This window comes from Peromyscus eremicus, chromosome 4 (genome assembly GCF_949786415.1).
Source record: "Peromyscus eremicus chromosome 4, PerEre_H2_v1, whole genome shotgun sequence".
In the NCBI taxonomy this organism is placed as follows: Eukaryota; Metazoa; Chordata; class Mammalia; order Rodentia; family Cricetidae; genus Peromyscus; species Peromyscus eremicus.
The window spans coordinates 152,095,513-152,156,460 of NC_081419.1; the positions used below are offsets into that span (position 1 = coordinate 152,095,513).

The 60,948-nt window shown below is 48.6% G+C and overlaps 3 protein-coding genes across 4 annotated transcripts; 1 reads left to right on the forward strand and 2 right to left on the reverse strand.

The window, feature by feature from the left end:
* Nucleotides 1-8,334: 8,334 nt before the first annotated feature.
* Ythdf1 (YTH N6-methyladenosine RNA binding protein F1) lies at nucleotides 8,335-26,147 on the reverse strand. Its single transcript, XM_059262112.1, has 5 exons — nucleotides 26,035-26,147; nucleotides 25,656-25,680; nucleotides 24,311-24,390; nucleotides 15,580-17,100; nucleotides 8,335-9,615 (listed from the first exon to the last, which is right to left on the reverse strand). The coding sequence occupies exons 1-5, from the start codon at nucleotides 26,059-26,061 to the stop codon at nucleotides 9,589-9,591; spliced, it is 1,680 nt and encodes a 559-aa protein (XP_059118095.1). The 5' UTR covers nucleotides 26,062-26,147; the 3' UTR covers nucleotides 8,335-9,588.
* Nucleotides 26,148-34,784: 8,637 nt separating this feature from the next.
* Nucleotides 34,785-38,749, forward strand: Birc7 (baculoviral IAP repeat containing 7). Its single transcript, XM_059259825.1, has 6 exons — nucleotides 34,785-35,215; nucleotides 36,518-36,617; nucleotides 36,992-37,070; nucleotides 37,152-37,197; nucleotides 38,320-38,391; nucleotides 38,554-38,749. Exons 1-6 carry the CDS (start codon nucleotides 34,849-34,851, stop codon nucleotides 38,745-38,747), a joined length of 858 nt encoding a protein of 285 aa, XP_059115808.1. The 5' UTR covers nucleotides 34,785-34,848; the 3' UTR covers nucleotides 38,748-38,749.
* A 2,040-nt stretch (nucleotides 38,750-40,789) lies between these two features.
* Nkain4 (sodium/potassium transporting ATPase interacting 4) lies at nucleotides 40,790-60,668 on the reverse strand. Of its 2 annotated transcripts, XM_059259826.1 has the most exons (7): nucleotides 60,474-60,668; nucleotides 51,343-51,480; nucleotides 50,992-51,072; nucleotides 49,916-50,113; nucleotides 43,098-43,158; nucleotides 41,885-41,969; nucleotides 40,790-40,941 (listed from the first exon to the last, which is right to left on the reverse strand). In XM_059259826.1, the coding sequence occupies exons 1-7, from the start codon at nucleotides 60,525-60,527 to the stop codon at nucleotides 40,932-40,934; spliced, it is 627 nt and encodes a 208-aa protein (XP_059115809.1). In that variant the 5' UTR covers nucleotides 60,528-60,668; the 3' UTR covers nucleotides 40,790-40,931. The 2 variants fall into 2 exon arrangements, with proteins under 2 accessions (XP_059115809.1, XP_059115810.1); XM_059259827.1 differs by lacking the exon at nucleotides 50,992-51,072.
* Between the last annotated feature and the right edge of the window lie 280 nt (nucleotides 60,669-60,948).

Sequence of the window (60,948 nt, forward strand, 5' to 3'; positions counted from 1 at the left end):
TTGCTGGCTCTGACCCTGAGCCAGTATTGGTCACCCCAAATTCTCCTAGCCCCAAGTCCTATGCAGGTAGCAGAAAAGCATGACAAGAGGGCCCACATGGAACACAAAGAGACACCACAGAGAACCTGCCTCAGAGCTCTCTGGAGAGATTCATACTTCCACACGATCATAGACCACTAGTGCCTTTGCATCCCACCCCAAAAGCAGAGCCTTCACAGAACCTCCGCCTTTTGGAGGGTGGGGAAGGGGTACCAGCAAGCTTTGGTCTGACCACAGCACTGACCTTGGGCTTGATGTCTCTTTTCCCTTCCTCCCTCAGAAGTGGGTAGAGATTGGTCAGCTATGGCTCCAGAGGAGTAGGGCCCCAAAGTGAATGAATCCAAGGCACTGCTGAAAGAATTGGTAGAGGCAGCAGTCCCCTAGTGTAGGGATTCCTGGTGGGCACAAAAAAAATGTGTCCCTTGTTCAGCCTGAGCTCTGTTGAAGCTGCTCTAAACCCTATAGCCTAGCTATTTTCTCAGATTTCCCTTGCCTCTCTTCTGGAGCTGGAGCTCCATTCTTGGGCCACTGCCCTTCCTGGAGACTGGGCTCCTGACCATGGTGACCTGGGCTGTGAGCAGAGATTGGGATGGGGAGGGGGTGAGGGAGGAAGGCTGGAGAGTAAGTGGATGGTAAAGCCCATGGCAAGCTGCCCTGGGCACTGAGAAGCTCAAGGAGCATCATCTTCTTTGCACTGTCAGTAGAGGATAGGGGCTCCAGCTCAGGGGCACAGAACTGAACTTGGGAATGGACAGCAGACATAGGACATTCAGTAGGAAGGTCACCTTTCAGACTTCACTGTGCCCAGGATGCAGCACTGTCTGCTGAGGTGTGAGCAGGCCCCATACAAATGACTTAGGAACCAGCTCAGCTCTATCCATGGGGGCTGAGTGCCAGCACTGCTCTGAGACTCTCAGGGCTAGTAGCCTATTCCCACTGTGCTTTGTACCTAGTCTTTTGTGGCCAAGCTCGGACGTCCATCTCCCTGCTCATCCTAGAACACACTCATCCCTACACACAGATTGCCTGGTCCACTTAGAAGCCAAGACTCAGCATATGGCTTATTGGGTGCCAACCTGATCAACAGCAAGCTTGGACAGAGGGCTCATAGTATTCCCTCCACTCCCACCCCTTATGAGTCCTGGGCCCTCTTCATTACAGGGACTACATAAAGGAGATACATGGCTGAAGCATTCAAAATGAGCACATCTCCACTCCAGGTGAAGCCCAGCAGAGCTGCTGTACTGGAGCAGCCACCTCATAGCTTCCTTGGAAAACCCTAATTCTCCCCGGAGGTCATCATGTCACTTCTGGCCTTTTTGGCCTATTGAGACTTGAGATGTTTCAGAATACAGCTTCCTCTCTCCATACTTCCATACTCCTGGGCTCTTCCTGATCTCATCTCCTAGTCATGGCACCTCATGTGACAGTATCTAGGAGCCTTATACTTCTCTCCCTGAGGTCCATGATTCTGGCAGTCTCTATCCAGTGTTGAGTGAAGACCAGGCTCTAGCCTCTCTGCCCCTTAGCATCCCAACCTCCACTCCTGGTGTGTGGGGGGGTGGGAGTGGGGTGCAGGGCAGGCAGAGATGCTTCAGAAGGAAAAGTAAAATGGTAAAGTGCTGTTGCCATAGCTTGTTAGGGAAATGAAAGATGATAAGAACTTCAATTGGCAGGAAAGAGGGTCTGATTTAGCATGGTGACCCCATCCAAGAGGAAGCAAGACTGGGGTAGGATCTTTTCAAGTGCACACACACATACCCTCCCAGGCTTGGGATGCTTCCCAGCCCCAGACTATGCCCAGTCCATATAGCACACAAGGCCAACTTTGCATAATGGAGCTTCATCTGCAGCAGCTCCCATGGGCACAATCAGAGTCATGGGAGCCCAGGATGCAGGAGCCTCTACCCAGCCCAGGCCTGCCTACTCCTACCTTTACCTCACCTGGATTCTGTCTCCACCTGACAGAGGTTCCTGGACTCTTGTCACCAGCAGAGGCCTAGGCTCCTCCTTAGCATCAGAGTCTACTAGACAGCATGCTCTCCTCAGCTTGACTGGAAGGATAAACCAGTATCCCCATGGCTACCTGAGACTTCCTGGTGGGTCAAATGAGCAGGCCCAGGCTTCCTTGGAAGCTGAACCATGGTAGTGCTGCCCAGACAGAACTTGTTTCAAAGGGAGGATGAAAAGGACCCATTTGCACAGCCAGGTACCTCTCGCCACCTACACCCTCACAGCTGTTCCTATTCCTTCAGAGCTTAGGTACATACTTCCCTAGCTCTTTTTAGGTACACAGCATCAGCCAAAAATGAAACAGCAACAGAGTTTAATAATAATAGTAGCAACACACCTGCCCTTCTAAGCTCTACACTTCCTGTCTGCCACAGCCTGATCTCAAGGCAGTCCCCACCACCCAGAAAGCCTTCAAAAGGAAGATAAGATAGGGTTATCATCTGTGCTGGAGATGAGAGTAAGACATGACTTAGACATGACCCTTCCATACACATACATACCCTTTCCACTGAGGCTCTGATGGAAGGGATAGGCCTTTCCAGCATAGAAACAGCAGGACAGGAGCACACTGCACTCTGACATGTGACAGCACTCTCCCAGGAGCTAGGCTCCATCTTTGGTTCACAGTCACTTTAGGCATGTCGTCAGGCTGTCCCAGAGATGTCTGTGAACCCACCCTATGTAGTCCTTCCCTTCTCTGACTTGCCACCCAAATTACCACTGATTATAGGCAGAGGTTGGATATATCCTAAAATCTGGTGGACTGGGCATTCCAGCCTGTTTGTTCCCTGAACCACACCACCAGGAATTTATACCAGTAGCTCCAGATACTCAGGAAGAGACCTGGGCTATTTTCAGTGTATGTTCACTCCAGATATCCAGAATCAAGATTCTTGAACTGCCCCCAATAAATCCCAGCTCTGTAAGCACAGCGTGAGCCCACATAGATGGATGGCCCATTAGATCAGATTTAGGAAGCTTCTCAGTTCCAGGATGTACCTGGTCCACATGGCACTAAGAACCAACACTCACCAGTGAGAACCGTCTCTGCTGGAACAGGATGGGACTATGTACAAAGCACATAGACCAAGCTTAGGCAGTCTGAAGTACAATGAAACAGCACAAAGCTTTGAGGCACACACAGAATACTCCAGCACATACCGGTTACTGTGTGTGTGTGGGGGGAAGGTAAGGTCCTTGCAGATGCCTATGCTTACCACAGGTGGAACCTCAGAGATGCTTCAGGATTCCATACCTGGACAGGGATGGTGAATGACACCATGGAGAACCAAGTCCCAGAATGATCTTGAGCATTGCCCAGACAACAGAGGTTAAACTCAATCACCATGAACAGTGACAATGGAGACAGAGTTATCTTCATTCAGACACCAGCCCTACCTCAATATATACCATGGGAGGAGTACACAGGATGAGGTCCTTGCACTTCTGCATGCTCCCTGTTCTTTCATTCACTTAAGTATTCCTGAGTCTCTTCTAGGGACCAGGCCAACAGTGCTGCCAAGGTCTAGGCAAGTCTGCAGGGAACAGGACCCTGTTGAGCAAGCAACATGTATTCCACCTGACACCTGCTAGAACTGAGACAGGAAAAGCGGGATGATAGTAAGCAGGAAAGTGGTTCCCTCAGCCACAAAACACAAAGATCTAAGGATGTGCTTTCAGACTCACGGAGCCAGGATTTTCCCGGTTTCTTCACCCTACTGTACTTGTGCTTCAGTTTTCCCATCTGTGGTTGGGTGGTAAGTTCAGACATGCCCAGTGAGTAAACATGAAGTTATCATGACTGTAATCAACACCATCATTACCATCTTCATCACCTCCATTATCATTTGTCTCAATCATCATCACTGTCATCATCACTATCATTGCTAACCAACCATCATGATTTCCATCATCATTATCATCATGTCATAATCACCATCACCTCTACCATCACCATCACCATCATCATCTTTATCAGTCACTGCCATCATCTCTAAGCTTTAGGGTGAGGCTTTTTAATACTCCTATCTGGTCGTTTTCAGTTCTTCAAAGCAGCAGAATGAAAAAGTGGCACTGGAACTGTGGCCACCAAAGGTTACTCTAGAGGCCTGTAAACCTCTTAGAAAGGTGCCATGTTTCAGATAAATATCCCACAGATGCTAAAGTCTTTGTCCACAGGGTGATATCACTGAAAGGTGGGGAACCTTTAGGAGGTAGACCCAAGTAGGAAGAACCTGGGTCATTGGTGATGTATTCATGAAGGGGATGGTGGTGCCTTGGACCCTTCCTGCTTCTTCTTTTTGCTTCCTGGTCATGAGGTGAGAAGCACCAACCACTGTCTGCCATGGCCATCCACACCCCTGTAAGAAGCCTAAAAGCCTGGGTTCCACCCAGTCATGGACTGCAACCCCTCAAACTGTGAGCCAAATAAATTTTTGTTCTTTGAAAGTTACTTATCTCAAGCATTTTGTTACAGTAACTGAAAGCTGGTTAACCTAGAAGATGACAACATAATAAGGACAAAAGGGATAGTGACAGTACAGCTAAGAACATAGAATTGAGCAGTGAAGTGGGCTCATGGTACAGGTCCCAACCCCACATCAAGAGAGCTCTCCACACCAGGAGACCCTGGTCCAGTACTGTCCCAATAGCCCTTGACCCAGATAACCTCTGACAATCTCCAAATCCTTCCCTTCAATCTTTCAAAAGGTCAGGGAAGACCTTCAAAGGCATTTTCCAACCACTCTACACCCAGAGAACTACAGAGTACCTGGGGCAGTTTTCTTCCTAGCTTATAATGGACAGTGGTGATGCCCCTCATAACCCTCCTGCTATCCCAAGAGCCCAAGGACCTGATAGGCCATGGAAAGGCCCACTTCCAAGGTTTCTCCTAGACTGGTGTGTGTCTATATGTGGTACACAGGAAGGCTCCAAGGTAAGAAGACCTTCCATTCCCTAGTGTAGTGGACTGGGACACTCAGCAACACTCCTATCTGGAAGCCTTTGCCCTCACTGACATTCTTGTTTGGTTTGGTTTGGTTTTTGAGACAGGGTTTCACTGTGTAGCCCTGGTTGTCCTGGAACTCACTCTGTAGACCAAGCTGGCCTAGAACTCACAGAGATCTGCCTGCCTATGCCCCCTGAATGCTGGGATTAAAGGCGTGCACCACCACCGCCCAGCCCCAAATTGACATTCTAACCAGAGGTTCTCCTTAGGGCTTCTTCATTCCCAAGTTTCCACTCCCCAAACACGCCCATCAAGAGTGGTAACCAAGCCGGGCAATTTGTCTTGTGGACAACATTCACATTCTCTTGAGCCTGTGCAGTGTCAGGAACTCCCCCAGAAGGCTGGCTCCCAGAGAGATGAGGAAGACACAGAGTTTGGGATAGGGATGAGACCAACAGAGGGACTAGCCCAAGGATGCTCCACTGAGCCGAGATGGGGGCTTCACTCATCTCAAGGCTATGTTTAAGACCTACCATGCTCTAGCCTCCTTGCAGACTGTGGAGTCCCACCCAGTTCTCATGCCCTTACTCTTCCTTAAGCCCAGACACAAATGGCTAGCCTTGCACTCTATCCCCAGCCTTTTGCACTCCTAAAGACCTCCAGATAACCTACCATACAGTAGAGCTCACATGGCTCAACCTCCCCTAGGCCTTGGAGCTGTAGAGGATGAGGTGTGACCAAGACATATCTCATCCACAGCACACTTGGCATCAGAGCTCCACTCCAATGTTGATGGCTATTGGTCACTCTTTGATTCAGGGTGGCCTGGACACTTGGGAAGGGAGAATGCTAACCATAAACAAACACCAAGACTACACCATAGGAAGCAAGCAGGTCTAGTGAGTACCTGCTCACTTCAAGCTGCTCTTTAGCATGACCACTGGAAGCCTGGATTCAATACTCCTTACATGAAGATGGGCAGACAAGTGATTTGGCAAGCCTGGCTCCTTCAAGTTCTAGAAACAACATGGGAAACAAGCTTATCAGTGTTCCCAACTCAGGCACCTAGCCCCACACTCCACAAGTAGGGAGGGAATTAAGACTGCTATACTCCACCTGAGAGAAAAGGCCAATGTGGCCCCTCTTCCATGCCTCCTCCTGGTTCTTAGTAATACTCTTCAGTGGATGGTTGAACTGAAGACTCATAGCAAAAAGAAGCCTGGTGGCTTTGAAGAAACTTTGAATTGGGTATTCATTTAGCTTAAACAAATGTATTCTGTGTGACTGCAATTCACAGGATGATGCTTAAAATAACATGAAGGGTAACTGTTCAAATTCCTTTTCTAAAAGCTATAGAAAACTGTCAGTCATGGAGCTGCAGAGTGAGGGAGAAAATCCCACAATTTATTTGCATACATTGCTGTAGAGTCTGGGACTACTGTTCCACATCCACATTGTTTCCTGCAGAACAAGGTCAAAGACAAACCATTTCTTTAGAGTTATAAGGCAACGTTTACCGACCTATGAAACACAGCAGTGACAACTAATTCCTTTCTCATGTGTCTTTGGCCAGAGAGATTTCTGTCCTAAGTGATGGAAGAGTTCACCAATTCTGGATGTCAAGGATCCAAGAGGGACAATAGATGGCCAACTAAGAATCCGGGGTCCAAAAATTCATTCAAGTGGAGCATGTCCATCATGTGCCCTCCAGCTTACCCAGTGAAGGGCAGCAGACATGATAGCCAGCACCATAGGCCCTCAAAGTAGTGTCTAGAGACAGACTTCAACCAACACACCTTGCTAAAGGTTTGTGTGCTTTGGAGACAGTCAGAGGTTAAATCTGGCTTCTGGAAATTTAACAGTAAGGGCATTAGTAATGCCAACACAGTCTCTCACAAAGTGCCGGTGTTAATTACTGAAGTTCACAGAACAAGCCTGAGCCTTCAGGTTCCCCTCCCCAGTGGCCTACATCCTCTGACTCCACATAAAAGGGATAAGGGGGCAAAGGCACTGTCTAGTCATGACACAAAAACCAGTCAACCACCATTAGCTAGAGTCCCTGTCACCACCTCCAGCTCTGTAGTGACCATTGATCCTGCTCACCTCACCCATGGAAAGTCCTCCCATCATCCCACAGAGGATATCCTGTTCTTAGCCCATACCTCTGTGTACTTCTCAATTGCTCTCAAAACCAGGAATTCCTCACCTTTGGATCTCAAGGACTACACACATGTAAGTCACACAAATGAGAATATAAACCATACCTGCTTTACAAGCTACTTTCTAAAAAACAGGGAGTGTTTTGGAGTTGCACTACAGATAAGTTAAAGCCAGAGACTCCTGTACTCACTGTTTCCTTGCCAGCCGTAATCTTCCAGGTAGAGGCAGCTAGTGTTTGGGAAAGCATGAAAAAACATGCCCAGGTTCTCTATCTGAATCATGTGTCAAAATGAACAGCTATAGACTGGCATGGAGGCACAGCCTGCAATCCCAGCAGCTGGGAGGTAGAGACCAGAAGATTGAGAATTCAACACCAATCTGGTTTACATGAGACCATTTCCACAAAAGGGGGGGGGGGCAGTTAACCATACTAAAGCTTGAATTTGTGGGTTTCATTTACAATTTTCCCCTGCAAGAAAAATGCTGTGAACAAACATTAAGGGACCAGTAAGATGGCTCAGTGGGTAAAGGTACTAGCTCCAAACCTGATGACCTAAGTTTGATCCCTGGAACCCAGATGGTGCAAGAAATAAATGGGCTCACCCACAAGTTGTCCTCTGACCTCCACACAGTCTAAATGTCTTAGTATGTAGGATTTAGTTACTAGAGGGACTACAACTAACGCTTACAACTTGAAAATATAAGAATGTGCTAGGTGGTGGCAGCACACACCTTTAATCCCAGTACCGGGGAGGCAGAGGCAGGCGGATCTCTGAGTTTGAAGCCAGCCTGGTCTACAAAGTGAGTTCCAGAACAGTCAGGACTACACAGAGAAACCCTGTCTTGAAAAAAAAAAAAAAAAGGAAGTGTAAGAATGAAGATGGTAAGGGAGAGATCAAAGAGTATCATTCTGGGGACAGCTGTGCAAGCTAGGTGATAGCTGGCTGCTAAACAGAGTTCTTCCACCTTTGTTAGCATCTGTAAATTCTCACAAGGTTGGGGGACTGAATCCTAAATCCTATAGATGGAACTATGAAAGTTCCTCTGTCCTTTCAGTACCCCAGGGGTAAGCAAAACTGCAGCCTCTGGCTTTCACTGCTTAGAGCAGACTCCACAGATTTGCAGCTATAACAGAAACAAGGCACATGCAGCAAGGAAGACAAGAACACACAAGCTTGCTCAACAGGTGTTTATTAAGGCTTGTATTCTCCTAGAGGACAGGTATCCGATGTTGTCCACGACTCCGTACAGGCAGTAACAGCTCAAGGAAGTGACACGTTCTAAATACAAGTCTAAATAATACAGCTTAAATGGTAACGGAGAGGGTCTTTTGGAGTAAATAGTTTTAGAAGGTATCTGCTCTCTAAGACAGTAAGGATCCTCTACAGTGGGCGCGTGCAGATTCAGTATGCGAGGGCGTCGGGCATGAGCACCACTTTCATGCTAACTCCAACTCCAGGTGGCAGTGAGCTCCTCCACGGCTCCTCATTCCACAAAACATGATAGCAAATTTGTTTTCTAAAGAATTTTTTGTTTTTGCTTTTTTTTCACCCATTCAACAGGAAAAAAAAATTAGACACACAGTGAAATTTACAGTTGGCAGCAGCATCCATCACACTGCCTGTACTATCAGATCCTACATTTAAAGCTTAGCGTTACTGGTATAAAAACTTAAGACAGCATCAGGATTCTCAAGTGAAGAAAGAGGACGACTAAAAATGATCTGCGAACAACTAAGAATGTCACAATGCTGAACCAGACTTAAAACACCTTCTAGTTCCTTGCCACAGCCCCAACCTCATGCAGTGGCAGATGGTGGCAAGGAGAGCGCTCTGTGTGGGCACTGAACTATGGACAGCTTCTCCAATGACAGCTGTGGTCACACTTGAAAACTAAAAGTTATCTGTCTAGTAGGAAACTCAAAAGGGCAGGTTAGCATTCTGATGGATACCACAGATAATAAAATGGCAAGCCACTTCAGTACTGTGAGGAGACGTCAACAGCACATGCTGAATGGGCTCTTTGTTTACTGTAAAGCAGTAGAGGGCAAGAAATATGAAATATCCTATAGGGATATTAAATGACTGGATATAAGAGTAAGAACATAATTTCTGCCAAAATAAAAATATCTTTGGGATGTATTAGGTGCTTTGTTTTGAAGAATATTTATATTTTGCATTAGGTCAATCTGACTGATAAGCTGACAAACAAAATACTCCTTTATTAGTGAGTTCTACAATATTATAATACATAGAAAAATACAAATGAATGCAGATCCATCTGGCAAAAATGAACTACAAAGATAAAGATGCAACAATCAACCCCGCACGAGGACGACACTGGAGCTGACTCGGAGACAGCACCAAGCATACAGCTTTAAAACTCTGTTTTCAAAGTCAACCATTAACCAAAAACAAAATGGTTTGTCCTTATTGTTTGTTTCGATTCTGCCTTTCCTGCAAAAAGAAGAGAAGAGGTTAGCTCATGATTTGGAGGTAAAGGCACACAAAGGTGAGGCCTGAGGCCACTTCATAGGTTGCAGCCAAAGATGGGGATGTGTGTTTGTTTGGTAATCCCTGTGGACCTGGTTCTGAACTACCAAGGAGTCTGGTCCCACAGACCAGGGCAGGGGTCACCATTTATATTCAAGCACCACACACTGTCCTATCCTCTCTCAAGAAGGCCCTCTGCACAGAAGGCATGGGGTTGTGTCTAATCGTGTGTCCCCTAGCCACTCACCTCATGCCTCCCCTCCCCCAACCAAGCCAGCTCTCCCTCATGTGCCAATTATGTTACTAAAGAAACATAGTAGAACTATGTAAAGCATCTGCACTCAAGGGGAGGACTGGCGTGCACAGGGTACTCCAGCATGCCTGCAACACAGGAATAATTTTCTTAAATTTTCTCTCATTTTAACAAACCAGTGACTCAGAGAACACTAAAGTCTATCCAACAGGCTAAAAGTAAGCTCCAAGTCAGGGCTAAGTAGAAGGGCAGGAAGACAAGCTAGATCCACCTAGTTAAAGCCCTTTGCACCAGCTCAAGTTCCCTCTGGCCTCCAGCAGTAGTGACCAATCAGGGCATAACTCCTCAACTGGGCTAACCCCCTACTTCTACAGCCAGCTACCCACCCCCAGCATGCATGACACATTAATCTGAGACTTACATACAACTCTTTCCTGCCGTTTGCCTGCCTGGTTTCTGATCAGTGGGTTTAGAAGCCACCTTGTCTTTCCTAACAATGCAGCATCTAAATTCAGCCCACGACAAAGAGTGTCTCTGATGCAAGGAGCATGCACTACACCCACACACCAAGCACCATGTTCTGTCCTAACCCTTCTAAGATCCTCTGTAAAGCAGTCATGTTGCCTGCCTGCCTGCTCTGTCTCTCTGTCTCTCTCTCTCTTTCACACACACACACACACACACACACACACACACACACACACACACACCATTCCCATTCTCCCTCATGTGCCACCACTGTCATTCATGTTACTGGAGAAAGAGCATAAATACTACACCTAGAGGTTAAAGGTTGGGTTCCTAGTATGGTCATCCTAGGTGCGTACTAAGAGAAAGCTGCTAGCAAAGTACCCACACAGTTTGCTCAGTTTGGATTTTGTTTGTTTTGAGACAGGGTTTCACGTACCTAAGGCTGACCTTGAACTACTCCTGATCCTCCTAGCCAAACCTCCTAAGCACTGGAATCACAGGTATGTGTCACCGCACCTAACTACACTCAAGAATATGAGAGTAACACCTGTACTTTTCTTTGGGGCTAAGCTGAACTAAACATATGCCAGGCACAGAGATGACTACTAACCAAAGTCCAAAGTGAGGCCTTGCCACTGTGAGTGTTCCTTTCACACCTCTGTGTGGCTCAATCTCAAGGAAGTGGCAAAGCACCTAGATCAATGAGTAGGTGGATTACTAATAAGAATTTGTAACCCTCTACCATGAAGTGTAAAGAGGAAAATTCTCTTAAAGCAGAAGCCTGTCTCCCCTGAGTGCAATGGCTGCTAGTGAAGCATCTAGAGGAAGGAGACAATGTCTGGCTCCTTCAGCCTTCAGCCCTATCAATGGCTACAAAGTCTGCCACCAGCTCTTTAAAGAAGTAACATTACTCATAAACTTTATTGAGAGGGGGGTGAGGCACTGCTGAAAGAGGAAGTACAGGTCATCCTTAGAGGTCCAGCAAACATGCTTGAGTATGCTCCTTAAATTCTCTACCCAGGGCTGGAGAGATGGCTCAGAGGTTAAGAGCACTGGCTGTTCTTCCAGAGGTCCCGAGTTCAATCCTCAGCAACCATATGGTGGCTCACAACCATCTATAATCAGATCTGGTGCCCTCTTCTGGCATGTAGACAGAACACTGTATGTGTAATAAATAAACAAATCTTTAAAAAAATAAAAAAATAAAAAAAATTCTCTACCCAGTCTCCAAAGTCAAAGGCTGATCAGCTAAATGTGTATGTGACATATCCCTGAGGCCTGTCAGACTAGGGTCAGAACATTGTAGGTATTTCCAACCAGTAGATATTATGCAGAACACTCAACTGTCACTATTTTAAATATTCTAAGAAAAGCCTGTTTATAGATTAAACAAAACTGTATAGGGATGGCAAGGTGGCTCAGCAGGCTAGGACACGTGCCTGACAACCTAGCTTTGATCCCCAGGACCCACACGACAAAAGGAATGAACCAAACCCCATTATTTTACACACAAATAAATGTGTAAAATGTAGTAAAAATAAATTTAAATTAAAAAAAAAAATCAAGGTATCTGTGACCCTATCTCAAAAACAAAACAACAAAAACAAACGTACTCAGCACCCAGTGCTTAAGAGACACAGGCAGATAGATCTCTGTGAATCCAAGACTAGCCAGAGCTATATAGTGAGACCTGGGGGAGGGGGCGCACCCCAAGTTATTAGAACCAAGGCCAGCCTGGTCTACAAAGTGAGTCCCAGAACAGCCAGAACTACACAAAGAAACCATGTCTGGAAAAATGAAAGAGGGAGAGGGAGAGGGGGAGAGGGAGAGAGGGAGAGGGAGAGGAAGAGAGAGAGAAGAGAGGGAGAGAGGGAGAGAGAGAGAGAGAGAGAGAGAGAGATTGAGAGATTGAGATTAGCATATTTTCATATTTATAGCTGGACAGGAAAACTCTGAAAAGGAAACTGAAGTTGTTAGCTATGTTTTGCTTTCTAAATACCAGATGTTACTTAAAAGTGGTAAGGTCTAACTGTTAATGATGAATATAAGATGGTCTGTCCTCAGGTAAGGAGAACCTGGGGCGGGGGTGGGGGCGTGGGGGGGTGTCTCCAGGAGCCTCAAGCATTTTGCAGGCACATTTTAGCCCAGAGGAAGGAGAAGCTCTTCACTCTACCCCACTTCACTCTTTTTTTTTTTTTTTGAGACAGGGACCTCACACAGAGATCCACCTACCTCTGCCTCCTGAGTGCTGGGATTACAGGTGTGTGCCACCATGCCCAGCTTCCCACTTCATTCTTAAGATGAAATGGCATTCCTCAGCAGCCCAGACTCAATCCCAAGACACCTGAGATTCCAACTCCTAGATAAACCAATAGTCCAGCCTCCTGGGAGGGAAAATGGAATACCTGGTAGGCAGCTGGCATAAGGCGCAGCAAAAGTATGAATCATCTAAGGACTGTCCCACAACTGGGTAAAGAGACGCTTGAAATTCCACTAGAATAATTTTTCAATAATCAGACTATTAATTTGTCTTCTTCAATAACAAAATTTAACATTCAACTCCATGGATAAAAAGCTTTGTGGCTGGGCTATCACAGTTTGGGTAAGAGTCACCAGTCCTCCCTAAGATGCTCTTCAGGATGACCTCTAGTATACTTCAAAAGGTGTAAGTACCACCAGGGATCCTGACCAAATGCCAATAGCTTGCAATCCCTGCAGGTCACTCAAAAGGCTTATCACAAGACCACAGAGTTAACCAGAGATCTGACAGACACTGCTGTCTAAGAACCAAATTTATAATTTAAGTTTTAAGATGGTAGAATTAGGGGGCTGGAGAGATGGCTCAGTGGTTAAGAGCACTGACTCCTCTTCCAGAGGAGACGGGTTCAACTCCCAGCACCCACATGGCAGCTAACAACTGTCTGTAACTCCAAGATCTGACACCCTCACATAGACATACATGCAGGCAAAACACCAATGCAAATAAAATAAAGATAAATTTAAAAAAAAAAGAAAAGAAAGAAAGAAAATAGTATAAGATGGTATAATTAGGGGCTAACACTGCTTTTGGCAAAGACTGGGTTTGGTTCCCAGCACCCACATCAGGAAGTTCACAACCACCTCTAACTCTAGTTCCAGGAGATCTGACACCCTTGTCTCACTTCTGCAAGCACCTGCACACATGTGATGCATGTAAACTCATGAAGGCATACATATAAAAACTTAACAAAATTCAGGTGTACAGTTAAAAAAAAAGATATTAGAATTTTTAAGACACAACCAGATGAGGGGCAGAATTTTATCCCTAAGCTTAGCACCAATCTCCAAGACCTAGCACATTTTTTAAAGAACTGATTTTTCTTTTGTTTTGTTTTTTGAGATTTATTTCTATGTGTACGAGTATTTTGCCTCAATGTATAGGTCTACAGACCACATGAGTACAGTCCCCTCAGAGGCCAGAAGAGGGTGTCAGATCCCATAGGACAGGAGTCCCAGTCATATGAGTGCTGAGAACTAAACCCAGGTGGTCTAGAACAGCAGCCTTAATCGCTGAACCATCTCTCCAGCCCCACCCAGTGCATTTTAATGGAACTCTAAAGATTCAGTAAAGGAAAACTGAGCATAAACACATGTGCACACAAATAGCTAGCCACTACATAAAAGGGCCAATAGCTAGCCACTACATAAAAGAGCCAATAGCTAGCCACTACATAAAAGGACCTAAGTTTCACTCACTATTCCTGTTTTAATGCAGGCAGATGCTGCACTAACAATACTGTGCTAAGACAGTGGTTCCAGATGGTCTGATCTATAGATGTCCCAGGGATCTTTGGTTTCTTTTGTTGTTGTTTTTAAATTTATTTACTTTTATTTTTTTGTGTGTGCATTGGTGTTTTGCCACGGGTGTCAAGTCCCCTGGAACTGGAGCTACAGACAGTTGTGAGCTGCCACATGGGTGCTGGGAATTGAACCTGGGTCCTCTGGAAGAGCAGTCAGGGCTCTTAACCACTGAGCCATCTCCCCAGCCCCCTGGCATCTTTGGTGTGTGTGTGTGTGTGTGTGTGTGTGTGTGTGTGTGTGTGTGTGTGTAAAATGATGCTAGCAGAACAAAGTCACTAACAACCCATTTCTAAGAACGTATGTTACTGTTAAGGAATGCCTGTTATTTTATACCTAAAAAGCTAAACCTATATAATTTCAGTTATGGAAATGTTATCCCTTCCTTAATGCTTTATCGCTACTTGGGATGAGGGTTAACTTAATGGTACTATCAGCAGTATTACCACCTGGCCTTCTCTACACTTTGCTCAAAATATTTACTTATTTATTCACACAAGCAAGTTATCTAACTCAGAGAACAAAAAGATTGGAAGACAATCCAATGATTACCTGCCCATGCTGACTGACATTTCATGAAAGAAAGGAGAATCTCAGGATGAATGCTCTTGGGTAATAAAAGCTTCATAATACATATTGAGACCATTTGTCTCATTTCTGAAAACCATTTCTGTTCTGAAGAGCAAATGGCCTCACATCAGTTAGGACCATTCCCAGCTAAATGGACCTAGCAATATAACCATAATCATTAACTATAAAACATCTGGATCCCAAGTCTGCTTCCCTCTCTGCTTCCCCCCATTCTTAGTACTTAAATGATGTGGGTTTAAGCTTCCCCAAACTGCAGGCCTTTTGAGTTCCTATAAGGAAAACAGAAAATGACCTTTAGGCCCAGAGCTTCTAACTGTTACATGCAGTGTTCAAACATGAATGCTTGGGCAGGTGGGACATTAAGGCACAGCAATGCCTACTACATAGGCAGTCTCCTTGGCCTCCCTGGCACCACATGAACATCAATTTCTAAGAGTGCTTGACTGAACAGAAGCTAGAAAGAACCAAGATCATGTTCAGAAGTAGCTTCCCTGCATTTTGTTCTTAAGTATGTACTCAGTGGTTCAGATTACGTGTCTCATAATAGGAAAGTAACAGATTTTTATTGACATCTACTCAAACATACTACTGGTTCATCCCAGTGATGTGATAGCTAAGTTAAGAGGTGACACTTGTACTGTCTCAGACTGCTCTAAGGCTAGCTGGGAACATATCACCGGACCATCAACAGACTGCCCATTACACTCCAGCTTGCTGTGCAGGTCACCTGGCATGCAGACAGACACCTGCTTAACAGGTGCCTAAGGACAACTTACCTTGCGCACCACCTCCTCTTCCTCCTGGCGCTTCTCATAATGAGAAAAGTCGTCAAAAATGGAGGTTGTGTGCTTATAGGAAGCAATAATTTTCAGCACTTGTTTTGCTTTTTCTAAGGGTACCTCCTGTGTATCACGGGAGTTTGTGACAGGTTTGTTGTCATTATTCTCAAGTCTGATGTGCCGCAGTTGGTTATTGGGTACATCCTTGACAAAAATCCACTTCACATCAAACTTCCCCTTCCATTTGTCCTGGGACCAGACTCCAGCACTGGTGCCGTAGTCCACAGGGGACTTCATCTCTGCTACCCCACAGAAATGTCCACTCCCATTGACACTGAAGAGCAGGTAAACAGGCCCCTTGCTGCTCATGGAGCGGAAGGCGCCATCCAGGCGCTTGTTGCCATGTTCAGTGCTACACCAGATGGAGTACTTGATGGAGCGGTGGATGTCGTCCTCAGAATAGCTCTTGATGATGAACACCCGCCCACTCTTAAGATTCCAGTCGAACTCTTTAGGGTTATAGCTGTGGGCAGCTTTCAGTTTCTCCAGGACAGGGTGGGATTCTACACTTGGGGCAGAAGTAGGCTGGGTGTTTCCAACAGAGTTACTGTCATTGTTGGCCACTCCACTCTGCCCAAATGCTGCATTTCTATTTCGAGGAGCCACCCAGCGGGGTTGAAGTGGCTGCTGAGGGCTCTGATACTGTGGCTGGACCAAGGGTGGGGGCTGAACAGGGAGAGGTTGAGCTACCTGCTGGGGCTGTGGGGCAGCCTGGGGGGATGGTGTTTGCTGGGGGGCCGAGGCCTTTGGAACAGGGCCCTTATTATCCCAAGTACCAATGTCCATGTTATGTTTTATAGGTGGAGGCGGCAATGCACCCCCCACTATTGGCCCACTCTTTGTTTTCATCTTAGGCTGTGGTTTTGCAGGCTTGCTGGCAATGGCTGCCCATGAAGTTGGTTTTGAAACTGGCATGTTTACATTTGTCCCACCATTGCCAGAAAGGACACCAGTCAGTGCCACACTGTTGACAACTGAACCCACTGTCTTAACTGCAGAGGTGGTAACATCCCCAATCTTCAGGCCAACCATGCCCTGTTCCAGACTGTTCATCCCAGGGGCCTTGTTGAGGGTATCACTGTGAAAACCTGTCTGCCCATCAACAACTGTGCCACCAAGGGAGCTTGGTGGGTAGGTGTAACTGCTCCCATAGGCTGAGCTCTGAGTCTGCTGCCCCTGAGAACCACTTGTTCCCCATGCTGAGAATGCAGGGTTTTCAGGGAAAAAATTAAATCTGTGTTGGTAAATGTTGTTCCCCAGACCCCCAGGCTGCCCAAAAACAGCATCATGCATGAAGTGATGGTCTCCATTACTAAGTTGTCCATAGGTAGTGAGATATGGGATGGGAGGGTCCCCTGCAGTGGACCATGGTGCCTCACTGAGGGAGTAAGGAAATCCAATGGATGGTGGATAGTAGCTGGACAGGTAAGGATCACTCATCGAGGGGTAACTGTTACTCTGTAAAAACAAAATAGGTGGTAAGTTAGATTCCTGTCACACAGTTCGTTATGCCAACCACCTCATACATAGGCAGAGCAAAAATAAGCCTAATATAGCACAGGATTATTTTTTCCTAAAAGAAAGCTATGGTTACCAACGTCAAAACAAAAGTAAGACTCAGAAAATTTGGTAACAAATGCAACCCAAGCTGTTGCCTCAAAATATAAAGACTCGCTGGGTAGTGGTGGCCCATGCCTCTAATCCCCACACTCAAGAGGCAGAAGCAGGAGAATCTCTGAGTTTGAGGACAGCCAGGGCTACAGAGAAACCCTGTCTCAAAAATCAAAATATAAAAATATAAAGCCTCCTTTGTATTTGAACTCAGGTGATATGACCCAGCCAAACCATCCTTTTACTTTCACCATCAGAGAAATCCAACCCAGGCCTGCAGCAGTAACGTTTATAAATGAACACTGATAACAGAGCAAAGCATGAGGACAGTGCACTGAGATGGCTCTGACAGTCAATTAGGACCAGCCTACTGGCCCTACTGACACACCCGGGCATTGGTATTCAAGGTCACTCTTCAAGACCCTTTTCTATACAACATTCCTGATAGCTACCCCAGCTGGGGTTTTCTAAGGGTTTGTCCTTCACATTTCATGGTTTCCTGGGCACACTCATGGGTGCTCAGAGGAGAACACGGGCTCCCTGGCTGGTTCCAACACCTTTGCCAATATCAAGTCCTTGGAGTTTAAGAACCCTGCTATGAGTCTTCCTAAGCCCTAACTCTATCTGCAGAAGGAGCTTCTGAGAGTGGCTTTAAGGGATAGGTTACAGGGCAGAATGATATGAGAGAGGATGGAATGCTTCACCATCTTGACCTAGTTGCTTTTCTACACCTCTAAGGAGTTACCTAGGCTGCAGGTGTAGACTTGGGAGTTGGCAGCTTTAGGATAACATGTCTTTGGAGACACTTAGCTGAGGTTTGGTCAAAATCAGGCCCTACCAACACACGGTCCCCAGGCACCGTAACAGAGTTGCTTTAGATTCAACTTCAGTTTTTACTTCAACCCTACTGACAGACCAGTTTCTATTACCTCCACTGTATTTCTTTTCAATCTCTGAAAGTGAAGCATCAGTGAGGTAAATGAAGATATCTTCCTAGAGTGGCAACCTGTGCTCAGGTAGACCTATCTAGTGAAGTAAGAAAGTTCCACTTGGCACCACACCATTTCAGAACTATCACTTAACATGAAGTAACTATTTCCCTGTTAATGAAAACTTTTAGCAACCACAAACGGGTCATCATAAATATTCTATAAACATGAAAAAAACTTGAGTTCATCTTCTCTTGAAAGTGATTTCAGTGATTCTGGCTCCTCCATTGCAACCTCCTGTTGTGTGCCTCCTCCCAGCACTCTTCAAAGGAGTTTGAGCAGCAGGGACAGGAGGAAGAAATCAATGAGGTGTGGGTAGAAGAAGCCTTCCTCTGTGAGGCAATCATACAGATTCCTTTCATGGATACAAAGGAAGACTGGCCTACCTCAGTAACCACTTTAATGAATGAGAAAGGCAAATAGAAGGGAAGATAGTGGTATGTCATTCTAACCCACTAGGCATCAAACCAACAGAGAAACAGCAATAAGGATTCAGAAAAGATGCTCGAGTCACTCTGACTTATACTTAATAAGCCTTATCTGAGACTGACACAATTTAGGATTACGATCCATCACATTCAGCATATCTCTCAAAGCCATCCAAAGAACAGACATAGCACACAGGTCACAAATAGAGCTACACAAACAGCCCACCACATACTCAACACCACACAAGAGGTAGCCCCCACTATTCCCCAGCCTGTACTGCTGAAATGCTACTTGAATACAGTAGATTCAAGCACAACACGTCCCTAACATCGCATCCCAAATCCTAAAATTGTGGTTCTTTCAGATCCTTACACAAAGATCCTAGGTAACTTTCTCTGCAAAAAATCATCCCACCTCAAGACAAGGGTGTGATGATTCAACTAAAAATGTACATGTAGAAATACACATGTAGGACAGAGGCAGCGAGGCAGCAGAGAAGAGAAGCAGTCAGCAGCCCAGAAGGCACAGCCATGGGAGACCTCACTGCTTGAGTTGTCAGATGGAGGATGGAATAAGCAATGATAAAATTAAACCCCACAGAAAAGGTAAAATCACAGATAAAAAGGCCATTGTTTACTAAGGTCTCCTGAAAAGTGCTGCAGGCATCCAGGTTGCCCAAACACCAAGCCACACCCTCCCTCTCCCTTTGAATCAGTAGCCTCACTTCTCCTAATTCTCTCTATCCTGAGAGGCCACAGGCACTGTGAAACTGTACTTTAGCCCAATTCCAGTTTTTATCTCAACCCCACTGACAGACCTGTTCCTATTACATCTATTATATTTCCTTTCAATTTCTGAATGTGAAGCATCAGGCTACTTTGTGAAGCTATCTCAACCAGGCCATTTTATGAAGAGGAAACCTGTAGCCGCTGTTTCCACAACTCTGTAAGCCAGGCTGAATGTCAGTCAGTTCATGATATATACCTTTCCTGGGAAGGAAGTGGTTCCCATCAGTCTTTAGTATATGCTGCCTGTTCTAGTCTAGATATGCAACAACTTACTTCAAATACACCCTGGAGATACACTGGGGCTGCTAGCAAAGCATGCAGAGTCTGTCCAAGTCCTCCACCTTCCTCTGTATAGCCAGGAACAAGCTTGGGTTTACATTCACTTGTAAATGCCCCAGGCAAGACAGTCTCTTCTGGCTTGGTGGCTCCACAGGGTAGTCTAAGCTACCAGTAAGAAGTGGTTTATCAGAGACACAGCTGAATAAACTAAGTGACACAAGCAAAACCAAAAGTTGTTCTTCACATATAAACACCTCTGAATAAGAACACTTGGGTTCCCACAGCTCTTACCAGACTACTGGGTAGTGCCATATCTAAGACTTCTAATCAAAGCCTGGGTATAACAGACCACACAAGGGAGGCAAACACATCTTCCAGGGAAAGGCAGAGGTCACTGACAGATGACAATACAACTTGGAACTCTTAGGTCTCTTCCTCCTGATAACTGGGAAAATTATATAAACAAAATAGGTATCCTAAAGAATTAAAGAGAATTTATTATGACCATGGCTATTATCCCTAGGTTATTCGGAAACAGTAAAGTATAATAAAGCCATAAATCTGTTCTAGAATTAAGAACTTTAAAAAACAAAATTCCAAGTTTAATTACCTTAAATGAGAGGGATGGGGGATGGGACACACACACACACACACACACACACACACACACACGACAACAACTCTGAATGAGTAGAACAGAACACTTCCTCTGCCCTTTTCCCGAGAAGGAAAGAATTCTGAGACCATCTGGGTGACTGACACTGGAAGGAGATGTAGGACAGTCTCTTCCAAGCCCAGCAGATCATCTCTGGAGCGTGCTGAGACACATGCACTTCACTAAATCAAATCAATTATGTGAAAGGAAAGCACTGAGGGCAAAGCTGAAAAGTGACCAAGTGACTAGGACTCTTGGGAACTGCTCTGTCAATCAGCAGGACCACATTTGTTTCAGGAGATAACCACAGACAGAGGAAATTTTAGAGAAAAACCTGAACACTACACACTGACTCAGCTAGGCACTTTCTTGTCTTTCTTCAAAGCTGATCCTGATCCTTCTGAGACTAAAATGTCAGTCCCTTATCTGGCTGATCAACATGCGGAGACAGCAGTTTCTGATAAGGAATTTCTTTATCTGTTTAAGCAATTTACTAAGGAGCAAGTAAAGACCCACTACATCCTTTCACTGCCTCTCTGGGAAGCTGTAGTGGTAGCAAATTCCTCTTTACTAGGTACCACTACTGGACTTTTTAAGGAAACTTAACCACAAAAATCTAAGCCAGACACAGGCTTGATAGCCAGGCACATATGTGCTAATCCTGAGCCTACCAGAACTGCCTAGACATGGCAGTAACCCAGGTATCAAGTTTCTCCCAGATCTTCACAAACAACAGAGGATGCATACGCCCTACCAAGGCACAGCATTATTTAACTTCACTCTGGGCTGCAGGTGAAAAAAAAAAAAAAAAGCACAAAAAGCCTGATTAAAAAAACAAAACAAACAAACAAACAAACAAAAAAAAACAACCTTAGTGACTGGGTAGGCTCAATTTTCAAGATAAGCTAAAAACTCCCAAGGCCAGCAGTTCCTCACAAATGAATATAGAGGTACAAATTTCAACGTGGCCACATGAAACAACACAAGTGACATTGTCTATCAAGCATTTTGAACCATCTTTGGGCACAAGGATGTACTACAGAAAGCAGGGAGGCAGATGACATTTTGGCCCCAAATGAAGAAACAAGCAACATGAAAGACAAAAGACACCTGAAGAATGACTGAAGGCTCCAGCTTCTCCAAACAGGTAAATGGTCATCAGGCTGGTCCTCAGCTGTTTCATTCTTAAGCCTGAAAGCTTCCTGTGCTGCTACTTCCTACCTCTTAATAAAGTTGGGCATTTCTAGAAAATCTGCCATCAGGAGCACACATTTACTCTTAATGTGCTGGTTAGGTACTTTGCTAAAAGTACATATCTGAACATACAGATACCAAAGAGCCACTTTAAAGCTCCTCACTGGGAGTGCTACCTTGAAGAATGTTCCTTTTCATGGCTTCCGCAAGAGAAGACTGCAATGCCACACAACTGACAGCAGGGGGCGGAGGGAATCAACTCCACTTTTTAAAAAACCCTCCATGAGTCCCTACTTTATAAAAACACATTTCAAATGTAGTAAAGCAACCCTAGTTCCTTGTTTTAGTTAATATTTGGTACATACCACTACTAAGAAAACCAGGAAATATGATATACAAAAGAATAGGTTTGTTTAACTTCTTGTCCTTGCCATGGCCAACAGCCCATGACTAAAGCCAAGTCAGCTCTGCAACTCCATAGTGCTCAGATATTCAGGGGCAAAAATATACAACCCTATAGGTTAAGGCTCCTTCAGACTCTTGGGCTTCTGATATGCTGAGTGCGGTGGGAAGGAAGATGGAGAAAAGTTGTAAAATGCTCTAAGATGATCTAGAAGGGGCAGATAAGGAGAAAAAATAATAATAAAATAAAATAAAAAAACAAGGCAGGTAATCCATTTCCTTCCAGTACAAGGACCAGGCAAAATCTTGCTTTACTCTAAATATGCAGCATGCATTTAAAAGTAGCAGTCACTATGATTAAACCTAAATTTCAAATTGCCTATGGTTTTTTGTTTTTTTTGTTTTGAGACAGGTCTCACTACACTGTCCTGTCTGGCCTTGAACTCAAGAGATCCAACTGCCTCTACCTTTGAGTACAGGGATTAAAAGTGTGTACCACCATGCCTAGCTTGCTGATGGCTTTTAACCAGAGCAATTCTATTGCCAGAAGACTTCTTGCAGACAATTTTTGTGGGAAGCTAATTAGGGAATCTAGTGGGTGGAGGGATAATAACTGGTGATCCTACAGAGCAGGGAACAGCCAAAACAATGCTTTGGCATAAAATGCCCATGGGCCTAGTAGGTCAGGGGAAAGAGAGGACACGAAGGTGGAAGGGGCATGCTGGGGAAGTGTGAGACTGCTTTGATCAACATATACTGTATGTACATATGAAATATTCAAAGGATAAATACAAAAAATGTTTTTTAATTGTCTGGGGCTAGAGAAATGGCTCAGAGGTTGAGACTTGCTGCTCTTACAGAGGACCACAGTTCAGTTGCCAGCACCTAGGTAGGCAGCTCACAACCACCTCTACCTCCGGCTCCAGAGGATCTAACAACCTCTTCTAGACTACCAGGTTACCTGTGCATGTGCACACACCCATGCTCAAGCCCACACACACACTTAAAAAATAAAAGTCTTGGCTGGGGGGATGTCTCAATTTAAAATGATTGCCACCCAAGCATTAGGACCAGAGTTTGAGTCCCCCGCAAACCCATGTAAATGCCAGGTGAGTGTGGTGGCCTACTTGTAAAGACAGGAGATTCCCAAAGCAATTGAGACTTAGCCACATTGGCAAGCTCTGGGTTTAAGGGACCCTGAATCGGCCGGGCGGTGGTGGCGCACGCCTTTAATTCCAGCACTCGGGAGGCAGAGCCAGGCGGATCTCTGTGTGTTCGAGGCCAGCCTGAGCTACCAAGTGAGTTCCAGGACAGGCGCAAAGCTACACAGAGAAACCCTGTCTCGAAAAACCAAAAAAAAAAAAAAAAAAGAGAGAGAGAGACCCTGCTATCATTGAAGAAGGTAGAAAGATGATAGGACATTAACATCAGGCCTGTACGTGCATTCGATCCCCCACCCACCCCACCTCAACAGACACACACCTGTGCCCATACATACACATGAAAATGAAAGGGGGGAGGTGTTTTATGGTGCCAAAGGTAAGAAATCCTGCAATACCTGAGAACATAGGCCCTTGAAGCTTGCTGTACCATATAGGTACTCTGGGTGCTTTACACACCCTTTCTAATGCCAATCTTCCAACAATCCTAAGAGCAGTTCTATTATTCTTTTTCATACAACAGGAAACTAAGGTTCAGGGAAGGTAAGTCACCTGATGCACAGAAAAGGAAGGGGTCTGTTGCACTATCTACTGATCTACTCTCCTAGATCATAACTCCAACTCTCCAGAGACAAAATGAACACGGCACAAAGCTTCAGGGAACCACACACTCCTTTACAACATAAAAAAAGCTCTCTGGCCAGGTGGTGGTGGCACACGCCTTTAATCCCAGCACTCAGGAGGCAAAGCCAGGAGGATCTCTGTGAGTTCGAGGCCAGCCTGGGCTACCAAGTGAGTTCCAGGAAAGGCGCAAAGCTACACAGAGAAACCCTGTCTTGAAAAACCAAAAAAAAAAAAAAAAAAAAAAAAAAAAAAAAAAAAAAGTGCTCTGTCCGCAGCCCACAAGTGCTGAAGGTCAACTAGAAGTCTGACTGTACCCAACTCCAATGGGGTGCTGTTCCACAGGAAGAAAATGATCTTCATCACTCAGGCCCAGCAGAGAGACCTGCTCAAATCAACTATTCAAGACTGACCATTTTTAATACTTTCTAGCCTGCCTCTTTCCTGTTTAGGGTAGAAAAATAGAAATATGATAGTAAAGGCGTTACAAACAAAATTATTTTAAAAAAAACAAAAAATACGCTAATAAAATAAACTCACCGGATTGGACTGTCCAGAAAGGTAGGGCTCAAAGTCATTGTCATGAACTGTATCTTTCTGATGCAAAGAACCATTTTGTACTAGAACAAGAAGTAGCAAAATATTATCTTCAGGCTTTAAAAAATTACTTTTTTTTTTGTGTGTGACAGAGTTTCTCTGTGTAGCTTTGGCACATTTCCTGGAACTCCCTCTGTAGCCCAGAGATCCGCCTGGCTCTGCCTCCCAAGTGCTGGGATTAAAGGCATGCACCACCACCGCCTGGCCAAAAAATTACTTTTAAGCATGGGAACCTTAGTAAAGTCTATTTTCAAATTTTAGTAGATATGATCTTATTTCAAAATGGGCACACTCTTCAGAGCTGATGTTTACATGCCTAATTAGACTGGCATTGCACAACTTTCCATAAATTAAATTACATTTTTATAAAGATATAATCGTAATTTGGTCAGGTCATTTTGTTGCAAATAAAACAAATAGCAAGAAACTCATAGCCAGACTTTTGATGCTCCCCCCTGACCCCAGAGGTAGGGACTGAACCCAGGGCTTCCAATAAGCCTGCAAATGCTCTACCACTGCCCCCCAGCTGATGAAATCTACAGGGTCTCAGAAGATCTATGCCAGGCAAACAGAGGGCACATGCTCTAAGAGCCCAGTTATGCATGGAGACCGGAAGAGGGCAGGATGCTCGGGTTGGAAAGGGCTGTAACCCAAGCTCACTATCATCTGATTCTCCACTTACTTTCCACTGTTACAGTGCACAGCCAGGAAAGGAAAGGAAGGAATGGTAAATAAAGTGCTGGGCCTTTTCCAACCTTAAAACACGATGAACCATATTTGGTTACACCCAAGTAACAACAACATACACTGGTTAAAAATTTAGTGTCACTTTGCAAGATTGAGTTTTGGGAGTTTGTTACAAGCCAGAATATCACAGACGACAATAAACTTACAATGACTGTAACTTAGGGTGGAGGGCAGAGCCTACGAGGCCCACAGGCTAGCTGACTCTCCCCAAGAGCCATCCACACTACCTAGCAACAGACGACCGACCATCTTTCAGCCCCCTAACCTCTGAGAGGATGTCTTATCACCATTTCCTTCCCCACCAGGTAACTGTTATGCAGAGTGAAGAGGGAAGGGCTTAACTACTCCGGGTACGCCTTTTTTTTCTAGTCTCCCTCCAATCTGTCAAATATCCCGGAAATGGAAAGTTTCATCTCCTCCGAACTGACGGAGGAAACTAAGTTTCCGATTCCAGGCAAGGTTGATGGACTTTCTCTTGTCCACACAGACTGACAAGCTGCCCCGTTTTCCTCCAAAGTCGACTTCCCGGAACTCTCCTCACCTTTATTATCTTGTCCTTTTGTTCTCTGCGTCGCCGCAGGTCAGGATATGCGGGTGGACACCACCCAGTCCGGGAAAGGAAACACAAAAGTTACTATCCGCAGAATGCTCCACAGAGGGCGATACGACCCCGGCCCGGCCTCCAGCTCTCCCATACTTTGACCACGGCCAGGCCCAGCGGGCCCCGACGTCGGAACCCATAACTCCGGCCCGGCCTGGTATCCAGGTCCTCGGCCCGGAGACCCAAGCCCTGACCCGGCCTCTCGGTTCCCGGCCCGGACCCCGCACCCCCAGCCCAGCCTCCAGGTCCCCGGCGCGGCCCAGACCACAACCTCTGTCCACGACCTGGCCTCGTGACCGTAGTCCCGAGACGCCCCTACCTGGGGGTCCACGCTGGTGGCCGACATGCTTCATGAAAAGCGCGGCGCGGGACCGGGGCGCCGCCGGCTCGGGCCTCCCGCGAGGCCGGGCCTGTCACGCCGCGCGCGGCCCCGGGCCCCGCCGCCAATTCTGCGGGCGCGGCCGGGCGCGGCGGCAGCTGTGGGCACGCGGGCCGGAACAGCGGGCGATAGCTGGAGGTAGCGGACAGGCTGAGGGCTAGCCAACTCGAATGGCGGCCGCGGCGGCCGGGACGAGGCTGCGCGACGTCAGCGCGCGGGGCAGGCCGGGAGCGCCGTCGAGTCGCCACCATTGCGCCTGCGCGTCGTCGCTCCTCGCCCAGAATTTCGCGCTTGGGACTCAGTCTCGCGCTGAAGGGGCGGGGCCGGACGGAGAGGGGTGGGGCGAGTCGGGGAGTCACGTGGGGCCCCTGGGGCGGGGCCTATTGAGGAGGAGGCGGGTGGCTGTGGCTAAGCTACACCTGTTCCAGTGGGGCTTGAGTTTTGTCTGTGTTGTGCAGGCTTCTTCGGCTGCCCTGCGACAATCTGGGCTTAAGAGGGGAGTGCCAGCATGTGACCAGTGTTCGCGTTAGATTCTGAACCCGATTCCATCACCCAAGAGGAAAAGACAAGGGGCCTTTGAGGAAGGCTAGACAGCCCCCTTCGGGCTCCAAATTCGTGGAGAAAACTCAGCTTATTTTTCACTCCTCAAAGAGTCCCCAACAAAACTCACACCACTAGACATTCACTTTCAGGCAGGCTCCTTGGTCAGTGAATCTGTTTACCCCCCCCTCCCCGCGCGCGCGCCCCAACACACACACACACACACACACACACACACGCACGCACGCACGCGCACACACACACACACACACACACACACACACGCACGCACACACACACTCCTCCCTGTTACCCCACAGCAGATATCACTTTCATTAAAAAGGTTTATTCGAGGGCTGGAGCAATGGCTCAGTGGTTAAAGACTACGTGCCGTTCTTACAAAGGACCCGGGATTGGTTTCCAACACCCACATGGTGGCTCACAATTGCCTGTAACTCCAGTCCCAGGGATTGCAAAACTCTCTTTCTGGCATTGGATGTGCCATGATGCACTTGGTGCACATACAGACAAGCAGGCACACACACACATATAAAATAAAACAAATCTGTCAAATGTAATTTTTAAACGATATATTAACTTTTATTTTCTGTGTATGTGTGTTTTGACTGCTTGTATGTAAATGTACCACGTGTGCCTGGTGCTCAGGGAGGCCAGAAGAGGGTGCCAGATGCCCTGGAACTGGAGTTACAGATGGTTCTGACCCCCAAATTTGTGCTGAGAATTGAACCTGGATCCTCTAAAAGAGCAGCAAGTGATCTTAAGCCCTGAGCCATCTCTCCAGCCCCTTTAAAATATTTTTTAATTTTATGTTTATGAGTATTTTGCTTGCATGTATATATGTGCACTATGTATGTGCCTGGTGCCTGTGGAGGTCAGAAAAGCTGACTGATTGCCTGAAACTTGAGTAACAGGCAATTATGGGCCATCATCTGAGTGATGGTAAACAAACATTGGTCCTCAACAAGACCATTGCTAGGCACCAACATCAAGATGCACCTACCCATCCCTTCCAGGGAGTGTTTGGTCCCTGGCTTTGCTGAAGTAAATGTTCTAGCCTCTGACACATGTCATTAGTAGGAGGACCCAAGAGGGAGGCACCTCTGGGTGAATCATTGGTTTGAGGGGCACTTTATAGTGGCCATTTTATAGATACTAGATGTCTCCCAAGGAGGCCGTGTTGAAGTCTCCAGCTAGGATAGCTGAAGGATGGGGTCCAGAGCCTATAAGCCCTGTATTCAAATGACAACTGGCTGGAACAAGCCTTTGCTGTGTGCTGGGTTTAGCTCACCCAAAAATTGCCCTAGGAGGGCCAGCAGTGAAAACACTTGTCCATGCAGACAGCCACAGCTGCTCATGCAGCAGCCCCCACCCCTTCTCCATGAGTGCCCTCTGGGAATGAACAACCTCCCTGTAGCAGACCTCCTTTGAATACCCTGTCCTTCCATACTTTCTGGAGTGTCTAGTTTGTCTTCCAGGAAAACCACCTTGTGATCTTGGGGCTCCTCCTGTCTTCTGCCGCTCAACAGCAACATTGAGAGGCTCCTATGACTCACAACTGACGTCCTCTCTCTAAATGTCCATTAGTCACTTATTGAAGGCATTAGTTGATCACCTACTTCATGCCTGGGATATACAGAGTACTGGGGTGCCAGTGGTCCCTACCCTTGTAGCTTCCTGTGGAGGGAGGCTTACACAGTCTTGCTCAGCCTCACTGTACACTGACTACCCACCAGAAGTTCACAGGCATGGGAACAGAAAATGACACAAAAAGGGTGGTTTAACCAAGTCACCATAAATCAGACCCATGATTTGGCAGGCAGCCAGGACAGGGAGGAATGAAAAGAGAGGAAGTCTCTGGATTGGTCTCTAGAATGTCCCTTAGCTAGAATCTAGGTGAATGGGTGCTGACTGGCCCAGGGTGCTCTTGGTGCAGCAGGAATCAGAGCATAGACACTTACTTACCCAAGGTCAGCTCCCTATATCAGGGGCCACTCTTGCATCCATGGCTGAATGCAGGTGCTTGGGCTAGCATGTGGCAGATGCTTCATGAAACCCACCTCTCAAAAGCCAAGCAGCTCTGTGGTCCTGAACCAGAAAGCAAGCCTTCAAGAAGTTAGAGCAAATGCCAGGGCACAGCCAGCCAATCTGAACTTCAACTGACTCATGAACCTTGGCCCCTGTCCAACCCTTGTCTCTTTTCCATCTACACAGTACCTAAAGACCTGCAGCCTAACTTGGACAAGAAACCTACAATCCACGGAGGGTGCCATGGCCTATTGGCTGCCTCTGTGTTTCCAGGAATTGCAGCTGACTTCTGATACTATGGCTGTGCTTGTCTATTCCCCAGGACAGTACCAGATGGCCTAGGATCCAAACATCTCCAGGATATCAGCTTTAACGCTGAGGAAGAACAAGCAAGTATGTGGTACTCTAGGATCATGTAAGCCTCAGGCCTTGACCTTAAGTCATGAAACACAGGCTGCTGTAAGAGGCATATTCATTCAACTCATGTGACAATCAAGTCTGGCTCTCCGCCAGGGCAAGAAGAAAACCAGGAACTCTGGTTCAAAAAACAAGAAAGACTTCCTCCTCTTACCCTTACCAGCTCCCTCTAGACCTGTCATGGTGTTTTTTTTTTTTAATTTTTGTTTGTTTGTTTTTCAACTGACTTGATATTTAATGCCATGCTTCCTCAGGTAAAATGGTGCTGAGGGGTTGGGGATTTAGCTCAGTGGTAGAGTGCTTGCCTAGCAAGCACAAGGCCCTGGGTTCGATCCTCAGCTCCGGAAAAAAAAAATGGTGCTGACCTTTAGTCACCCAAGCTACCCTGCAACATCCGTACACGGACCTTGAGTATACTGTGCCAACACCTAGGCTCCTGCTGGGACAAGAGGTGGCAGAGGTTTCTGCTTCAGAAACTGATTCTGGGGGAAATGGAGGCTGGTCTGGTCTGAATCACCAAGTCCTGCCCAAGCCTAATCATCTCAGCCGGTAGCACTTACAAAACAATTTCAAAGACTGTCCACAACAGCATTCTAGGTAAGAATCATCTGATATGAAAGGTGCCTATGTAGGTCCTGGCAACCACAAGGATTCCAAGGCCCTGTTGGAGTTATGCAGAGTTGGCATCCTAGCAGTCAAGTAATGACTGTGGTGAGAAATCAGGGATGCACAGAGCCGGGTGGAGTTGGCAAGGGTCAACATGGTAAGCAGGAAAGAGAGTGTGCAGGGCTAATGAGGGAGCGGGGCTTGGGGCCCAGTTGGGGCAAGGAGTATATGAAGATGCACGTGGCAGCTGGAGGAATGTTGAGCACTGCTGAAACTGTTAACCTGGAATGAGGGCCTGACCAGACATTCAATCAACACCCCTCCCCAGGGAAGGAGTGTGACCTGTCCAGGGAATGGGAAGACTGAAGGAGACTCTCCTACATGTCTCCACTTACCCCCCATGATGCCCAACAACCCTTCAGTCTGGTAATTGCATGCTAGTATCACTTAGGGTGTCCTTCTCAGTCCTAAGCTTGTGCCTTTGGGGAAATGAGATGCATTTTCCCTCACTTTGCTGAGTTGTGAGCAAAGGAGCCATCATGACCATCTTTACCGAGAGGTGATGCTATCCCTGAGAGGGAAAGGTATGCAAATGATGGCATTATCTGATCATATGGATCAAGCTAAGCCTGAGGCAGTCCACCCTGGGCTTTGCATGTGAGCTAATGCATTTCACTTTTGCTGAAGCTTTGCACTTATGTCACAATGATGACAATATACGATAGCAATTCTAATGCAACCAGAGTTCCACAGGGGAAGGTGTCTGCCTAGATACCCAACCCATTCCTCCAGCACCTATTGGCTGGTCTCCGGGTTTCCGTACTCCCTCATGTTCTTGCAGTTCCCAGACACTGGCTGCATGTGTGCCTCCTGTCCCTACAGCCTCCCCTCCACCCTTCCGAAGTCCCTTAGCTGTCTTCCAGGCATTTGGACCCTGTTCTTGTTGTTGCCTTACAGTCAGATGACACTGGGGACTCATCCATCTCACTGCATTTCCGAAGAGTTTAGTCCACCTATGGGTGACTAATTACACAACTCTCCAGAACCTGGTCTCTGATCCTGTGTTGTCATCCCCTTCATGTCCAGTAGGGTGTGCTCTGAACCAGGCGTTATGACCTCAGGCTCCCTCACCTTCCACCTTCAGGAGACTGATGTTCTTCCCATGGGCAGTGGGTGAGTGCTGTGACCTTTTAGGTTACTCTGTCCCACAGCGTAACTACTGACTTTGTGTAGCTACTGAGTACTTGAAATGTAAGGACTGCATTTTCCATTTTATTTCATTTTAACAAGATTCAAATGGCCACACTTAGCCAGGGTCCAGAGCGTGGGCACTCAAACAAAGTCCAAGTCCCTTGGAAAACTTGGGGGCCTGCATGTGTAGTAGGCTCACAGATGAGCCTGACACTCAGTTCCATTGAACCTGGTTATCCACCAGCCCTCCAGCAACTCTGATTAAAATAAATTGGAGGAAGTGATGTCAAGCTTGTCCCTTGCAGACTATAGTTCCCACTTCCTACCCTGCAGCCCTTCCTGAGGCCCAGGAGCTCCCTGATCTAGCTCTTCCTGAAGCCAAATCCAACTTTACCCTGGATTCCCCCTTGGCTGGAGTCTGGGCCCAGAAGTACATAGTCTAAAGCGTTGACCTGTAGGACACTTGGGTTCCCCTGGACTTTGGGAACAGAAGACTGCTGCTATCTCAGCTGGCCCATGATGCCTAAGTGTTCTCCTTTGGCTGGATACCACAGTCTCTGGGCTCTGAAAAATACACTCAGAGTGCCCAGGGGAGTGACCTTCAGGAACAAGCCCAATGTCAACAGCAGGATGCTCGACACCGACACTCATGTTTCAGACTGTCTAGGGTCTGCTCTGCAGAGCTCAGAGTAGGGCAGAAGATCTACAGAACCAAACAGAAAGAATTCCCTTGGTCCGTAGAGGGGGATAGTGGCATTGACCTTCCTCTGTCTCCCTTCCCTTTCTCTTATCTCTTCCCCTACCACATCCAGGAACCCCCAAGACTCCCCCCTAGGCTTTGACCATACAGAGGATGGCACAAACAGTCCCCACACTCTCATACTGGGCCTTAGCTGACCCAAAGTCACATCATGGCTATGCTATGAGCTACAGGGCCTTGTCACCACCTAGGTATTGTCTGCATTAGCAAGGGACTCAGCTTGCAGTGTGAGCTCATGGTAGAGACTGAGGCATCAGGCAAGGCACTGTAGAGACTAGTACTGTTTCTATGAAGTCCCAGCATGGATGCAACTGGCACAGCTACCCGGGTGCTTTGTTCCCATCCCCTCCAGCACATGCATGTTATTTCTGGCCTCTCTCATAGGCCTCATGCACTGCTGAGAGCCCTGAGATTCCCCATTCTGTGGTCACAGGTAAAGGATGTTCCTGTCTGCCAGGGGTGGGCTCTCAAACAGGAAAGAGGGATAGCTCAGCTGTCTTTGTCAGGAAATACTTGCAGTCCTGGCTGGGAGAGACTGTCCTTTGTCACAGATCCTCAGGCCCAGGCAGCAGGTCCAGAGTCCAGTACTCAGATCCGCAGGGACCCAGGCCTGGACCTGCACAGAGAAAGAGCTTGGTGAAGCCGCCCCTATTCTCCTTTATCAGCCCCTTTGGCCTCAATCCCAGAGAACCTAGTCCAGCAAGGGGCCTGGAAAGACAGGGCTCCAGGTTCAAACACCAAAGCTGTGATTCTGCTCTTTTGCTTACAAGTAGAGAGAAAGGCAAGGGTAGTGAGGTCCCCAGGGGATACCCTAGAAGGTTCTATTGCCACAGATGGAAGTATAGGCCACATGTGGGCCCAGCAGTGGATAAGACAGGGTCCTAAATCCCTGCTGTGCCATGTGGAGATACATCTGCTGAGATGGTGATGGTGGATACCCCAGGGACTCCAGCCCTTTGGGGCTTGATCTGGTATGGAATGGAGTAGGCTAGGCCACCATCTCCTAGTCTGATCTCCCATGCCTCTGTGAACCTGCTTTCCCTTTCTTTGCCTCAGTTTCCACATCTATGAAATGGTGAAAACCCTGTGTCTTTCTCAAAGGGCAGTGGGGGTTCTGTGAAGCATGGTCCTCCCAGGGCATTCTAAAGCCAAGGAACACTGGAAAAGCTGCCTATGGGCTCTGGTGCCACGGGGCTCTCCTGTGGAAAGTGAGCAGGGTAAGACACATAGGCAGGCTTGGGACCCAGATCTCCTTTCCAAGCCCAGTGTCTCCTTAGGCCCTGTGAAGTAGAGTTCTAGGATGGTCTCCCCCTACACCTGAGAAGGTAGGCCTCCTGCCCAATCTGTTCTGCTCTCTCTATTCCTTACAAATTTTAATTTTTAATTTTTTTTGAAGCAGGGTCTCACTCAGGCTAGCATAAAACTTACTATGTAGTCCAGGTTGGCCTTATATTCATAGCAATTCTCCTGCCTTAGCCCCATGAGTGCTAGGATTGCCCACCTAGCACAACTGGTGGATACCCCAGGGACTCCAGCCCTTTGGGGCTTGATCTGGTATGGAATGGAGTAGGCTAGGCCACCATCTCCTAGTCTGATCTCCCATGCCTCTGTGAACCTGATTGTGCTAGGATGAGCCACCAAGCCTACCTCACAAGCCCCAACCCCTCACCGTATCTCTCAATATCTAACCCTTGACTGAGGGACTATTGACAGTTGATAGCTTCTGGGAGAGGGAGAGTCAGTTTTCTTTAAGATTGGTGGCCCCTGGTGGGTTGACCATGTTCCAGTGGATGATGCCACACCACAATTGGACAGCACAGTGATGGACAGCACAAATCGGACTCGGTGGGTTAAACATTAAAAAAAAAAAAAAAAAAAAAAAAAGAGGAAATGAAGTTGGGAGTGGAGAGATGGGGATGGATCTGGGAGGAGGTAGGGGGAGAAAAAGGGGTGAATATGACCAAAATGAACTGTCTGAAGTTTCTTTCTCTTTCTTTCTTTTTTCTTTCTTTTTCTTTCTTTCTTTCTTTCTTTCTTTCTTTCTTTCTTTCTTTCTTTTTTCTTTTTCTTTCTTCTTTTCTTTCCTTTTTTTTTTGAAACAGGGCTTCTCTGTGTAGCCCTGGCTGTCCTGGAACTCATGCTGTAGATGAGGCTGGCTTCAAACTTAGAGATATGCCTACCTCTGCCTCCTGAATGCTGGGATATATATACTCACCATGTTAAAAGCTTCACCAGCAGTGAAGAGCTGCTTATAGGTGAAGGGTTTGTGCAGTTATCTGGGTACAGTGCCAGCTGGAGCAGAGTTGGCCCCTTGATCCTTTCCATGCCCCTTTCAGTAGTCCTGAGGACATTTGTTTTACTAATCTGTATCTATGGCCTCTCTGGGGCTATGACCCTCCTCCCTGTTCTGTTAGGTCTGTGGCAATGGAGTCTTTCACCTGGAGCTGGCTAGTAGAGACCAGGTCCCTGGGACCAGTTCTGAGGCAGAGCTCATTTAGGGAGGCAATATTCCCTGTGACAGTGCAGATAGAATGTCGGGCCTGGAGTAAACACAATCTAAACCTTGAGCTCCTCCCAGACCAAGGCCCAGGGCATACCACCCTTGATTTGACTCTAGACCATCCAGACAGAAAGAGGGCAGTCTGAGACCAGATAGGAGAGTCCGGGCTGAGCCAAGCAGGGATCTCCTAAGTGCTAGGGACAGGATAAGCAGGTGATGTCATCCTTGAACATCAGGACAGGCTTGGTATGGAAAGAATGTGGTTGAGGTTGCATACTGTCCTGGACAATGGAGCTCTCTACCTTGCAGGCCCTTTCTGGATTTATCTCTACCCAGAACTGGACCCTGAATGGCTGGAGTCCTCCTGCTCTATATTTTTGTCAGTGTCTATGACTTATTTCCAGAGACTTAGGGGATGCTGTTGGAGAGATCCCCAAGCTGTCTCTCTCTCCCCCCATTTAGAGATGCTTTCTGCACTGTGGAGTACTGCCTTTGTTATGGGCCTGCCATGAGGCCCCGTGACACACTCACTGCAGAGAGCACGTGGCTGCCATTCTGGCCTCTTTTAGAAAGTGGCACATCCCTGGACACTACAGCATTTGAGCATCTAGTGGCATCTGCCTGTAGTTAGAAGCAGGAGTCTCTACAGTTTCTAGAAAGGGCTAGAGTAAGTCACTGGCACACTCCAGGGGTGATGTTTTCTCCTGCAGACTTGCTCAGAGCTGCTGTTCTCTCCATGGGGCCTGAGGGTAGGGCCAGGGACTTGTTCTGTGGCCCAGAGCTAAGTCACAGGGAAGATAGCAACGGCCCCACACAGGAGCAGTGTGGACCCCACCGTGCACGTAGCCATGTCCTGGTCCAGGACTGCCTAGATGGGCAGATCTTGGGCCAGTTGCGCACCCTGTCAGAAGAGGAAGACTCTTCTGGGGCTACCTTTCTTGGGGAGCCTGCCTTCCCTGAGATGGATTCAGAGGATCTCCGTCTGGCTTCCTTCTACGACTGGCCATCCACTGCTGGGATTCACCCTGAGCCATTGGCTGCTGCTGGCTTCTTCCATACAGGTAAGTCTTTTGGTCTTTCTGCTGCGGTCTGGATGCTATTTAGCACTCTTCCAGGCCAAGAGTTCTGTGCATTCCTGCCCTGAGGGAGGAGCTGATGAAAGGTAGTCCTGTTATCCCTGCCTGGCCAGGACTTGGGGTCTACCCCAGTCAAAATCACTATGAGATCCTGGGCTTGTGCTGGCCTTGTCCTGGGGACCCCTCAGCAGGTGGGAGTTTCACCTGAATTAGATAGCTCTGAGGGTCCCCCACACTACTCAGGGATCCCCACTGCCAGATGGGAGGCTTGCAGGCTTGGTTACAGAGGTGATTAGTCTCTTTCATTCCAGGACCTAGAGGGACAAAAACACTGCATCCTATGGATGCAGTGGTCAGCTTAAGCACCCTGATTTGTGCCCATCTTGTAGGTAATCCTTCAGGCTTCCCATGTACCAGGCCAGTGCAGGGACCAATCCTTTGAGTACCTGTTCTAGTTACAAATAGTTCACTCCTTTAGTGTGGACTGCTCCTCACTCGTGGTAGGGGTCAGATTCTGGCCCTTTCTCTTCCTGGCTGAGGAAAAAGAGGCAGCGAGATCCACTGAAGGGCTCTGTAAGTATGAGCATAGCCAGAGAAGCTGTCACCAGTGGGGCCATCAGGGGAGGAATTAGCCATTTTTCTTGCACTGACCAGTCAAGAGTCCAAATCAATTTAGGACAATTGGACACTGGTTATAAAGGGTTAATGGCTGGGACAGTTAGAACCTCCTTGAAAAGAAGTGTCCCCGAGGCCAACAGATGTTAGGGGAATTTTGTGGACTGGGGTGTCTGCTGTGGGATATGCCTGTAAGCAGTCCTGTTTATAACTTATGGACAAGGTCATGAAGGACACATCTTCCCATGGTTGGGGGATGGGCAGAGAGCAGAGAGGAGGAAGGCCTGATCCACTAACACCAAGGCTGGCTATGAACCAGTATGGGAGGGGTCACCTCCGTATCCTGTCAATAGGAATCTTTCTCAGATGCCCTGAATCTCCCAGGCTACAGATGCTCCAAGCCTTTGGCCCTACCCTACCCACATGCTCTGAGAACAACATAAATGCTAGCTCAGCCTTTCCAGAATGTTCTCGGGCCCTCCTGACACATGCCCTAGGCATTGTCTTTATTTGCCTTTGAGACAAGAGAGATGCCCATGTGCCTTGCTCCCTTCTTGTTAACCTGCTGACAGACCCCAGCCCTGTCTGTCCAAGCTCTGATATCAGGTCATGGAAGGACACCCTGGGGTTGCCAGCTAGGTGTTACCAGCCATGTGTCTCTGCCATACCCAGGCCAGCAGGACAAGGTGAGATGTTTCTTCTGCTATGGGGGTCTGCAGAGCTGGGAACACGGGGATGACCCCTGGACAGAGCATGCCCGATGGTTCCCCAGGTAAGGGCCATGTGGATTGCTGTAGGTCAAATTAATGAAAAGGGCCCTAAAGAACTCTGTCCAGCCTCCTCATCTCCCACAGTCCTGGGACATCAGGATCCCTCTAAGGTAGCAGACAACCCTACTCTTCATGAAGCTCTCTCTGGAAGGGCAGCTACGGTGGGCATTCTCCTTTGCTATCCTCTTCTAGGTGCTCAGAGCCCATCTCCTGAATAGCTTTCCCTGCAGGTCCCCTGGGTGGGGGGGATACATCCCTGACTACCTCCCATAGGGCATAATGGGTTCCATGGGAACAGAAGGCATGGCTCATAGTACATGAATGTAACAGTGAAGCGCTAAGAGTCCAGTCCTGCCTTCTGAGATCTCTTCTCCAGGTGTCGGTTCCTGCTACAGTCAAAAGGAAGGGACTTTGTGGAAAGAATCCAGGCCTGCACCCCCTTGCTTAGCTCCTGGGTAAGTCCATCTGTCCTCAGGACTCAGGTGGGTTGGCAGTCTCTACTCTGTTTACTTATGACATTGATGGCTTTCCAACAGGACCAATGGGAAGAACCAGAAGATACAGTCCCTGCCACCCCCTCAGGTGAGATGGCCTGATGCAGAACTCTTGCTGTTGCATTGGCATTTGCAGCCTGTATGTAGGTAAGACTGCTCAGTGTACCCACCTGCCAGTCAGCAGGGAGGGACTGTGCACACATGTTGATGTCCAAGGCACAGGTCAGGCCACTGCATTCCCTTGTTCCCACTGAGTAAGCTGCTAAAGACAGCAGCCAAACCTGGAAATGTAGCTGCATGTTGGGATGGCTCTGCTGGGCACTAGCCACAGCTTCTGAAAGCCAGCTGGGCTGTAACCAGAAGCCTATTGAACAGAGCTATGGAGGACACAGCTTTCCAAATCTCTTCCCTGGGCCCTATGGGACAGGGGTCTGAGGATCTTCAGGGACCACCTGATCTGTTTGCCAACTTTTTCCTGAGCTTCACTGCTGTGAGCTGTGACATGACAATACTAACCTGTTTTAAAAACACATGAGTCTGTGGGACACTCTGGTGCTTGGCAGGGCTTTGTTTACTGTCCTCCCCAGTCATGGTAGCACCTCTAGCTAGAGGCTCTGAAAATGCAGCACCCTTAGTGTAAGAGGGCTGGACCTTTCCCAATGACTTCTGGGAACACACAGATCCATGTGTGCATAGATAGAGCATGCCACAGACCACCAGCCTTTCTCTACAAGATTGCTCTCTCTCCCTCTGCCTTAAAGATACCAGGGGCAACCAGAGTCAGAGCCCAGGTGTTCCCAGCACACTGGCTTCACAACTGATGGCTGACTTGCTCCAGGAGGATGAGGGCCAGATGGCAAGGGCCAGAGGTACCTTCACCCGTTCTAGGCACTGCCTGCCTTTCCTTGTCTTACTCCTCTGGGCATCCATCACCCTTTGTTTCCTGTCCCTCCCAAAATGCCAAATATATACAATCTATGACTACCTAGTCTGACGGGCTGGGTAGGCAGAGTACCCTGGTGGAAGGCAGGCTCTTTGGTGGCCTCCAGGAAGCTTCTGGTCTTGAGCTCATGAACAGCTGAGTGCCATACAAACCCTTCTGTTCTCTAGGACAGAACTGGTCCTTGGTGGCTGCTAGACCTTCTTTGGGCTCGACCTCCCTTCTCCACAGAAGCTAGGCCTTGAATCCATTCTTACTAACTCTCTACAGCTCCTGCCCATGGAGGCCCTGAGATGCTCACATCCAGAAGACAGACGCAGCCTGAAGATGCCAGTGAGCCAGGTATAGTTGGGATCCACCGGAGGTGGATGGGCCACCCTCTTTCACGGAGGGGGTGCAGAGGGAACATGGGGGGTAAGAGGGCGGGTCGTGTAACAAGCCCCTTCCCCTTGAGGAGTCAGTATCCTAGGCCCTGAGGGTGCTGGTGAATTCTTGAGTCCCCAGGAGCTGGGGATGTGCAGGAACAGCTGCGACAGCTGCAGGAGGAGAGAACATGCAAGGTGTGCCTGCATCGAGCCGTGTCTGTAGTCTTCGTGCCCTGTGGCCACCTGGTCTGTACTGAGTGTGCCCCCAACCTGCAGGTGTGCCCTATCTGCAGGGTGCCTATCTGTAGCTGCGTACGCACCTTCCTGTCCTAAACCAGGTAAGGTCCAGAGTATTCCCAGCATTCTTCCTACAGCCTGGGTGTAACCTGAGTGTCTTGCTTTCTAAGGCTAGAAGTGGCATTGTAGAGACGGCCAGGTCACACCACTCCCTCCCTCCACCAGTCAGTCCCACTGTTTTTGTTGTTGTTGTTTTGTTTTTTGTTTTTCGAGACAGGGTTTCTCTGTGTAGTTTTGGTGCCTGTCCTGGATCTCGCTCTGTAAACCAGACTGGCCTTGAGCTCACAGAGATCCACTTGGCTCTGCCTCCCGAGTGCTGGGATTAAAGGCATGCGCCACCACTGCCCGGCCCCACTGTTTTGAATCCTTCCTAGGTGGAGTCAGAGGAAAGAGGGCTGGGGGTCACCTCTTGTCCAGTTGGTCATCAAGGGCTTAAGCTAGGCTTGGAGAGGCCAGCTTCAGAGGCACATGGACTAGACTGAAGCTTGGTGGTCATGCGGGGGTGGGGGTTAAGGGGTGGGGGGAGGGGCACATGGACATCAATTGTTACATAAATGTGTCACACCTCGTCCTTGCTGAGAGACAGGAGCCATGCATGGCCTTCTTATACTCTCAGAGGTCAGTGTGTCCCCAAGATGTGTCTGATAATTCTTTGGTAGAACAAAGTGGTAGGTCAAGGAAGTTCCTGAGGCCTCTGGCTCAGATAAACCTGCTAAGAGCAGAACTCATACATGCTTCCTTTTCTTCCTCCAGGTACTACACTGCAGGATGGGTACCCTGCCTGCCTCCACCTGTCCCAGATCATACAGTGCGTCTGCTGGGGACACTCAGTACCACCACAAACGTAGTACAGCATGGAACAAGAGTTCCTGGTTGGTGTGTGGAGTGGTTTTGTTGTAGCTTTTGGAATCTATTTGAAGATAATAAAATAGAAGATCTCACCTTAGAGCTCAGCTAGGCTCTGTCTCATATACCCACTGCCATGTCTCCTAGTTCATGTTGAGCTGGTCTCTGCTGCTCCTCACCAGCAGAGCAGCACCTGTCAGGGGTCCAGCTACTTCTAAATACTTCACAAACTCTACCCCACTTTGGAAAAAAAAAAACAAAAAACAAAAAAACACTCTTTCTGATTTCAGTTATCTTACACTGTATTCTACACTTTCAGAATAGACTGACTTCAGATCCCCACTTCTAATTACCCACCAACTTTGTGTATTTTCCAATATGGCAGGTGTTCTCAGGCTACTTGCCCAAGGTCCTTCTTTCTGAACGATACCATTCGCTTTCTACAAAGAAAAGTCTATGTAGTATCCCCAGGCTCCATGTTTCACTCATGGTTCTCTCCTAGCTTGGGAGTGGCAGGGCTCCTGGTCCTGTTCCAGGGATTCATTCCACTGGCCTCAGTGGGGTGAGGGCCTTTGTTTGAATAAGACCTGCAGCTAGGGTACTACAGTATTTATTCAAGGCCTTTGTCACTCTTGGTCTTGGTGGCTCAGAGGGACTTTGTGATGGGACTGAAGCGTCTTTTCTTTTCTTTCTTTTTCTTTTTTGAGACAGAGTTTCTCTGTATAGCTTTGTAGCCTGTCCTGGAACTCACTCTGTAGAACTCACTCTGTAGACCAGGCTGGCCTCGAACTCACAGAGATCCATTTGCCTCTGCTTCCCGAGTGCTGGGATTAAAGGCGTGCACCACTGCCACCTGGGCTGGGACTGAACCTTCTTGTTGTCCTCTGATGAGCCCTTCCCTTGGCAGCATTACGTGTTCTGCAGGCGCTGTGACCCCAGGACAGAGCACTCAGGGGACTCCTGGGAAAACTGCCTAGGCTTACTGTTAGCTGCCCAAGGAGACCAGGGATGCACTTTGTTGGTTTCTATATTCTCTTGTGTCTTTTCTTACTAATTTTTTTTTTTTTTTAGAAAAAAAAGAAAGAAAAATTACAAACTCACAGTGCAGCCACCCTGGCCTGCAGTGCCCCTCCCCCCCGGCCTGCAGTTACTCCCCCCTGCAGTGCTCCTCCCCCCAGCCTGCAGTGCTCCCTCCCTCTCCCTCCCCCCCCCCCCCGGCCTGCAGTGCCCCCGCCCCTCACTGGTATCCAAGGGGAATTTGGAAAAAAATGCTCTGCAGGCAGGGAAGCAGAGCTGTGACTCCAGCCCTGGAGTCTCCTCATTGTTCCTGTGGCTGAAGCTGGGTTGCAGGAGCAGGGTCAGCTGTTCCCTCACTTATGCAGGCCTGTGGAGAAGGCAGAGATTAGAGAAACCTGAGAGAAGGAGGACAGTATCCCTTCCCCTGGGGAATTTCAAATGCAAAAGACACAAAACCAAGGAAGGGATAGTTGCTCAGGCTATAGCAAAAATACGCCAGGGACTAGGCTTCTCCACACCCAGAGCAGGTACTGATCTTATCCTCTGATGACCCTGGCCAGTTCCTATGGGGCTGGAAGTGGAGTGAGGGTCTCACCCTGGGTCCTTTCATCCACTCAGACTGAAGAGAAATCTCCCAAGGGCTACCCCTATTGACGGAGATCTATTGAGCCCAGGCTTGTCTTAGAAGCTGCAGCGGCAGCCTGCAGAGGCTCCTCCCCTTCCTAGGTCTATACTTCCTCCTTCATTCATCTTAGGAGCTGAAGCTCTGCTACTTCTGATACCCATTATCCACAATAGTCTAGGACACTCTGAGGTCAGGCATTAGGAATCTTTGGGACCAGGTCTGCTGAAGGCAGCTTCACCAAGAGAACCCCTCAATGCCCTTCTGATCTCAATTCCAGGACTTCCAGGAAGCCCAGGCACAGCCATGGCATCTGTAGGGCTGTGGCACTGCTTTAGAGAAAGAATGTGATCTGCCTAATATAAGAAACAGACACCCACACCCTCTTCACTTACTGAAACACTGAAGCCCCTGGAGAGTGGCTTGTTGGTATCCCTCCCATTCCTGAGACTCCAGACTTCAGTGCTGACTTGGTCCTGATTATCAAAGAATATACCCCTGCTGAGCTTTGAGCTCAACATGTGGGGCTGAGTTCTACAGCCACTGCACCCTGATGCCAAACCAGAGCATGATCTTAGGGGGTGATAGATGAATAGACAGATTGACATACAGATGCCTGATAAAGTCTCCAAGGAGAAGAGCCTTGTGTTGTGAGCACCCTAATGCAGGCTGAGTGGGCCATACTTACAAATACGCCTGCTTGGACAAGAAGCTGGACGGCTTTTCATTGACATGGTACAGGGGGAATGGGTCAAATCCACCAATGAAATCAACTGAAAGAAATCAAGCCCAAATAAAATAAAACCCAAATAATGGAAAAGATGGCAGAATGGAAACATTCCCAGTGGCAGATTCCCAGCAAGAGGGGTATTGCCAAGGCTTGTGAAGGGGTACAGGCACATCCCCAAATCAGTCCCCTGTTGTATCACAAATCTTGCTGGGATCTCTCTGAGGCACTGTGCCCTGTTTCCTGTCTCTGTGGTCTGAATGGACCTTCCCAGAAGGGGGTCAGATGGGAAGGCCAACAAGGGCCCTCCAGCCTGGATGGGGCTGCACCCCACCCTGCCTTCACTGTCCTCTGTCTTCACTACCATCAAGCACCTGTCCCGTGAAGCCACCCACACACTAATGGATGCTAGGCTTGTTGGGCAAAATGGACATATTCCTGAAGCTCAAGGCTGTCTGCAGTTCTGAATTCAAAGAGCAGGTGGAGCTCCTGCTTCATCCCCAGCAGCCAACTGCCGTGATCAGGCAGCACCAGAGGCTTGATCCCAGGCTCAGAGACTATCCCTCACCAGCCTCCAGAATCAAATCCAAGTCTCTGGAACATGGGGACAGCTGATTCCATGGCCTGACTTTCAGGGGCAGATGGTTTTGAATTCCAGTTCTGACTCTGGGGAAGGTTCTATCCACAGGAGCCCTGACTTCCCACCCTGTCAATCCCTTCTCTGCAGGGACTTCCTATAAGACTATGTCAGAGCTGGGAGTCCCCAAAGGGATAGCTTGAACCATTACTGTGTTACATTGCAAATCAAAGTTAAATTGAAAGGGGTCTACATGAAGAGAGAAAAGGATAATCTGTCCAAATTGATCCTATCTAGTAGTAAATGTCAGTCAACGTGTGTGTCAGGAAGGTAGAGTGGCCCATACTACTGAGGACTCAGACCCTCCTTGGGCCACTGTGGGGTCATGAGGATAGATGTTCTTGGACCTGAGGGCTCCTGAGCCCCTCGTCAGAGATTCCTCCTTTTCTCAGATCTTTGGACTATCACCTGTATGGTCAGGCTTGTGGCAGGAAGTGAAGACCCAATGGGCATGGGTCATCACCAAGAGCCACCTTCAGGTCCTACCCCAGATAGTATAGCACTCAGAGTTGTCACTATCATTAGCTGTACACTTACAGCTGTCCTCTTCTTCTGTAAGCACACTGACCACGTAGCAGCCATAGACGAAACCCAGGAGCTGAAAGACACCAAGAGGTCAGACATGCCAAGCCATCTCATTACAACAGCAGCATAGGGATGGTGTGGATAGCCCCATGTGTATCTGATGGAGGCCTTGCCTCTTCTGAGCCTTGATTTCCTCCCCTGAAAAATGGAACTGTGCCACTACCTGCATGGCTTCCCACATGCCTACATTCTGATATCTCAGTTGTCCCTTAGCACACTCAGTGGAAAACACCTGGGCGAGGAAGTGACCGCGCCAGTCTGAAGGGTGCTAGCCATTTTCCATTTCATGGCTTAGAGGGCTGGACATGCAAAAGCAGAGCTGGACTTCCCTATGCAACACGAAACCTGAAAGGTAGCTTGGAGGGGGCAAGGTCATGCCCTCTGTCCTCTGAACCTAGATGGTCAGGCCTGTATTCTCCATGTCATCATACAATGTCCTTCTGCTCAGTTCCAGGAGAGTTCCATGATACAGATCCTCCCTCGACATCTAGCCTCTGTTCCTGGCTTGCAAGACTGGCTGTGTAGACAAGCTGGTTTTTGACTACATGGGCTAGTGGAGAACCCAGAACATCAGAGAGAAGGAAAATAAGGCCCACAACTAGTCACTTCCCTGAAAAGCTGCCTCCTTCCCCTGGTGCTGACAACTCAGTCTTTGTGTATTATTTCAGGACCCGAGATGCTGCCATGAATCTCAGGACAGTGCATTGTCCCCTGTGTGCCCCAACATAACACCTATATTGTGTATACCCACCCCCAACACCACCACCTGCAACAGCTTGGTCTGGGGGAACTGTCTCTGTCTTGCTGGGACCCTGAATGATTTGGTGCACACTAATATTTCAAAAGGTACCAGCTAAGCAGGAGCTGTAGTGGGAGGGGTCTCAGGGCACCACAGCTAGAAGGGGCCTGACTGGTGAAAGCATTGGAGGCTGCTGCAGAGGTGACAGGAAGATGTCCAGTGGTTGTGAGTATGACTAGAAGGAGGCTGCACTTATGAGGCCAAAGCTGGGAATGCATGAGCTCAATGCCTGTGAGATCCTACCCAGCTCAGGTGCAGGCCACAGTCCCCCTGGAACTACAGCACTCTAGAAATGAGTCTAGAGCTGAGCCTGGAAGTCATTTTCCTCACTGTGAAGAGAGCCTGAGAGGTCTCTCACACAGTCTTTTGTGATTCCATGGGACAGCCTGAGGTAGAGAATCACACTCCAGAGTTGGCCCCCACGAAGAACTGGCCACGGTGCTGAAACAGACAGGCTCTCCTTGGGAAGAGGCTCTGTCCAATCTTGCATCTAGTCTGCCTGAGTTCATCTCTGGTGGTTCATGACATCCTACCTGCACACTCTTGCCTCCTTTTCCCACTACTTCCACTCTGCACTCTGTTCATCCAGATCGTCCCTGAGCATCCATCCACTCTGCCTCTTCTAGAAGCTTTCTCTCTTCTTGGCCTTTCCTCATCAGCCTGACACTTTCTCTCTTACACTATTCAAAGTGGACAGCAGAGAGTGCACTTTTTTTTTTTAATGGGAAAAACAAGCATGAGCAGACCTGGTTTGTGAGTTAGCATTCCTTTGAGAAAGTATGGCAGAAGGCTGTCTCCCCACTGGCATGCCAAATTTCCTTCCTCCAGTATCAGTCTCACCAAAATCATTCTGTACCCCACAAGACCTTCATTTGTCTTTCTAGTTTCCAGTTATTGTCTTTTAAGAGTCTGCAATTTTAGAATTCTTGACAGGGACCCTTGAATAATCAGTTCTTTCTCTTCTGAGGACCATACCTGGGTTCCTTCACGTTTTGGGGTAACAGGGATCCCCCCTTGCCTCTGCATGTGTTACAGTGGAAGAGAAATGTAATTTCAGCTTCCCACTGTGGAGGCTGAACTTAAGCAGGATGCCTAGAGTAGGAGTGGAGGTGTAGTGAGGACTACAAAGCTACCCGCACTGTCTGTTGCATGCTTTCTCACATCTTGAATGTCCTCAGATGTAAGTTCAATTCCTATCATAAGTTGCTGATTGTACTATGAACTTGTCCTCTACCAATCATTGCATGCACTGGGAAGGTTGGGGAGCCTTGAGATGTGACCAGGTTTCTCCATGAACTAACCCAATTGTGCCCCAGGTGTGGCACCCACAATCCTATGGGCTGCTGCGTCTGCTGTTCTACACGGTTGCCTAAACCTCTCCTTCCCACCCCATTGAATCCATCTATCAAAACGGCATTCATTTTAAGAAGTGATCATTAAAACACAGAGAGGTCAAGTGGCTCACTAAGGCACACAGGTAGAAAGGTGGCACCGCCTGGACCTGGGGACTTTCTCTCTCCCCACTGTTCTCTACTGATCTGAGCCGCGCTGGAGAGGTCAGCAGAATCAATTCCATGTCTACGAGCTATGGCTGTTCTTTAGTTCTACGTAACACCTATGGTTAGGTGGGACATGGTTGGGAGATGGCATCCTCACCAGGCTCCTGCTGAAGTTTTGGAAAAAGTCATCTCTTGGTTTCTGTGATCATCACAGGCTTGGGGACAGTGAAGGAAGCAGGCAGGACAAAAGTGTATGGGACTCACTGGACCACTTGCAGGAGGGCACATGCTCCTCTTTCGCAGTGAACCACCAAGGCCAAGGTGGGTCTCTGAGCCAAGACTTTCCTCTTCTCTACAAGCAGGACACAGCTTTGGAAATGGATCTGGAGTAGTCCTCTCAGGTAGTGGCTTGCCACATGAGTCCTCAGGGGCCAGAGCCCAGGCAAAGGTCTAGAGAAGTTGTGTTTAGTTGTATGTTAAACCATGTATCAAATACATGCCTCAAAGCCCAACTCTGGTGCCTTGGAATCTGTTCATATTTAAAAATAGGGTCCACAAACCATCAGCATGAGATTATATAGGGTGGAGTGACCCTAAACCAAAATCTGGTATTTTTTTTTTCAAGACAGGGTTTCTCTGTGTAGCTTTGGAGCCTGTCCTGGAACTCGCTCTGTAGACCAGGCTGGCTTCACAGAGATCAGCCTGGCTCTGCCTCCCAAGTGCTGGAATTAAAGGCGTGCACCACCACCGCCCAGCTGGTGTTCTTATAGGAGGAAGGAGGAGGCTGAGGCAGTCATGTGGGGAAAAGGCTGTATAGACAGGTAGGGATGCTGATGTTTCCCCAGGCCAGAGAATACTGCGGCCCCATGACTAGAGGATGTCTGTGCCACTCTCCTCAGAGCCCCAGAGAGAACAAGCCTCACTAATTCCTTGGCTTTAGGTTCTGATCTTGGAGCTGTGAGGGAGCAAGTTTCTATTCTGGGCCCCTTTGGCTTTTTTATTTTATGTTAGTGTATGTGCATGTTATTGTGTGTGTGTATGCATGGGTGTATGTGTGCACATGTGTATATACATGTATGGATACGTGTGTGTGAGGGTGCATGTACACCTAGAAGCCAAAGAACAACCTTTGACATCATTCCTTAGGTATCATCCACCTTTTTATTTTTTTTAAAAGACATCTCCCACTGTCCTGATACTCACCAAACAGGCAAGACTGGCTGGCCAGTGAGCCTCACAGATCCACTTGTCTTCACCTCCCAAGCACTGGGATCACAAGTGCACACCATCATTCCATCTCTTAAAATGCTTTATTATATTTAATGAACCAGGGATGGTGGTTCATGCCTTTAATCCCAGCAGTCGGGAAGTAGAGGCAGGCAGATCTCAATGAATTTGAGGTGACCTTGACCTACACAGAGTTCCAGGACAGCCAGGGCTATATAGTGAGATTTCATCTTAAAAATTTGTTATAGTTATTTATTTTATGTGTGTATGTATGATGTATATACACACACCTATTCAAGTGTGTGCACCTGTTAGTGCATGTGGAGGCCAGACAAGAACTGCAAGTGTCTTGCTCTGGTACTCTCCACCTTATTGCCTGAGATAAGGTGTTGGGATCTGAACTCAGATTCTCAAGCTTGTGCAGCAAGTGCTGTTACCCACTGAGCCATCTATCTGGTGTCCAGCATTTTTTTTACATGGATTCTAGGGGATTGAACTCAGGTCCCCACACTTGCAAAGGAAGAATCTTACTAACGGATCTATCATCCCAGCCCTGCTTGATTTTATTTTTCAGAAAGGGTCTCACTATGTACCCAGGCTGGCCTTGAATGGTGATCCTCCTCCCTCAGTTTCTCATGCTGGGATGGCATGCTTGTGTCACTATGCCTGCTTTCTCCGGTCTGGTCAATTGTTATTATAGACTTTATACAGATATAAAGCCAGAATTTGGCCTCTATGAGGGCCCAAATGTGTAGGGCCCTATCCTGATCCATAGTGAGGTAGCAGACAATCCTGCCTGGTGGAACCTGGTACAGGGATCCAGGTTCAATGGGCTTCAAGGCATCTGTAGTAGCTTCTCCTGTCCCTTACTTTTCTATGCAGGATGAGGTGTGGCTGGATAAGGCCCTGACTGATCTTTGGAAAGGTTCCTGGAGACATCATCTTTCTCCATGACCATCCAGGCAGAGTTCATGAGTCAATATCTTCTTGGTCTTTCCAAGACTCTAGTCTCTGCACCAATCCAAATCCAGACACATAACTAAAGTATCTACGTCTAACTGGTCCTGGGTGCACCAGAATAAGATGCTCTACTATACCAGGCTCTGTCCTGGAATGATAGAACTTGGGACATGGTAAGAGGTCTAGCGACTGGCAGTGAGGAAGCCCAGACATGATACTGGACCCAGAGAGGTCCCTGAAGCTGAGTGTTCTGGAAAGAGGCACTTCACCTGGACCACCTGACTGGAGTATGAAAGGCCTTGAAAGCAAAGAGAGCTGGAGACTGTGATGGGAGTTTGTATGCCCCTGATGCCCACTCTGGATATAGAGTGTTCTTCAGAAAGGCCCATGTGCCTTAGCTTGGTCTTCAGCAGCTGGTGCTGTTGATAGGCAGCCTGAGGACCTCATAGTCTCCTTGCCACCTGCTGTTCCTGAGTGGGGGTTTGCCTCAATACTTTATATCGATAGCTAAGGAAGAGCCCAGCCTGGATTTAGTCCTTGTGTCAACTGTGAAGTCTTAGAGAAAACATGTAGGCCATATATCCCCCATCCCCAAAGATGCCACAACTTCCTGTGCTTGGCAGACCCTGCCAAGTCCAGACCATGGGCCCTGCAGGGAGGCTGAAGCCTGGGCCACCTGTGTTGCCATAATAGTAAGACAGAGAGCATCAGGGAGCCCAGCCTCAGCACCAGCCCCTCAGATGCCTCCATGGGCCTCTCCCCATATTGCTTTTTCTGCACTCTCCATAGCTCCCTGGCTAGCTGAATGCCCAGGCTAAGGCCTTGGGGAAAGGCTTTTGGGGTTTAGAATCCCAGATCCCCTGTAACCCACAGATATGCACCCCTGAATTCTGCCTCCCACCCTCCCCCATCAGCTGTAGAGTGCCATCAGGCCTTCTCTGATCTTTCCTCTTGGATTAAGTTCCCGGACACACGTGGAAAATAATGGAGTCTCTGCATCTCTGAATTCATGAGACTTGTATCTCCTCTAGGCTCTTCATGGACAACCTGAGTCCAAGGGGATACAACCATCTACAGGATGGTGGCACCTGATGCTTGCTAGTGATTCACTGCTAAGGAACTGTTCTACATGCCTAGTAGGGTGGTGAGAAAGTTACCCAGAAGCAGTCGGCCCTATGACCAACATAGGAGCTATCTGGGCACAGAACTGTTCTGCTGCTCACAAAGCAGGACTCCTGGAGATCAGAGGTATCTCACAGTGCTAGGAAATTAGCCAGCTCTCCACAAACTTTCCTCGTCTCACAGGATCTGATCTGTGGCAGACTTCTCAGGGCTGTGGGCTCACAGCCAGCCCAGTCAGCCCACTGTGTGCCAGGAAGTATGCACCGTATCCTGCTTTCTTTCTGGGGAGGTGAGAACTTGTGAAATATCCCCAAGGGTCCTGAGACTCAGGGAGAAGCACTGAAATGCTAGCTTAATGCACCAGATCTGTTGAGATTAAACAATGCCATCATTGGGGCCCACTTGCAGCCTTATTGGCTGGCTGGTCTGGGGCTTCTAACTCCCTTTCACTGTCTCACTGAGGTCAGCCTTGGGGTATTTACATTCCTTCCTCGCCTCTACTACCCTGTGCTAGGGAGTCACGGAGCATTCATCTTGGTCACTCCAACCTACACCTTCGTTGTTGCTGTTCCTGGTTGCTTGGTACTCCACAGCATCACCAGAGGCTGAGGTTTGAAAGTGGTTCTGAGCCTGTCTTACAAGAACAATGAAGCTCTGTGGTAGTTTGAATAAGAATGGCACCCATAGGCTCATATATTTGAGTGCTTAGTCACTATTTGAAAGGATTGTAAGAATTAGGATTGACCTTGTTGGAGGAAGCGTGTCACTAGGAGTGTGGGCTTTGGGATTCCAAAAGCCTATGCCAGGCTCAGTCTCTTTCTCTCTGCCTACAGATCAGTATGTAGCTTTCTGGTACTTCCTGTCTGCTGCCATGCTGCCCACCATGATGATAAAGGACTAAACCTCTGAAACTATAAGCACATTCCCAATTAAATGCTTTCTTTCATAAGAGTTGCGTTGGTCATGGTGTCTCTTCACAGTAATAGACCAGGGACTAAGACAGGCTTAAGGGTGGAAGCCCACCTGTGACTCTTCTGCTTCTTGTAGGATATGGATGCAGTCCTGCTTAACAAGGGAAGCTGATGCCTTTGTGTAAAGGAAAGGCCCTGACTCTGCCCCAGGTAGAATAAGCCTCCAGCCTGAGTACCTGTCCCCACACTCACCGCCAGCAGGATCTGCAGACCACTGTGCAGGGTTTCCACATAGCTGTACGCCATGGCACAGCCGGCATCTACCACCAAGGACTGGCCATGCATTACCCCCAGTCTAGCTGTGGCTGCCTCCTCATGAAGACAGCCTGGCCCATGCTCTTCCCACCAGGAGCGATGCCGGGAGAGAGTGAAGGTCAAGAGCTCACTGTCCTGGGGACAAAGCAACAGGACAAGTTAGTATCAGGAGGCAGCCAGCCTCTCCCAACCACAGCCTGGAGTAGGAAAGGATGAAGGTGGCCAGTCTCCCTCTGCCCTTTTCTCTTAGGCTCCAGCTGTGTGGGACAGGAATAAGTTTCCCCAAACTGTTCCTCCATGGGAAAGCCTGGTTTTCTTGGCCCTCAGCCCTCATACCCCTTCCTCCAGGAAGGTCCCTTGCCTTGGGCAGACTTCAGGACTCACTATTATGGTATCTAGGTTCCTCAAAACCCTCATTCATGTCCCTGGCCAAGCTGCCACAGTGGGTCTTGGGCCTCATGTCAGTGACTGGCATAACTCCAGCCAGGGCTAGCTCAGTCTACCACACCACTACATATTAGAGTCTCCTACTCTAAGTAGGAGAACAAAGCTGTACCAGTCCAGAGCTTCCTCAGGAAACACATGCCAGTTGGCCAGGGTAGAAGACTCCATGTGGCCACAAGAGGAAGGTCTCTGCTTGTGCCCATCATCCCACCATCCCTGAGAAGGACACACCTACACACATGGGCCAGATATCTACTTAGTTCCTACTCCTTCCTGGTACTGCCTGGTCCCAAGGACCTCTTCCAGGAGACCCACCCTGTGTGCTACCCAGACTGAGGCCCTGGCCCACTGATACTCACAATGCCTTACCAACAACACTTACTACCTGTAAAACAGTCTTCCCAGACTTTACTGAAGCACTGATCACAGCCCAAATAATCCTGGTGCTGGGGTCAGCACTATGCACCAAGCTCCCACCATCATTAGGAAACATGCAATGAACAGCATCAAGAATCACGTGGTGATCTGGCCAAGACCCAGTGGATGAACCCCTTCCCATCTTTACTCACCTTTGAAAGGCCCCCCACTTCCAGGTAGAAGCAGATAATGAAGACATTCCAGGTAACCCAGACAGCTGCCCACACAGCATACTAGGGAGGCCAGAAAGAACAGGGCAGAAGTTGAACCCCGCAGCTTCAGAGATGAGATATCTGATTTTCTCTAATGCCTTGGAAGAAAGCCCTTGAACTCATGGCAAAGCCAGGACTCCCTGAGTCTGATCTTCCCAATGCTGAGCTTGAAAAGGGTTACCTAAGCCCACCCTGGACAGATGTCAACCTAAGACATTCTGCCCAAGCTGCCACCAAGAGTGGAAGGGCTTCTACTCCTTGCATAGAGGCAGCCAAGCACAGTGGACTCACCACCACAATGTAGCGTGGCCGATACTGAATGGTGCCGAAGAGCCCCAAGATGACCACGATGATGTGGACGAAGTTGGCCAGGATGGGTGCCCACTGGTAGCCCAGGAAGTCAAACACCTGCCGTTCCAGAGCAGTGACCTAAGAACAGGTGGCCCATGAGGAGCAGTGGACCCTAAGGAGCCACCTCCAAGTCTTGCTTCCCTCCTAAGTACCCCTCACATCTATTTTAATATCTATACCAGCTGGGCCACAAACTCCTTCTTGGACATAACCCTGAGTAGGTATTGTGTGGCTCCATCTGTCCACCCTTCATTCATCACCCACCCATCCATCCTTCACTGGACTCCATCCCATATGCAGGTATAGGTGAAGGAAGAGAAAGTGTGGCTGAATCCACCAGGTCACAACACTTTCTCTGGAGCCACTATGTATGGGATGACAAAAGTTTGCTAAGGAAAGACTAAAAAGGATGGGCTACATTCTGGAAGAGAAGCAATGTTAAAGGGGCAGCAGAGTGGACCTGAGCCTGTGACATTCACAGGATGCCACTGGGCCCCTGTGTACCAGCAATGGGTCAACACTGGAAATGCTGAGGCGTTCCCTGACCTAGAGTGGCTTCTAGTATGAGAGGGAGAAATAAGTCTTGTTCCAGCTACAGACACAACTAGACACAAGCCAGAGTCTATTGAGAAGAGGAAACTTCAAGTGAGAAAATATTCCCACCAGACTGGCCTGTGGGAGGCCTATGGTGCATCTTCTCAACTGATGATTGATGTGGGAGGGCCCAGCTCACTGTAGGTGGTTACCCTGGCTGGTGGTCCTGGGAGCTGTAAAAAAGCAGGATGAGCAAGCCAGTAAACCACAGTCCTTCACGGCCTCTGCCTCTGCTCTGTCCTCCAGGTTCCTGCCGTGTTTGTATAGCTCTGGCTTCCCTCAGTGATGGAGTATGACCTGAGAGTTGTAAGTTGAAGTAAATTCTTTTCTCCCCAAGCTGTTTATGATCATGGTGTTTTATCACAGCAATAGAAACCCTAAGGCAAGTCTCCACACTGCGGTGAAGACCCTCCTCAAGGCTGGATGAGCTGAGATCAAGAGAAAGGCAATACTGAACCTGCAACTGGGAGCATAGGCTGCTTCCAATCCCAAATGACCCCCTGCCATTGTGTCACGTTTGAGTTGAGTAGTGTGGTCACTGGGTTGCTGGACCTCAGTCACTGACTTCAGTGAAAGTACTCAGGTTCCTCCCTGCTGCTTGGAGCCTGTATGATGGGACTGATACCCAAAGTCTGCTGACAGCACCCAGGAAACACCTGCAATTGGGCATGCTCTGGCATTGCCCTGACAGCTATGAATGGCCCAGAAGTGGTGGGAAAGAAGTCTCAAAGAGGACTGTTAGCAAGCATGTTCCACAGGAGTCTGGACTTCGCTGGGTTGGGCTGCCAAGGTAAGGGCAGACTTTTTGTCAATACCAAGAATGACCCAGAAGAATCCATTTAAGAAGGACCCCATAAAAGCCACAAAGTGCTTACACTCACTGCTCCCTGCTCAATCAGAGTTTCCAAACCCATCCCCTCCCCATGTACAGAGAGTTCATATCCTCTGCTCCATCTCCCATCAGAGTGCTCACACCGGTTGTCTCTACTTCCTGTCAGAGTGCTTATAGCCACTGCCCCTACTCTGTCACAGATCCACTGTTGCCCCTTCCTGTCATAGAACAATGACACTCAATGCTCCTCTTCTATCAGTGTTAACATATACTGTCTTCTCTTTGTGTCACAAAGCACTCACCCGCTAGCCCCTAGAGGGTCTGTGACATGTCTCATGATTGCAACTGTTGGTGGAGGAAGCCTCTGCTAGCCAAGTTCCTACCTCCAAAGACCTTTCCTAATGCTAGGCCTTCACAATGATAGCCTCCTGGAGAAGGTGCTTCCCTATAGAAGGTGCCTCCCTATAGGAGTAAACCCCTTAATGATGCATATAGAAGTTGGAGCAGTTCCTTACGGACTGTCAATTCTCAAGGATGAGCTTTTTTGTTTGTTTGTTTATTTTTTGAGACAAGGTTTCTCTGTGTAGCTTTGGAGCCTGTCCTGGAACTCACTCTGTAGCCCAGGCTGGCCTCGAACTCAGAGATCCGCCTGCCTCTGCCTCCCGAGTGCTGGGATTAAAGGCGTGCGCCACCACCGCCTGGCTCAAGGATCAGCTCTTATCTCTGGCCTTTCACAGTATAGAGAGCAGCTTGGCCAAACTTTTGGCTCCTGGTCAGGCCTGACGGGCTGTTTTTGCTGAGGAAGAGGACGGACCATCACTGACTTTCCATGGGCAGACATAGTTGATCTAGCTGATGGCTCCTGTCTCTTTATTTACATGCCTTTCACATGGAAGGCATGCATGGAGGGCTCACTGGAGAGCTCTGCAAGAGCTTTGCTTTATTTTGACAAGGAATCATCCGTCTACTTTGGAGCTACATCATCTCTAAGGAATTAGGAGTTGGTGTCTCAACCAGGACACTCTTTTCATTGGAATATGCCAAGAATTTTTCCCGGGTTGGTTAGAAGTCTGCTCTGCCTGCAGGTAACAAGCAGAAGCTGGTGTTGGAGTGACATAAAGGTAGCTGGTCCCAGGGTCCCCCTAAGCCTCTCGGGGCTTTGCCTGAGGTAAGGACTGCTCACCCTGGCTAGTTCTTTCCTGACCATGGATATAAGTTTGGGATTTTCCACACCCACAGTGGTGCCAGACCCTGCTTGGCCTGTGCAGTATATACAGCAGGTGCTCATAGGTGTTGGTCCCACACAGGCATGTCAGATGCTGTAGCCACCACACTGTCCACAGCAGAAACTGCAGCCAGTCTTAGAGGCCCCAAACAAGAAGGACAGCTCAGGAGCAGCCACCTTCTCATCAGAGCCTTGTGGTAAGGCATTAGACAGTCTTAATGTAAACAGTGCTAGGGCTACACAAGAGAAAGGCACACTGAAGAGTAAAGAAACCCAAGTATGTGACTTGCAGGTGATTCGGGAAAACAACACAGACAGAGACAGCCAGTGACCCAGGTGTTAGGGTTGAATTTAAAGTCCCCTGCAGGCTCATGTTAGAATGTTTGTTCCCCAGTTGATTACACTATTTTAGGAACCAGTGGAACCTTCGGGAGGTCAGACTTAACTGGTATAAGTGGGTCACCAGGAGCAGACCTTTGAAGGTTGTGCTCAGCCCTGGTTTCCAGGTTCCCACCTATGTTTTGTTTTCTGGTCACAGCCATGTGAACAGCTATTGTGACATGTTCTTACCTCCAAAGAGAGCCACATGAGTGGTTTCATTTTGGTTCATGGCTTCAGAACCATTATTCCCTGAAGTTGTTCACGTCAAGTATCTGGTCACAACAATGAGAAAAGTAACTAATGCTCCAGGTAAGTCACCTGGCCTGCCTCCATGGTCTGACCTCATAATCAAGCTACCTGCATCCTTCCTTAAAACCTCACTAATATGAGGGAATGGAGTAGTAGGCAAAAGTAAGTGGGGTTTCTGTTCCCTCCAAAGAATAGGTGAGCACCACCCTGGAACCCCTCTTCAGACATAAACTAATTCCACTTGAGTAGAAGGTGAAAAGACCTAAGGAGGTCACACTGCCTAGGACACTTGTACCTTCCAAAGATACCTTGGGCCTCAGGAGCCAGTGTGCACCCCATGATCACCAGAGGAGCAGCAGGGGAGTCAGGGCCAGCCCAGAAGCTTTTGTCTAGGAGAATCAGCTATAGGTGGGTCCTGACTAAACTAGTAAGACCCAGGGTGGAAAGGACAGTAGCTCACAACCCAATAAGAAGACAGTCTCAGGACAGCCATGTTGACTTCCCTAGAAGGTGTTGGAGATCAGGGGGTCAACCAATGCCAACACTCACTGAGCACTGCATTTGAAGCAGGACTTATGACTGAGGTGGCAGCCCTCCTGGCCAGGCCTTGACCTCTTCATTGTGGTTGGCTGCATAGCTACCACAAATGCCTAGAACAGGGATTTGCCTTCTGTACCCCTTCTAGAGATGGTCCAGGCTTCTGTTCTCAGCTTGGATCTAGGAGAATTTCTGTGGCTTTCCAAAGGGTCCCTGGTCTCTCTTCTCCCACAGGAGATATGTAGGACTAATGGATGCCCAGGTCCAGGGCTGTACACAGCAGGTAGGAGGGATGAGGCCCCATCTCCTCAGGCTCCCTGGACTTCCAATATATGGCAGAAACAGTCCCTCAGGATCCATTTCAATGGCTGTCTGGACCCAGTCTAGGCTATTTGTTCAGAGATGCTCTCTGTCCCCAGAAGTAACCAAAGAATTCAGGGATTCAGGTAGGTTTGGCCACATGTGGGTCATAGCTGTATAAAATATAGAGCCAAGTGTACGTATGTCCACATACAGGTATGTGCATGCACCTGTTCATGCATGTGTGTGTGCATGTGTATGGTGCAGCGGCAGGCAGGAAGAAGCCAAAAGACAGACCCAGTCAGTACCGAAAGCCCACAGTGCCTCTGGCCCTGCTATTCCCAGACTTACTGTCCTGTGGGGGTGATTTTATAACTTTTTTTTTTTTTAAGGGAGATTCTTTCTGTGATCTGCCAAATTCCTTCAGAACCTGCCCCTCCTCCAGCTCAGACGCACCCTGGTGGCTCTGGGCCTGGAATGTGGGGTCACTGAGACTCGGTGAGCTTGATCCAGGGTGGGGGTGGGGTGCTTAGCAACACCAGGACTGTCAGTCACAGTCTGTTCCCTGAGCAGGGAGTGAGGAGTGGTATTCAGGAAGGGAGTTATACAGCATGCACTCTTGGAGGCCCCTCCCAAGGAGTAGCTCAAGCCTCCAAGGTAGGGACTTAGCCCTGCCTTGCCTCCACCTAGAGTCCTTGCAAGATGAGCTCTCAATAGTCAGGTTGAGTATAAGGTCTCAGAGCCCATGCTTGGAAGATACCTGTACCTCATGCCTCTGCAACCTCTATCCCCAGAACCCCCAGTATTACCTACCTGGTGTCTCAGCCAGGGTCAACCCCTTATCAGCTTCTCCCTCTATTATTTAAGACTAGCATTTACTCTCCAGGCTGTCACAAGCTGCCCTGATCTAGTGGGCTCAGTGTCCTGCTAGGATGGCCCTGACCATAGCTGCCTGTTTCTCTAAGTCTTCCAACCAGAATTTGCCTGGCAGGCAGGGCTCCTTTTCCTGTGTTGATCTGAGAATTCATTCACATCCTTCTCTCTGTCCGTGGCCATCTAGATCCCAGTCAACTCCGTTCTATTGTATGTCCTACCCCTGCTGACCCTCCCTACTATGCTCCTGATGTGGCATACAAGTCAAGTGCAGCAGTCAAGCACAGGATGTTGAGACCACAATAAACTTGCAGAATGACTGATGCCCACCAGCACAACCTTCTGGTCTACAGAACTGCTGTGATCCCAGAAAAGCAACAGCTCCAGCAGTCCTAAAAGATATCTCTGGTGTCTGACTCTCTGCTACCATAGAAATTCCTGCCCCTCCCCACTTCCTCTGTCAGAGATCCCAGGAGCTATTGGGTTCTGGATCTGTGTCCAAAGACATGTCCACATTCTAAACTTCAGTTCCAGGTTGTGTCAGAATGATGGAAAGGCCACCTTGGGGGCACCCACATGGGTAAGAAATGGCCTAGGAATTGCAGCTCCTCACTTTGCATCCCCTTTCTACCTCCAGCTTCCTAGAAGGCCATAGAAAGCAGCATACATCTGTAACATAGCTCAGAAGACAGTCTCTGAGTGTCAGTGGTGACAGGAAACAGAAGGAATGAAATATTTCCAACTCTTCCAATCTCTCTCTCTCTCTCTCTCTCTCTCTCTCTCTCTCTCTCTCTCTCTCTCTCTCTCTCTCTCTCTCTGTGTGTGTGTGTGTGTGTGTGTGTGTGTGTGTGTGTGTGTGTTTCCAGTATTGGAATCAAACCCAGGACTCACACATGCTAGGCAATCACTCAACCACTGATCTGCACCCTAGCTCACTGCCGAATTCTTGGTGTGACTGAACACATAACTGCTGGGGAGGCACTTAGGACTCTCAGCATTGTCAGATCTGCCATGATAAGCCCCTGGTAAGTACTTCCTCATTTTACCAGAAGAGTCAGGCTACAGAACTTCTGCTAACAACGAAAATCCCCCTTAAGGAGGCACCAAATGGCTGTCCAACCCAACAGACAATGGACAACAGCAGAAGCCTGTTTGAATGTTCAAGATGGGGACTGTTGATGGAGCTCTGGCCACAGACTGCTCTTGACCCATAGGATAAGGCTTTGAGACCAAGCCCCTCACTCAGGCAATCATACACCTTCACCTCTCCAGCCTCCATCCACCAGCTCAGACCCTGGTGTACTCTCTCATTTTCTGGGACAGGAATATCCTTCCTTTAAGCAGGACTCAGGGTCTCCACACCTGCATGCTTACAGGCAACTTGAAGCTCCTACCCTGGGCCCAGGCAGGCAGTGGTAGCATTTCCCCTTCCCCACAATGCATTTGTCCTAAGGAGTCACATGGTGGTCTGTGTGCACACTTGTTCCATTCAACTGTTAGAAGCACTAACCAAAGGCACAGTCTTTCTACATACAACATGAAAATGCATGATTCAGAATGAATCTCAAGTATCAGAGCCCAGATGTCCCCATCCTAGAGGCTCCTAGTTCCTGGAGGAGCCTGCATATAAAATTACAAATTTGGGGGGAAAAAAAGAAAAAGAAAAAACCATTACCAGGGGACAGAGGTCAGCCTCTTCATGAATGACTAGTTCTGACTGGTCTTCATCCCACCCAGGGAGAAAAAGAAAGGGGGGGGGTGAAGATGGTCCCCTTGGTCCACTAAGAAATCCAAAGCACTGTCCTGTGAGGCCCCAGCTGGAGGCTGGATCAGTTGCACATGTCTGCTAGAGGACCTCAGTCTGAAGAGTAGCCCCTGGTTGTCTCAGGAATAGAAACCTTGTAAGAGGTCAAAGTACTTTGCATCTTCTCAACTATGGGCTAACATGCCCAGAAGCTCTATGACTATGTATGACTCTCCCACTGCATGGAAACTGGTAATTTAGAGCTAGTGGCCCTGCAGAATCTAGTTGCAGATCCCTTCATGGGCCCCGAATCCTGTCTTGTCATTGTAGCAAAGTGAGGTCTGGAAACAGTCTCAGCATAGTGCTGGCTCAGAGCCGACAAAGTTCCTGCTGTTCTTCAGGGAGAGTTGTTTAGGTCCTTTGTCCAGTAACTTGGTAACAAGAAAATTCTCACGCTTGTCAAAAAAGGGAAAGCCTCAGGACTCCTATGCTACTCCCAGCTCCCTCTGCTCTCCACTCCAAGCAGAGACCAGAGCAGTGGGTGGCACTGGGCCTGTTCCTCCCAGAGGCAGAGGAGGGTGGCCCGCCCCCAACTGCCAGCCAGGGCAGGACAAAAGACCCTTGACAGCTCCCTGGGGGCATTTCAGCTGTGGCCTGCTGGACAAAGCAAGGGTACAGGGCTCAGTACAGCTCCACAAAGTCCTTGGGGCTCGTCTTGGCTGAGACTCAGTCTTGGAGAAGCCCTGTCCCAGGGAAGCCCTATAACCAACCTGAGCACCAAAATGACTCCCTCCCCTTACTTGCAGCTAAATTTTCAAAGTCTGTCCTGGACCTACACCTGTATCCAGGAGAAGTCAAACAAGCAGGAATAGGCCCTGACCTGATCCCCTTGCATCCCAGGACCACATACCTGAACTGGAGATGGATGAGCACCTGCTTCTCTCAACCACATATCAGAGAATACTGTCAGGCCAAATCCAGTGCAAGGAAACAAAAGTCATCCTCTTTCCCCAAAGCTGCTGTGTTTCTTTTTTTCTTTTCTTTTCTTTTTTTTTTTTTTAAGATTTATTTATTTATTATGTATCCAAAAGAGGGTGCCAGATCTCATCACAGATGGTTGTGAGCCACCATGTGGGTGCTGGGAATTGAACTCAGGACCTTTGGAAGAGCAGTTAGTGCTCTTAACCTCTGAGCCATCTTTCCAGCCCCAGCTGCTGTTTCTTGACTCCCATATTGGGCAGGTTCTAAACCTCACAGTCAGCGAGGTCATCCCTGTCTTTTACCTGGTCATTCTGCAAGACCCCTAAGGGGGCACCTCACAGAAAGAAGGCGACTCAACACTGCTCCAAGGCTGGAAGCAGCCCTCTCAAGCCTGACCTGCCCAGTAGAAACCTGCAGACCTGTAAATACTTGGACCATGGACCGGCAATCCCACATTATGCCTGGTGGCCACTGGAAGTACAAAACACCAAACGGCTTTACAGTGTCTTTGAAACAACCTCTTCTTCCTCAGGGACCTCCAGCTTCAGCCAGTGGAGGAGGCACCCCGTCCAGCTGGGCCCAGGCCCACACCCAGTCCAGAGACAACAAAGCTACATTTCCTTTTTAAGACCAGATACCCAGGGCTCATTAGCATCTACGCAAAGGAGTTTCCCCAGCGACCTTTGTTTTAGCCCCTTCCTTGTCAGCCCTATAACCCACATTCCAGGCTCCAAGCTCAGGGAACGCTGCAAAATTGCTTGGCGTCGTCCAAGTTCTCTGACAAGGCTCTTCAACTACGGGGCCAGGGGGGTCAACCCTAGGCACCGGAGAGCCTCTTCCCTCTACAGGCCAGGGAGATTGGGAGACCCCAAGTAGACAGTGCTCAAGCACAAGATGGGAGTGCCAGGCGATTACACTCTCTAGTACACCCGACTGTAATGTCCACACTCAGGCACTGAACTTTGCTGCGAGCTCCGCCACTGGTGCCACGACAGTAACACGCGCACTCTTGACCACAGGCGCCTTCAGAGCGTGTGCGCATCAAACGGACCACGGACCACGATCCCCGGACCATGCACTCTGGACCTGAGTGCAGCTCCAGGGGCAGCCCCGCCCGAAAGCTTTTGTTCCTAGCAGCCGGGGCCCCCAGAAGCTCCCCAGCACCTGTCCCCGCCAGCCCGGACACCGCTTCCCAAGCAAACACAGTAGGGCACAGCCGAGATCCCCCACAGTGGCAGCTCCCCTCGCATGCCTGTCAGCCGGGAAAATTGGCCGCAGCAGCCAGATTCAAGCCGTCCAGGGGCCTCCCTGGGCTGCTGCTGGTCGGGAGAGCCACGCAGGACACCAGGACTCACCAGCTGCAGAGCGCAGAGCGCAAGAAGCGTGCAGCGGCCGGAGCAAGAGCCCATGGTATTCACGCCTCCCGCGGGCACCTTTGCTGCCAGAGTGGGCTGGAGCCCTCCGCGTGTGAAAGCTTCTGTCCACCGCGCCCCCCGCCCTCCTTGCCTTGCCGACACCGCCTCTTTCCAGCTTGTAGATTCCGTCCCAGCTTGCCTCGGGTAAGCCTAGCAGACCCCAGCCCTGTCCGTCCCCTCCTTCTAGATCCCGCCCCTGCCCACCCTCTCTTCAGACCCCGCCCTCCCTACTCCTCATCCCCTCCCCCTCCCCCCTCTGGGTAACAGCTGCTCCGTGTCTGTCTCCACACTTACACACTCCTAGTACTTGCAGCCCTTAGGGGCTTCAAGCCGTCCGGAGAAGGGGCGAGGGACCCCTTCTTAAAGGGGCGATGACACGGCTTTCTGGCAGCAAAGAGCAGCGAGAGGCTGAACC

Coding starts and splice junctions, on each gene's coding strand:
- Birc7 (XM_059259825.1), top strand. CDS start 34,849: ATGTTTTCTCCTGCAGACTTGCTCAGAGCTGCTGTTCTCTCCATGGGG. Junction 37,071..37,151: donor CCCCCTTGCTTAGCTCCTGG/GTAAGTCCATCT, acceptor GCTTTCCAACAG/GACCAATGGGAAGAACCAGA. Junction 37,198..38,319: donor AGTCCCTGCCACCCCCTCAG/GTGAGATGGCCT, acceptor AACTCTCTACAG/CTCCTGCCCATGGAGGCCCT.
- Nkain4 (XM_059259826.1), bottom strand. CDS start 60,527: ATGGGCTCTTGCTCCGGCCGCTGCACGCTTCTTGCGCTCTGCGCTCTG. Junction 51,073..51,342: donor GGCCACGCTACATTGTGGTG/GTGAGTCCACTG, acceptor TGGCCTCCCTAG/TATGCTGTGTGGGCAGCTGT. Junction 43,159..49,915: donor GTCTGCAGATCCTGCTGGCG/GTGAGTGTGGGG, acceptor GGTGTCTTTCAG/CTCCTGGGTTTCGTCTATGG.
- Ythdf1 (XM_059262112.1), bottom strand. CDS start 26,061: ATGTCGGCCACCAGCGTGGACCCCCAG. Junction 25,681..26,034: donor CCACCAGCGTGGACCCCCAG/GTAGGGGCGTCT, acceptor GCGGCGACGCAG/AGAACAAAAGGACAAGATAA. Junction 24,391..25,655: donor AAAAGGACAAGATAATAAAG/GTGAGGAGAGTT, acceptor TTCTTGTTCTAG/TACAAAATGGTTCTTTGCAT.